Source organism: Aquarana catesbeiana, linkage group LG11 (assembly GCF_042186555.1).
Source record: "Aquarana catesbeiana isolate 2022-GZ linkage group LG11, ASM4218655v1, whole genome shotgun sequence".
Lineage (NCBI taxonomy): Eukaryota > Metazoa > Chordata > Amphibia > Anura > Ranidae > Aquarana > Aquarana catesbeiana.
Window position 1 is genome coordinate 211,275,256 of NC_133334.1, and position 60,948 is coordinate 211,336,203.

General features: G+C 39.5%; 1 protein-coding gene and 3 non-coding genes across 4 annotated transcripts; 3 read left to right on the top strand and 1 right to left on the bottom strand.

Moving 5' to 3' along the window:
• Window positions 1-15,838: 15,838 nt before the first annotated feature.
• TRNAD-GUC (transfer RNA aspartic acid (anticodon GUC)) lies at window positions 15,839-15,910 on the top strand. Its single transcript has one exon. It is a non-coding gene; the product is annotated as a tRNA-Asp (tRNA).
• A 272-nt stretch (window positions 15,911-16,182) lies between these two features.
• On the bottom strand, window positions 16,183-16,254 carry TRNAQ-UUG (transfer RNA glutamine (anticodon UUG)). Its single transcript has one exon. It is a non-coding gene; the product is annotated as a tRNA-Gln (tRNA).
• Window positions 16,255-19,491: 3,237 nt separating this feature from the next.
• TRNAL-CAG (transfer RNA leucine (anticodon CAG)) lies at window positions 19,492-19,574 on the top strand. Its single transcript has one exon. It is a non-coding gene; the product is annotated as a tRNA-Leu (tRNA).
• A 127-nt stretch (window positions 19,575-19,701) lies between these two features.
• Window positions 19,702-60,502, top strand: RNASEH2C (ribonuclease H2 subunit C). Its single transcript, XM_073605246.1, has 5 exons — window positions 19,702-19,787; window positions 19,869-20,030; window positions 45,071-45,183; window positions 46,593-46,712; window positions 60,316-60,502. The coding sequence occupies exons 2-5, from the start codon at window positions 19,871-19,873 to the stop codon at window positions 60,334-60,336; spliced, it is 414 nt and encodes a 137-aa protein (XP_073461347.1). The 5' UTR covers window positions 19,702-19,787; window positions 19,869-19,870; the 3' UTR covers window positions 60,337-60,502.
• Window positions 60,503-60,948: the final 446 nt, after the last annotated feature.

The window sequence follows — 60,948 nt, forward strand, 5'->3', positions numbered from 1 at the left end:
GGGGATTATTGGTGGAATATTGTTTATAAATATACATAGCAACATATTAAACCCATTTCTGATGAGAATATGCATATAATTATTTTTCTACATGGGGATTATTGGTGGAATATTGTTTAAAAATATACATAGCAACATATTAAACCCATTTCCAATGAGAATATGCATATAATCATATTTCTACATGGGGATTATTGGTGGAATATTGTTTATAAATATACATAGCTACATATTAAACACATTTATGATATGAATATGCATGTAATTATTTTTCTACATGGGGATTATTGGTGGAATATTGTTTATAAATATACATAGCAACATATTAAAACCATTTCTGATGAGAATATGCATACAATTATTTTTCTACATGGGGATTATTGGTGGAATATTGTTTAAAAATATACATAGCAACATATTAAACCAGTTTCCAATGAGAATATGCATAAAATTATATTTCTACATGGGGATTATTGGTGGAATATTGTTTATAAATATACATAGCAACATATTAAACCCATTTCTAAAGAGAATATGCATATAATGATTTTTCTACATGGGGATTATTGGTGGAATATTGTTTATAAATATACATAGCAACATATTAAACCCATTTCTGATGAGAATATGCATATAATTATAATTCTACATGGGGATTATTGGTGGAATATTGCTTATAAATATACATAGCAACATATTAATACCATTTCTGATGAGAATATGCATATAATTATTTTTCTACATGGGGATTATTGGTGGAATATTGTTCATAAATTTACATAGCAACATATTAAACCCATTTCTGATGAGAAAATGCATATAATTATTTTTCAACATGGAGATTATTGGTAGAATATTGTTTATAAATATACATAGCAACATATTAAACACATTTATGATATGAATATGCATGTAATTATTTTTCTACATGGGGATTATTGGTGGAATATTGTTTAAAAATATACATAGCAACATATTAAACCCATTTCCAATGAGAATATGCATATAATTATATTTCTACATGTGGATTATTGGGGGAATATTGTTTATAAATATACATAGCAACATATTAAACCAATTTCTAAAGAGAATATGCATATAACGATTTTTCTACATGGGGATTATTGGTGGAATATTGTTTATAAATATACATAGCAACATATTAAACCCATTTCTAAAGAGAATATGCATATCATTATTTTTCTACATGGGGATTATTGGTGGAATATTGTTTAAAAATATACATAGCAACATATTAAACCCATTTCTAATGAGAATATGCATATAATTATAATTCTACATGGGGATTATTGGTGGAATATTGCTTATAAATATACATAGCAACATTTTTAACCCATTTATGATATGAAGATGCATGTAATTATTTTTCTGCATGGGGATTATTGGTGGAATATTGTTTATAAATATACATAGCAACATATTAAACCCATTTCTGATGAGAATATGCATATAATTATTTTTCTACATGGGGATTATTGGTGGAATATTGTTTAAAAATATACATAGCAACATATTAAACCCATTTCCAATGACAATATGCATATAATTATATTTCTACATGGGGATTATTGGTGGAATATTGATTATAAATATACATAGCAACATATTAAACCCATTTCTAAAGAGAATATGCATATAATGATTTTTCTACATGGGGATTATTGGTGGAATATTGTTTATAAATATACATAGCAACATATTAAACCCATTTCTGATGAGAATATGCATATAATTATAATTCTACATGGGGATTATTGGTGGAATATTGCTTATAAAAATACATAGCAACATATTAATACCATTTCTGATGAGAATATGCATATAATTATTTTTCTACATGGGGATTATTGGTGGAATATTGTTCATAAATTTACATAGCAACATATTAAACCCATTTCTGATGAGAAAATGCATATAATTATTTTTCAACATGGAGATTATTGGTGGAATATTGTTTATAAATATACATAGCAACATATTAAACACATTTATGATATAAATATGCATGTAATTATTTTTCTACATGGGGATTATTGGTGGAATATTGTTTAAAAATATACATAGCAACATATTAAACCCATTTCCAATGAGAATATGCATATAATTATATTTCTACATGTGGATTATTGGGGGAATATTGTTTATAAATATACATAGCAACATATTAAACCAATTTCTAAAGAGAATATGCATATAACGATTTTTCTACATGGGGATTATTGGTGGAATATTGTTTATAAATATACATAGCAACATATCAAACCCATTTCTAAAGAGAATATGCATATCATTATTTTTCTACATGGGGATTATTGGTGGAATATTGTTTAAAAATATACATAGCAACATATTAAACCAGTTTCCAATGAGAATATGCATAAAATTATATTTCTACATGGGGATTATTGGTGGAATATTGTTTATAAATATACATAGCAACATATTAAACCCATTTCTAAAGAGAATATGCATATAATGATTTTTCTACATGGGGATTATTGGTGGAATATTGTTTATAAATATACATAGCAACATATTAAACCCATTTCTGATGAGAATATGCATATAATTATAATTCTACATGGGGATTATTGGTGGAATATTGCTTATAAATATACATAGCAACATATTAATACCATTTCTGATGAGAATATGCATATAATTATTTTTCTACATGGGGATTATTGGTGGAATATTGTTCATAAATTTACATAGCAACATATTAAACCCATTTCTGATGAGAAAATGCATATAATTATTTTTCAACATGGAGATTATTGGTGGAATATTGTTTATAAATATACATAGCAACATATTAAACACATTTATGATATAAATATGCATGTAATTATTTTTCTACATGGGGATTATTGGTGGAATATTGTTTAAAAATATACATAGCAACATATTAAACCCATTTCCAATGAGAATATGCATATAATTATATTTCTACATGTGGATTATTGGGGGAATATTGTTTATAAATATACATAGCAACATATTAAACCAATTTCTAAAGAGAATATGCATATAACGATTTTTCTACATGGGGATTATTGGTGGAATATTGTTTATAAATATACATAGCAACATATCAAACCCATTTCTAAAGAGAATATGCATATCATTATTTTTCTACATGGGGATATTTGGTGGAATATTGTTTAAAAATATACATAGCAACATATTAAACCCAATTCTAATGAGAATATGCATATAATTATAATTCTACATGGGGATTATTGGTGGAATATTGCTTATAAATATACATAGCAACATTTTTAACCCATTTATGATATGAAGATGCATGTAATTATTTTTCTACATGGGGATTATTGGTGGAATATTGTTTATAAATATACATAGCAACATATTAAACTCATTTCTGATGAGAATATGCATATAATTATTTTTCTACATGGGGATTATTGGTGGAATATTGTTTAAAAATATACATAGCAACATATTAAACCCATTTCCAATGAGAATATGCATATAATTATATTTCTACATGGGGATTATTGGTGGAATATTGATTATAAATATACATAGCAACATATTAAACCCATTTCTAAAGAGAATATGCATATAATGATTTTTCTACATGGGGATTATTGGTGGAATATTGTTTATAAATATACATAGCAACATATTAAACCCATTTCTGATGAGAATATGCATATAATTATAATTCTACATGGGGATTATTGGTGGAATATTGCTTATAAATATACATAGCTACATATTAATACCATTTATGTTATGAAGATGCATGTAATTATTTTTCTACATGGGGATTATTGGTGGAATATTGTTTATAAATATACATAGCAACATATTAAACCCATTTCTAATGAGAATATGCATAAAATTATATTTCTACATGGGGATTATTGGTGGAATATTGTTTATAAATATACATAGCTACATATTAAACACATTTATGATATGAATATGCATGTAATTATTTTTCTACATGGGGATTATTGGTGGAATATTGTTTATAAATATACATAGCAACATATTAAACCCATTTCTGATGAGAATATGCATACAATTATTTTTCTACATGGGGATTATTGGTGGAATATTGTTTAAAAATATTCATAGCAACATATTAAACCAGTTTCCAATGAGAATATGCATATAATTATATTTCTACATGTGGATTATTGGTGGTATATAGTTTATAAATATACATAGCAACATATTAAACCCATTTCTAAAGGGAATATGCATATAATGATTTTTCTACATGGGGATTATTGGTGGAATATTGTTTATAAATATACATAGCAACATATTAAACCCATTTCCATTGAGAATATGCATATAATTATTTTTCTGCATGGGGATTATTGGTGGAATATTGTTTATAAATATACATAGCTACATATTAAACACATTTATGATATGAATATGCATGTAATTATTTTTCTACATGGGGATTATTGGTGGAATATTGTTTATAAATATACATAGCAACATATTAAAACCATTTCTGATGAGAATATGCATACAATTATTTTTCTACATGGGGATTATTGGTGGAATATTGTTTAAAAATATACATAGCAACATATTAAACCAGTTTCCAATGAGAATATGCATAAAATTATATTTCTACATGGGGATTATTGGTGGAATATTGTTTATAAATATACATAGCAACATATTAAACCCATTTCTAAAGAGAATATGCATATAATGATTTTTCTACATGGGGATTATTGGTGGAATATTGTTTATAAATATACATAGCAACATATTAAACCCATTTCTGATGAGAATATGCATATAATTATAATTCTACATGGGGATTATTGGTGGAATATTGCTTATAAATATACATAGCAACATATTAATACCATTTCTGATGAGAATATGCATATAATTATTTTTCTACATGGGGATTATTGGTGGAATATTGTTCATAAATTTACATAGCAACATATTAAACCCATTTCTGATGAGAAAATGCATATAATTATTTTTCAACATGGAGATTATTGGTGGAATATTGTTTATAAATATACATAGCAACATATTAAACACATTTATGATATAAATATGCATGTAATTATTTTTCTACATGGGGATTATTGGTGGAATATTGTTTAAAAATATACATAGCAACATATTAAACCCATTTCCAATGAGAATATGCATATAATTATATTTCTACATGTGGATTATTGGGGGAATATTGTTTATAAATATACATAGCAACATATTAAACCAATTTCTAAAGAGAATATGCATATAACGATTTTTCTACATGGGGATTATTGGTGGAATATTGTTTATAAATATACATAGCAACATATCAAACCCATTTCTAAAGAGAATATGCATATCATTATTTTTCTACATGGGGATTATTGGTGGAATATTGTTTAAAAATATACATAGCAACATATTAAACCCATTTCTAATGAGAATATGCATATAATTATAATTCTACATGGGGATTATTGGTGGAATATTGCTTATAAATATACATAGCAACATTTTTAACCCATTTATGATATGAAGATGCATGTAATTATTTTTCTACATGGGGATTATTGGTGGAATATTGTTTATAAATATACATAGCAACATATTAAACTCATTTCTGATGAGAATATGCATATAATTATTTTTCTACATGGGGATTATTGGTGGAATATTGTTTAAAAATATACATAGCAACATATTAAACCCATTTCCAATGAGAATATGCATATAATTATATTTCTACATGGGGATTATTGGTGGAATATTGATTATAAATATACATAGCAACATATTAAACCCATTTCTAAAGAGAATATGCATATAATGATTTTTCTACATGGGGATTATTGGTGGAATATTGTTTATAAATATACATAGCAACATATTAAACCCATTTCTGATGAGAATATGCATATAATTATAATTCTACATGGGGATTATTGGTGGAATATTGCTTATAAATATACATAGCAACATATTAATACCATTTCTGATGAGAATGTGCATATAATTATTTTTCTACATGGGGATTATTGGTGGAATATTGTTCATAAATTTACATAGCAACATATTAAACCCATTTCTGATGAGAAAATGCATATAATTATTTTTCAACATGGAGATTATTGGTGGAATATTGTTTATAAATATACATAGCAACATATTAAACCCATTTATGATATGAAGATGCATGTAATTATTTTTCTACATGGGGATTATTGGTGGAATATTGTTTATAAATATACATAGCAACATATTAAACCCATTTCTAATGAGAATATGCATAAAATTATATTTCTACATGGGGATTATTGGTGGAATATTGTTTATAAATATACATAGCTACATATTAAACACATTTATGATATGAATATGCATGTAATTATTTTTCTACATGGGGATTATTGGTGGAATATTGTTTATAAATATACATAGCAACATATTAAACCCATTTATGATGAGAATATACATACAATTATTTTTCTACATGGGGATTATTGGTGGAATATTGTTTAAAAATATTCATAGCAACATATTAAACCAGTTTCCAATGAGAATATGCATATAATTATATTTCTACATGTGGATTATTGGTGGTATATAGTTTATAAATATACATAGCAACATATTAAACCCATTTCTAAAGGGAATATGCATATAATGATTTTTCTACATGGGGATTATTGGTGGAATATTGTTTATAAATATACATAGCAACATATTAAACCCATTTCCATTGAGAATATGCATATAATTATATTTCTACATGTGGATTATTGGTGGAATATTGTTTATAAATATACATAGCAACATATTAAACCCATTTCTGATGAGAATATGCATATAATTATAATTCTACATGGGGATTATTGGTGGAATATTGCTTATAAATATACATAGCAACATATTAATACCATTTCTGATGAGAATATGCATATAATTATTTTTCTACATGGGGATTATTGGTGGAATATTGTTCATAAATTTACATAGCAACATATTAAACCCATTTCTGATGAGAAAATGCATATAATTATTTTTCAACATGGGGATTATTGGTGGAATATTGTTTATAAATATACATAGCAACATATTAAAACCATTTATGATATGAAGATGCATGTAATTATTTTTCTACATGGGGATTATTGGTGGAATATTGTTTATAAATATACATAGCAACATATTAAACCCATTTCTAATGAGAATATGCATATAATTATATTTCTACATGGGGATTATTGGTGGAATATTGTTTATAAATATACATAGCAACATATTAAACACATTTATGATATGAATACGCATGTAATTATTTTTCTACATGGGGATTATTGGTGGAATATTGTTTAAAAATATACATAGCAACATATTAAACCCATTTCTAATGAGAATATGCATATAATTATATTTCTACATGGGGATTATTGGTGGAATATTGTTTATAAATATAAATAGCAACATATTAAACCCATTTATGATATGAATATGCATGTAATTATTTTTCTACATGGGGATTATTGGTGGAATATTGTTTATAAATATACATAGCAACATATTAAACCCATTTCTGATGAGAATATGCATATCATTATTTTTCTACATGTGGATTATTGGGGGAATATTGTTTATAAATATACATAGCAACATATTAAACCAATTTCTAAAGAGAATATGCATATAATGATTTTTCTACATGGGGATTATTGGTGGAATATTGTTTATAAATATACATAGCAACATATTAAACCCATTTCTAAAGAGAATATGCATATCATTATTTTTCTACATGGGGATTATTGGTGGAATATTGTTTATAAATATACATAGCAACATATTAAACCCATTTCTGATGAGAATATGCATATAATTATAATTCTACATGGGGATTATTGGTGGAATATTGCTTATAAATATACATAGCAACATATTAATACCATTTCTGATGAGAATATGCATATAATTTTTTTTCTACATGGGGATTATTGGTGGAATATTGTTCATACATTTACATAGCAACATATTCAACCCATTTCTGATGAGAAAATGCATATAATTATTTTTCAACATGGGGATTATTGGTGGAATATTGTTTATAAATATACATAGCAACATATTAAACCCATTTATGATATGAAGATGCATGTAATTATTTTTCTACATGGGGATTATTGGTGGAATATTGTTTATAAATATACATAGCAACATATTAAACCCATTTCTAATGAGGATATGCATATAATTATATTTCTACATGGGGATTATTGGTGGAATATTGTTTATAAATATATATAGCAACATATTAAACACATTTATGATATGAATACGCATGTAATTATTTTTCTACATGGGGATTATTGGTGGAATGTTGTTTAAAAATATACATAGCAACATATTAAACCCATTTCTAATGAGAATATGCATATAATTATATTTCTACATGGGGATTATTGGTGGAATATTGTTTATAAATATAAATAGCAACATATTAAACCCATTTATGATAGGAATATGCATGTAATTATTTTTCTACATGGGGATTATTGGTGGAATATTGTTTATAAATATACATAGCAACATATTAAACCCATTTCTGATGAGAATATGCATATAATTATTTTTCTACATGTGGATTATTGTGGGAATATTGTTTATAAATATACATAGCAACATATTAAACCAATTTCTAAAGAGAATATGCATATAATGATTTTTCTACATGGGGATTATTGGTGGAATATTGTTTATAAATATACATAGCAACATATTAAACCCATTTCTAAAGAGAATATGCATATCATTATTTTTCTACATGGGGATTATTGGTGGAATATTGTTTAAAAATATACATAGCAACATATTAAACCCATTTCTAATGAGAATATGCATATAATTATAAGTCTACATGGGGATTATTGGTGGAATATTGCTTATAAATATACATAGTAACATATTTAACCCATTTATGATATGAAGATGCATGTAATTATTTTTCTACATGGGGATTATTGGTGGAATATTGTTTATAAATATACATAGCAACATATTAAACCCATTTCTGATGAGAATATGCATATAATTATTTTTCTACATGGGGATTATTGGTGGAATATTGTTTAAAAATATACATAGCAACATATTAAACAAATTTCCAATGAGAATATGCATATAATTATATTTCTACATGGGGATTATTGGTGGAATATTGTTTATAAATATACATAGCAACATATTAAACCCATTTCTAAAGAGAATATGCATATAATGATTTTTCTACATGGGGATTATTGGTGGAATATTGTTTATAAATATACATAGCAACATATTAAACCCATTTCTGATGAGAATATGCATATAATTATAATTCTACATGGGGATTATTGGTGGAATATTGCTTATAAATATACATAGCAACATATTAATACCATTTCTGATGAGAATATGCATATAATTATTTTTGTACATGGGGATTATTGGTGGAATATTGTTCATAAATTTACATAGCAACATATTAAACCCATTTCTGATGAGAAAATGCATATAATTATTTTTCTACATGGAGATTATTGGTGGAATATTGTTTATAAATATACATAGCAACATATTAAACCCATTTATGATATGAAGATGCATGTAATTATTTTTCTACATGGGGATTATTGGTGGAATATTGCTTATAAATATACATAGCAACACATTAAACCAATTTCTAATGATAATATGCATATAATTATATTTCTACATGGGGATTATTGGTGGAATATTGTTTATAAATATACATAGCAACATATTAAACACATTTATGATATGAATATGCATGTAATTATTTTTCTACATGGGGATTATTGGTGGAATATTGTTTATAAATTTACATAGCAACATATTAAACCCATTTCTGATGAGAAAATGCATATAATTATTTTTCAACATGGAGATTATTGGTGGAATATTGTTTATAAATATACATAGCAACATATTTAACCCATTTATGATATGAATATGCATGTAATTATTTTTCTACATGGGGATTATTGGTGGAATATTGTTTATAAATATACATAGCAACATAGTAAACCCATTTCTGATAAGAATATGCATATAATTATATTTCTACATGGGGATTATTGGTGGAACATTGCTTATAAATATACATAGCAACATATTAAACCCATTTCTGATGAGAATATGCATATAATTATAATTCTACATGGGGATTATTGGTGGAATACTGCTTATAAATATACATAGCAACATATTAATACCATTTCTGATGAGAATATGCATATAATTATTTTTCTACATGGGGATTATTGGTGGAATATTGTTCATAAATTTACATAGCAACATATTAAACCCATTTCTGATGAGAAAATGCATATAATTATTTTTCTACATGGAGATTATTGGTGGAATATTGTTTATAAATATACATAGCAACATATTAAACCCATTTATGATATGAAGATGCATGTAATTATTTTTCTACATGGGGATTATTGCTGGAATATTGTTTATAAATATACATAGCAACACATTAAACCCATTTCTAATGAGAATATGCATATAATTATATTTCTACATGGGGATTATTGGTGCAATATTGTTTATAAATATACATAGCAACATATTAAACACATTTATGATATGAATATGCATGTAATTATTTTTCTACATGGGGATTATTGGTGGAATATTGTTTATAAATTTACATAGCAACATATTAAACCCATTTCTGATGAGAAAATGCATATAATTATTTTTCAACATGGAGATTATTGGTGGAATATTGTTTATAAATATACATAGCAACATATTTAACCCATTTATGATATGAATATGCATGTAATTATTTTTCTACATGGGGATTATTGGTGGAATATTGTTTATAAATATACATAGCAACATAGTAAACCCATTTCTGATAAGAATATGCAAATAATTATATTTCTACATGGGGATTATTGGTGGAATATTGCTTATAAATATACATAGCAACATATTAAACCCATTTTTGATGAGAATATGCATATAATTATAATTCTACATGGGGATTATTGGTGGAATATTGCTTATAAATATACATAGCAACATATTAATACCATTTCTGATGAGAATATGCATATAATTATTTTTCTACATGGGGATTATTGGTGGAATATTGTTCATAAATTTACATAGCAACATATTAAACTCATTTCTGATGAGAAAATGCATATAATTATTTTTCTACATGGAGATTATTGGTGGAATATTGTTTATAAATATACATAGCAACATATTAAACCTATTTATGATATGAAGATGCATGTAATTATTTTTCTACATGGGGATTATTGGTGGAATATTGTTTATAAATATACATAGCAACACATTAAACCCATTTCTAATGAGAATATGCATATAATTATATTTCTACATGGGGATTATTGGTGGAATATTGTTTATAAATATACATAGCAACATATTAAACACATTTATGATATGAATATGCATGTAATTATTTTTCTACATGGGGATTATTGGTGGAATATCGTTTATAAATATACATAGCAACACATTAAACCCATTTCTAATGAGAATATGCATATAATTATATTTCTACATGGGGGTTATTGGTGGAATATTGTTTATAAATATACATAGCAACATATTAAACTCATTTATGATATGAATATGCATGTAATTATTTTTCTACATGGGGATAATTGGTGGAATATTGTTTATAAATTTACATAGCAACATATTAAACCCATTTCTGATGAGAAAATGCATATAATTATATTTCTACATGGGGATTATTGGTAGAATATTGTTTATAAATATACATAGCAACATATTAAACCTATTTCTGATATGAAAATGCATGTAATTATTTTTCTACATGTAGAATATTGGTGGAATATTGTTTATAAATATACATAACAACATATTAAACCCATTTCTGATGAGACTATGCATATAATTACATTTCTACATGGGGATTATTGGTGGAATATTTTTTATAAATATACATAGCAACATATATGCATATTCTCATCAGAAATGAGTTTAATATGTTGCTATGTATATTTATAAACAATATTCCACCAATAATCCCCATGTAGAAATATTATTATATGCATATTCTTATCAGAAATGGGTTTAAAATGTTGCTATGTATATTTATAAGCAATATTCCACCAATAATCCCCACGTAGAATTATAATTATATAGATATTCTCATCAGAAATGGGTTTAATATGTTGCTATGTATATTTATAAAAAATATTCCACCAATAATCCCCATGTAGAAAAATAATTACATGCATCTTCATATCATAAATGGGTTTAATATGTTGCTATGTATATTTTTAAACAATATTCCACCAATAATCCCCATGTAGAAAAATAATTATATGCATATTCTCATCAGAAATGGGTTTAATATGTTGCTATGTATATTTATAAACAATATTCCACCAATAATCCCCATGTAGAAAAATAATTATATGCATTTTCTCATCAGAAATGGGTTTAATATGTTGCTATGTATATTTATAAACAATATTCCACCAATAATCCCCATGTAGAAAAATAATTACATGCATCTTCATATCATAAATGGGTTAAATATGTTGCTATGTATATTTATAAGCAATATTCCACCAATAATCCCCATGTAGAAAAATAATTATATGCATATTCTCTTTGGAAATGGGCTTAATATGTTGCTATGTATATTTTTAAACAATATTCCACCAATAATCCCCATGTAGAAAAATAATTATATGCATATTCTCTTTAGAAATGGGTTTAATATGTTGCTATGTATATTTATAAACAATATTCCACCAATAATCCACATGTAGAAATATAATTATATGCATATTCTCATTAGAAATGGGTTTAATATGTTGCTATGTATATTTTAAACAATATTCCACCAATAATCCCCATGTAGAATTATAACTATATGCATATTCTCATCAGAAATGGGTTTAATATGTTGCTATGTATATTTATAAGCAATATTCCACCAATAATCCCCATGTAGAATTATAATTATATGCATATTCTCATCAGAAATGGGTTTAATATGTTGCTATGTATATTTATAAAAAATATTCCACCAATAATCCCCATGTAGAAAAATAATTACATGCATCTTCATATCATAAATGGGTTTAATATGTTGCTATGTATATTTTTAAACAATATTCCACCAATAATCCCCATGTAGAAAAATAATTATATGCATATTCTCATCAGAAATGGGTTTAATATGTTGCTATGTATATTTATAAACAATATTCCACCAATAATCCCCATGTAGAAAAATAATTATATGCATTTTCTCATCAGAAATGGGTTTAATATGTTGCTATGTATATTTATAAACAATATTCCACCAATAATCCCCATGTAGAAAAATAATTACATGCATTTTCATATCATAAATGGGTTAAATATGTTGCTATGTATATTTATAAGCAATATTCCACCAATAATCCCCATGTAGAAAAATAATTATACGCATATTCTCTTTGGAAATGGGTTTAATATGTTGCTATGTATATTTTTAAACAATATTCCACCAATAATCCCCATGTAGAAAAATAATTATATGCATATTCTCTTTAGAAATGGGTTTAATATGTTGCTATGTATATTTATAAACAATATTCCACCAATAATCCACATGTAGAAATATAATTATATGCATATTCTCATTGGAAATGGGTTTAATATGTTGCTATGTATATTTTTAAACAATATTCCACCAATAATCCCCATGTAGAAAAATAATTATATGCATATTCTCATCAGAAATGGGTTTAATATGTTGCTATGTATATTTATAAACAATATTCCACCAATAATCCACATGTAGAAATATAATTATATGCATATTCTCATTAGAAATGGGTTTAATATGTTGCTATGTATATTTTAAACAATATTCCACCAATAATCCCCATGTAAAAAAATAATGATATGCATTTTCTCATCAGAAATGGGTTTAATATGTTGCTATGTATATTTATAAACAATATTCCACCAATAATCCCCATGTAGAAAAATAATTATATGCATTTTCTCATCAGAAATGGGTTTAATATGTTGCTATGTATATTTATAAACAATATTCCACCAATAATCCCCATGTAGAAAAATAATTATATGCATACTCTCTTTAGAAATGAGTTTAATATGTTGCTATGTATATTTATAAACAATATTCCACCAATAATCCACATGTAGAAATATAATTATATGCATATTCTCATTAGAAATGGGTTTAATATGTTGTTATGTATATTTTTAAACAATATTCCACCAATAATCCCCATGTAGAAAAATAATGATATGCATTTTCTCATCAGAAATGGGTTTAATATGTTGCTATGTATATTTATAAACAGTATTCCACCAATAATCCACATGTAGAAATATAATTATATGCATATTCTCATTAGAAATGGGTTTAATATGTTGCTATGTATATTTTTAAACAATATTCCACGAATAATCCCCATGTAGAAAAATAATTATATGCATTTTCTCATCAGAAATGGGTTTAATATTTTGCTATGTATATTTATAAACAATATTCCACATGTAGAAATATAATTATATGCATGTTCTCATTAGAAATAGGTTTAATATGTTTCTATGTATATTTTTAAACAATATTCCACCAATAATCCCCATGTAGAAAAATAATTATATGCATTTTCTCATCAGAAATGAGTTTAATATGTTGCTATGTATATTTTTAAACAATATTCCACAAATAATCCCCATGTAGAAAAATAATTATATGCATTTTCTCATCAGAAATGGGTTTAATATGTTGCTATGTATATTTTTAAAAATATTCCACAAATAATCCCCATGTAGAAAAATAATTATATGCATTTTCTCATCAGAAATGGGTTTAATATGTTGCTATGTATATTTATAAACAATATTCCACCAATAATCCACATGTGGAAATATAATTATATGCATATTCTCATTAGAAATGGGTTTAATATGTTGCTATATATATTTTTACACAATATTCCACCAATAATTCCCATGAAGAAAAATAATTATATGCATATTCTCATCAGAAATGGGTTTAATATGCTGCTATGTATATTTATAAACAATATTCCACCAATAATCCTCATGCAGAAAAATAATTATGTACATATTTATATCAGAAATAGGTTTAATATATTCCTATGTATGTGTAACTACAATATTCCACCCATAATCCCTATGTAGAAAAAGTATATGCATATTATTATTGTTAATTAAATATGTTCATTGTCGGGTGTTAACATGATATTCCTCCAATAATCCCCATGAGCAATAATAATTCTTCCCATATTCCCATCAAAAACAGGTAAAATGTAATTTTTATATTACTTCTGTATCCTGTTGTACAGCTGCATATATATCAGCAACTGCTGTACAGCTGCATATATATCAGCAAGTGAAGAGTTAAACATTAGCAACTGCTTCTTGCAACATTGTATCAAGCACTGCAGTAAAGAATAACATATTTTGAGAAACAACAGAGTCATTACCATATATATGTGTATATGGTACACTGACATCTAGTGAGAGTTCTCAGTATTGCAGCCAATAATCCAATCATCCCATCATCCCAATATGCAGTTTAGTACGTCCCCTTTCCAGGGTAGACGGTGACTTGAACATTAATGCTCGCCCACCCTGAAACATTGAGTGGCTGTGGCTAAAGTGGTAAGGAATAATAGGTAGAGCAAATTTTTAGCCAATACACTGATTGGTAAGGTGATATTATCAGTGGTCCCTGATAGGTTAGTCCTCGTTAGTATAGTGGTAAGTATCCCCGCCTGTCACGCGGGAGACCGGGGTTCGATTCCCCGACGGGGAGACCTTGTTTATTTTCTTTGACAGAGCTGCTGTATTTGTTTTAATCTTCGTGTCTTTCACCGCATGATATCATTTCATGTACTCATAATTAAACCATTCATAATGCAATTTCAGGCACATTAAACAGTATTTATGATCTGCATTTTACTTTTAAAAATTACAATATGATCACTGAAAATTGGAATTCATAAAATGGAACTTATACACATGAAATGGAAGTCACCAGGATTGTATTATGTCAGTGTTATAAAAAACAAAAAACAAAAAAAACACAGGTCCCACCGAGATTCGAACTCGGATCGCTGGATTCAAAGTCCAGAGTGCTAACCATTACACCATGGAACCTCATACCGCCCAAGTCTTCAAATACATGCTAAAAATATACTTTGTAGCAGTGGCTGTGTAGATCTTTGCTGTGTTACATTTTGTTACATTTTGTTACTAGGTATAGTCTGACAATATTCCCTTTAAAAAGATATAGCAGTGAAATCTGCCTATGTGAAGAGGTGAGAGGGACATTTTCTGTTGGGTGATAGTCAAATTAAGAAAACCTTCTTTGTGACTACTATAAGAAGACTGAGGGCTGGATAACATCAGGTGCAGAGCATGAACAAGTGCAAAATTGCAAGTTTTTCCACACCACACAAAAATGTGCTGACTTCTGCAGGTGCACGTGAGTTCTAATAATTCTTAATGGCACCTCCATGCATTCGGCAGACGCACAAGCACTCGTACCCACCAAAACACATAGCGGTGCAGTGCAATTGTCAAACAAAGTTGCGTCTGTGCTATTTTTGCGTGTTTCAATTGAAATTAGTGAACAGCACCTTATGATGTGAACAAGTCCTTAGGTGGCAGGAACTTGGGGCTCAGATAGAATCATAAGTGTTTTGAGGAAGCTAAAAAGTGTGTTCTAGGAAGGGAGTGTGTAATTGGCTAAGGAAATGGATGCGAAGTTTATACCAGGGGTGTCAAACTTCCTAATCGCAGGCCGTATCAGCAGTATGGTTGCCCTCAAAGTGCCAGTTGTATCTGGGGAGTGCTACTTACAGAGTGCAGGGTTCAGGAGTGTTTCATGTACAGAGCTCAGGGGTGTGCTGTATACAGAATGCAGGGTTCAGGGGTGTTTTATGTACAGAGCTCAGGGGTGTGCTGTGTACAGTGTTCAGGGGTGTTTTATGTACAGCGCTCAGGGGTGTGCTGTGTACAGAGTGCAGGGTTCAGGAGTGTTGTATGTACAGAGCTCAAGGGTGTGCTGGGTAGAGTGCAGGGTTCAGGAGTGTTTTATATACAGATCTCAGGGGTGTGCTGTGTACAGAGTGCAGGGTTCAGGAGTGTTTTATGTACAAAGCTCAGGGGTGTGCTGTGTACAGAGTGCAGGGTTCAGGAGTGTTTATGTACAAAGCTCAGGGGTGTGTTGTGTACAGAGTGCAGGGTTCAGGAGTGTTTTATGTACAGAGCTCAAGGGTGTGCTGTGTACCGAGTGCAGGGTTCAGGAGTATTTTATGTACAGAGCTCAGGTGTGTGCTGTGTACAGAGTGCAGGGGTCAGGAGTGTTTTATGTACAGAGCTCAGGGGTGTGCTGTGTACAGAGTGCAGGGTTCAGGGGTGTTTTATGTACAGAGCTCAGGGGTGTGCTGTGTACAGAGTTCAGGGGTCTTTTATGTACAGACCTCAGGGGTGTGCTGTGTACAGAGTGCAGGGTTCAGGAGTGATTTATGTACAGAGGTCAGGGGTGTGCTGTGTACAGAGTGCAGGGTTCAGGGGTGTTTTATGTACAGAGCTCAGGGGTGTGCTGTGTACAGAGTTCAGGGGTGTTTTATGTACAGATCTCAGGGGTGTGCTGTGTACAGAGTGCAGGGTTCAGGAGTGTTTCATGTACAGAGCTCAGGGGTGTGCTGTGTACAGAGTGCAGGGTTCAGGGGTGTTTTATGTACAGAGCTCAGGGGTGTGCTGTGTACAAAGTTCAGGGGTGTTTTATGTACAGCGCTCAGGGGTGTGCTGTGTACAGAGTGCAGGGTTCAGGAGTGTTTTATGTATAGAGCTCAGGGGTGTGCTGTGTACAGAGTGCAGGGTTCAGGAGTGTTTTATGTATAGAGCTCAGGGGTGTGCTGTGTACAGAGTGCAGGGTTTAGGGGTGTGCTATGCAGAGTGTGCAACCCCAACCACTTCACCCCCAAAAAAGCTTTCTTGCATCTCTTTCTCCTACCTGTCTCGGCTCTCCTACACCCCTGTGTAGGCAGCTCTGCCATTCTCTCTCTCAGATTCCGGAGGTCTGTTCCCGGCACGCCACGCTGTGAGTGCATGAAGAGATTTGTGTTTTTACAAAGTTGGTTTATACGGCTTATTCACACCAGGTGCATTGATCAATGCATGAGCACAAAACAATTGCTGTCTATTTGCCTCCTTCACACCAAACAAGTGAAATGACAAAAAAAGTAGCATGCTGCCTTTTTACTTCCAAGTTAAACCCACAAGTGCTTTTTTTACCACTTCTATTCCTTTATATTGGCTTTTGGAATTTACAAACGCAGCAATTTAGAAATCACATGAAAGAGTTAGCGCTGGAAAACACTTTTTGATAGATAAAAAGTGCATTTTATATACAACCAGGGCTTTTTTTCAGGGGAACTTGGTGGAACTCAGTTCAACCACCTCGGGCTTACCTTTGGTGCCTGCTCACCACAATCACTTGTAAACACAGAAGTCTGGTTTCTGTGTTTACAAGTGACAGCTCTGCACTCTGTGTGTAACCCCCCTGGACTCTGCACTCTGTGTGTAATGCAATCCTGATATGTAATGCCCCTTTAAGACCCTTCTACTGTTTGTGAAATATGACCACACCCACTATTTCATGTGATTTGGAGGGTGTGTGGGGGAGAGGTTTTTTGGGGTCGTGGTTGAGTTCCAGCACCTATTGTTTGAGAAAAAAAAGCCCTGTATACAACTATATAGATCATACCAAAATGAGGGACAAATGAGGAGGAATGAGGGGCAGAGAGACATTGCTCTAAATCGATGCGCTTGCGGGACGTTAGGAAAATTCCTGCAAGCAGCATCTTTGGTGCGATTTGGGAGCTCTGTATACAGCGCTTCCAAAACGCCCTGCCTATTGAAATGAATGGGCAGCATTTCCAAAGCGCCTGAAAAGCGTTTCGGAAGCGCAGCAACACAGGTGTTTTTAACCCCTTCTTTGGCCTGCTGTCGGCTGAAAAGCGCCGCATATCCACTTCAGCCCCAGAAGGATTTGCCCCCTTAATGACCAGACCATTTTTTGTGATACTGCACTGCGTCGCTTTAAATGACAATTGCGTGGTCGTGCGAAGTTGTACCCAAGCAAAATTGACGTCCTTTTTTTCCCACAAAAGCAAAAGCTTTCTTGCAAGTGGCTGCAGACTACAAAGGAAAGGTCATTTTTAATAACATTCAATTGATTTTTGTTTATTTGCTATTTTTTCTTTCCTATGAAAGTGGAATTACCCTTTAAAGCAAGGAACCCCTTGTATTTAAAAATATTTGAGAAAAAGCAAAGCAAAGACTTGTTACAAAAAAATAACATTTTACACACAAGTCGCACAGCTTGTCAGGATGGCCGAGCGGTCTAAGGCGCTGCGTTCAGGTCGCAGTCTCCTCTGGAGGCGTGGGTTCGAATCCCACTTCTGACAGTTTTTTTTTTTTCCGTCTACAGTTTTCCAACATTAATTCAGCGTTACATACACGACAGACGAACTGCATTTTATTGGGAAATTACTATAGCGTTCCCTTTTTTGTAAGTTAGGGAATGAATTGCCATTAGTGTCACTACATTTCCCAGCATGCCTGGCTGTATGTATGCCGTCACTTCCTGCAAGCTGTGTGGTGGCGGGAGCGTGTTGTGGGTAAGTGATGGGAGAGTTGGTGTGAAGTTCTATAGAGCAGAGTGGCTCGTTGTATAATATATATATGTGTTCTTTCCTCAGATATGACTGAGAGCAGTGCTGCCCCCTGTGCCCGCCTGGAGCTCCACACTCTGTCCTCGGCCGCCCAGGAGCCCCTCCACCTTCTCCCCTGTGTGATCCATAGACAGGGCCCGGCAAAAGTCACTGAGTACTTCACCCCGGCCATCAGAGAGGCCCCTGCAGGTAAGTGATTATAGATGGAGGGAGAGGACCTACCTCTGCCCACCTTTCTCGGAAGGAGCACTCCACCCAGTGCACTGACTGTATAGGGGGCTACCTACCTCCACCACACAGGTAAGTGCCTGCCATAAGACCTCATGCACACTGAGTGTTAAAAATGCTGCTTTTAGTGGCGTGTGCCTCCTAGGTGTCCATGTATAAGAGGCCGAACCACCCGGTGCATCTAGGAGCAGCGGCACTTTGTCAGAAAAGGAGCTTGACGCTTGTAAATGTGTCCAGACGTGCCTCAATAGTAGGCGTGTTTAGCGCTCAAGCGTTAATTCATTCCAACGGCCAGAATCAATGAATTGACGCCCAAGCGCTTGCCGTGCCTGAATGCATTTATACGCATCAAGAGTTTTTATTCTTCCGCCAAAAGGCAGCTACCAGGAGGAAAGGCGTTCAGGAGAGCTGGGCAAACACTGTGTGCATGAGGTCCTAATCCTTAGACCCCTTTCACACCGGGGCTGCTTGTTTTAGGGTCGCTTTAGTGCTGTTTAAGCAGCGCTTTTTTTGGCCGCTAGCGGGGTGCTTTTAACCCCCAAAGAAGAGGTTAAAAGTGCCCGCGTTGTGATGCTTCCGAAGTGTTTTTTAGGTGCTTTGGAAGCACTGCCCATTCATTTCAATAGGCAACTTGTTTTGGGAGCACTAAATACAGCGCTCCCAAACCGCCCCAAAGATGCTGCTTGCAGGACTTTTCCTAGCATCGTGCAAGTGCACCGCCCCAGTGTGAAAGGTCACACTGAAATTTAATGCAAGGTGGTTTTCAGTCGCTATTTCTAGCGCTAAAACGCCTGAAAACCACCTCAGTGTGAAGGGGGTCTTAGGACACAGCCACTGCTTCCAATTTGACATGCACATGGGTGCTCAGCCCTGACCACAGGCAGTGTACGTTCATGTTCGTGCACACACACGGATGTCACATTGGAAGCAGTGGCTGTATCTATGCATGATTGGGACTGCCTGCAGGGAATATCTGTGTGGGTAAACACGGCCCTCACCACTATATGCAGACTCCCTGGGGTCATCCACGTATGTGGTTTACTGTACCCAGATATTGTACTGGTCTTCCAAAGGCCGTTATTGAAAGCTCCTTTGTTTCAATGTGTTATTTATTATGGGGCGCATCTTACCTTTTCCTTTTGGGGATCTCCCTTAATGGTTTCCAATATTTTTAATCTATCTTTTTAGGAGGGAAAAAAACAACTTGACCTCGCATGGTTGCATGCTGTAGTATGCTTGTGTGAACCAGGCCTTAAAGTGGTTCTAAAGCCCAAACACTTTTTACCTTCATGCATGCCTTGCATTAAAGTGGTTCTAAAGGCAGAAGGTTTTTTTCTAGGAAGTAAAGTATTCCTCTTTAATTGTACCTATAGGTAAGCCTATAATAAGGCCTACCTGTAGGTACTGTAAATATCTCCTAAACTTGCACAGTTTAAGAGATATTTACTATATACACTGCCGCCAATGTCATTGGCGCATGCGCACTGGAGGAACAGCCTGCCCGTGCCGTGACTGTGTTCCCCACACGCATGCGCAGGACTGACGTCATCGCGGCTCTGGCGCCTGTGACCCTGGAAGTAACTCCGGGAAAAATGTCAGCGATGTGCCGATGCAGGGCATCATTCTAAGGTAAGTATTTCATTATGAGCTAGTATGCAAGGTTTGGAGGTTTACAACCTCTTTTAATGCATAAAGATTAAAAAAAAAAAAACAAAACAAAAAAAAACCCTGTGTGCGGCTGAGCCCCAACTTGATCCAGTGATGTTGCAGGAGAGCATCAGCTGTTCGGGACTCTCCCTCCTGATTGCCTAAGACACAGCAGTGGGTGTCATTGGCTGCTGCTGTCAATTAAAGTCAGTGAGCCAAAGAGGAGGGCCAGGGCTCCCTGTCTGAATGGACACAGAGTAGCGGCTCAGGTGCCCCCATAGCAAGCTGCTTCCTTTGGTGGCACTCAGCAGGAGGGAGGGGCCAGGAGCACCAGCGATGGACCTGAGAAGAGGAGGATCTGGGCTTCTCTGTGCAAAACCACTGCACAGAGCAGGTAAGTAAAACATATTTATCTTTAAACAACAAAAAAAAGACTTTAATATCACTTTAAAGTAAAAAATATTTAGGCACTGATTTTGGCCCCTCGCCTTCCCTAATACTTACCTGAGCCCTCATTCAGTCCAGTGCTGTGCATGCCTGCATCTCTTCTCTCCCCTCACTTCTGGGTCTCGCTGTCTTTGCAGGGACATTGGGAATCATTGGCTCCTGTTGTCAATCAAATCCAGTGGGGGGGGGGCAGGACCAAGTCCTGCTGTCTGTCAATGGATGCAGCAGCGGGGCTCAGGAGCAAGCATGTACGAGAGCCCCCGTGGAAAGCGGCTTTCCAGGGGGGCACTGGACAGAGAGGAGGAGCCAGCAGCGCCGGCAGGGGACCCAAGAAGAGGAGGCTCTGGGCCACGTTTTATATCCTTTACAATCACTTTAAAGGATAAGTTCATAAAAATAAATGCACTTTTTTTTTTTTTTTTTTTAGGTAAAAAAATGTGCATTTATTTTTTAAAGTTTGTAAAGCATTGCGCCAGCAATCAGCCAGTGTATCCGCTTTCCTGTATGGTAAGCCGATACAATCTGACAGGAAGCATGAATGAACTACCACAACGCTCCACAGCGCTGTGATAGTTAAAGGGGTTGTAAAGGTAAAAATTTTTTCACCTTAATGCATTCTATGCATTAAGGTGAAAAAACTTCTGACAATACCGCTGCCCCCAGCCCCCCCGTTTTACTTACCTGACGCCTCTAAAGTCAGCTTCGCGTTCCCGACAGCTATTCCTCCGCTCACCCTGGCCGCTGATTGGCTACAGTGGATGGATTGGAAGCAGCGCAGCCATTGGCTCGCGCTGCTGTCAATCACATCCAATGACGCGGCGCGCTGGGGGGCGGGGCCGAGTGATACAGTGAGCGGCTATAGCCGCCGGCTGTATCACGGGAGCGCGCCCGCAAGCACTCACCACCATGCGAGGGAGCTCGCATTAAGGTGGTTAATGCTTGCGGGGAGGAGCTGAAACAGCCGCCGAGGGACCCCAGAAGACCAGGTTCGGGGCCACTCTGTGCAGAACGAGCTGCACAGTGAAGGTAAGTATAACATGTTTGTTATTTAAAAAAAAAAAAATCTTACCTTTACAACCCCTTTAATTTGAAAACTACAAGCCAACAGTTGCAAAGGCTGCCGGACCTTGTAGTTTTCCATGCATAGAGCCCTGTCAATCAGTAACATGGCTGGGGTGCGGAGGCCCGTTCGCCCACATTTTTTAAAAAATTGTGACAGCTAATGGGAAGGGAGAAGAACCCCGCTAGCTGTCACATCGGGTAGGTGCGGGGGCTGGTCCGTTTGCAGCATGTTACCCCTGAATATGGGTGTAACATGTTACGAAACTAAACTTGTCCTTTAAAGCCCAACTCCAGGGGAGAAAAAAAAAATCCACCCTCGTAGTAAGGCCTTCCCAGTACTGCAAGGGTTGATTGCTTTTTTAGTCTAGGGACTAACCACCTCAGCTCCGAAAGGCTTTATCCCCTTCAGGACCAGGCCATTTTTTGCTATTTAGCACTGCGCTACTTTTACTACTGGTAATTGCGCGGCCATGCAACAGTGTATCCAAACGAAATTTATATCATTGAACAAAATTAATATACTTTTTACTTTCTGCTATAAAACATATCCAAGAAAAAAATGTAAATCAAATTTCATCATAAATTTTGGCCAAAATGTATTCTGGTAATTCTATAATATCAGGTAAAAAAAAATTCAGATAAGTGCATATTGGTTTGCGTGAAAGTTATAGCATCTACAAACTATGATGTATATACAGTGGCTATAAAAAGTCTACACACCCCTGTTAAAATTTCAGGTTTCTGTGATATAAAAAAAAAATCAGACAAAGATAAATCATTTCAGAAATTTTTCACCATTTAATGTGACCTATAAACTGTACAATTCAATTTAAAAAGAAACTGAAATCTTTTAGTAAGGGGAAATAACAACTAAAATAATGTGGTTGCATAAGTGTGCACACCCTCTTATAACTGGGGATGTAGCTGCATTCAGAATTAAGCAATCACATTAAGCCTAGGTTCACACTGACAGTTCAGCTGCACAATTTCATTCCCGCATGTCATGCCCAAATTCAGGGGTGATTTCAGAGACATCTGTGCAGGTTTCTGCACAGATGTCTATGGAAATTACACCCCGAAGTCGCAAAATTAGCGGAGAAACTACTTTTGGGAATCGGTGTGGCGCTACAAATGTGGCGTCGCACTGATTCGGATGGTGCCATTGCTGGCAATTGCTGCCGATTGTGTTATATCGAATGCCAAATTGCTCCTCGAACTCATGTTAAATTGGAGTCAGCCCACACCTGTCATGATTTAAAGTGCCTCTGATTAATCCCAAATTATGTTCAGCTGTTCTGACATTTTTCTTAGTTGCATCCTACAGCAAAAGCCATGGTCCGCAGAAAGCTTTCAAAGCACCAGAGGGATCTCATTGTTAAAAGGTATCAGTCAGAAGGGTACAAAAGAATTTCCAAGGCATTGAATATACCATGGGACACAGTGAAGACACTCATCAAGTGGAGAAAATATGGCAACAGTGACAGTACCAAGAACTGGACGTCGCTCCAAAATGAATGAAAAGATGAGAAGAAAACTGGTCAGGGAGGCTACCAAAAGGCCTACAGCAACATTAAGGCCTGATTCACACCTATACATTTTTAGTGCTTTTTTGCATTTTGCAGATTTGCACTACAGTCCATTTAACATGGTTTCCTATGGAACACGTTCTGTAGTGCAAATCTGCAAAATGCAAAAAGCACTAAAAATGCATCGGTGTGAATCGGGCCTGAAGGAGCTGCAGGAATATCTGGCAAGTACTGGCTGTGTGGTACATGTGACAACAATCTCCTGTATTCTTCATATGTCTGGGCTATGGGGTAGAGTGGCAAGATGGAAGCATTTTCTTACGAAGAAAAACATCCAAGCCTGGCTAGATTTTGCAAAACCACATATGGAGTCTCCCAGAAGCATGTGGGAAAATGTGTTCTGGTCTGATGAAACCAAGGTTGAACTTTTTGGCCATAATTCCCAAAGAATATGTTTGGCGCAAAAACAACACTGTACATCACAAAAAGAACACCATACCCACAGTGAAGCATGGTGGTGGCAGCATCATGCTTTGGGGCTGTTTTTCGTTAGCTGGGAGCCTTGGCTTTAGTCAAGGTAGAGGGAATTATGAACAATTCCAAACACCAGTCAATATTGGCACAAAACCTTCAGGCTTCTGCTAGAAAGCTGAGGATGAAGAGGAACTTCATCTTTCAATATGACAATGACCCAAACCATACATCCAAATCAACAAAGGAACGGCTTTACCAGAAGAAGTAAGTTTTGGAATGGCCCAGCCAGAGCCCAGACCTGAATCCTATTGAAAATCTGTGGGGTGATCTGAAGAGGGCTGTGCACAGGAGATGTCCTCGCAATCTGACAAATTTGGAATGTTTTTGCAAAGAGTGGGCAAATATTGCCAAGTCAAGATGTGCCATGCTGGTAGACTTATACCCAAAAAGTCCTATACCCAAAGAGAGCTGTAATAAAATCAAAAGGTGCTTCAACAAAGTATTAGTTTAAGGGTGTGCACACTTATGCAACCATATTAAAGTGTTTGTTAAGGCATTAATAAAAGTCCCTCTTTTAGAGGCTGGCATAGCACACTGTGTATGTTGTATTTAACCACTTCAGCCGCGGAAGATTTGGCTGCTCAATGACCAGGCCATTTTTTGCGATACGGCACTGCGTCGTTTTAACTGGCAATTGCTCAGTTGTGCGTCGCTGTACTCAAACAAAATTGACGTCCTTTTTTCCCACAAATAGAGCTTTCTTTTGGTGGTATTTGATCATTTCTGTGGTTTTTATTTTTTGCGCTATAGCGACAATTTTGAAAAACACTATTTTGTAATTTTTGCTATAATAAATGTCCCCCCCCCCCCCCAAAAAAAAGCTAATTTTTTCCTCAGCTTAGGCCGATATGTATTCTTCTACTGATTTGTAGTAATAAAAATCGCTAAAAAGGGTATATTGATTGGTTTGCTCAAAAGTTATAGTGTCTACAAAATAGGGGAAAGATGTATAGCATTTTTTTTTTTTTTTACTAGTAATGGCGGTGATTGGCGATTTTTATCGGGACTGCGACATTATGGCGGACAGATCGGACACTTTTGACACATTTTTGGGACCATTGACAATTATACAGCGATCAGTGCTATAAAAATGCACTGATTACTGTGTAAATGTCACTGGCAGGTAAGGGGTTAACACTAGGGGGCGATCAAGGGGTTAACTGTTCCCTAGTGTGTGTTATAACTGTAGGGGGATGGGAGTGATTGGAGGAAATGACAGATCGTGGTTCCTAACTAGTAGGAACTCACGATCTGCCTCCTCACAGAACAAGGATGTGTGTGTTTACACACATCCCTGTTCTGCCTCTCAAGCCTGCGATCGGCCAGCCACGCGCATCACCACCCTCGCAGTGCAGCATGCGCTTGCTATCTTGCTATCCCGCTAATAGGGACCGACGTACAGCAACAACGGTTCGTGGGATTGTGCCAACCTGCCACCATGTGACATCGGTTGGTTGGCAAAAATTTAAAAACGAGCGCTGTAAATGCTGAAGATCGGCTGTCTTCAGGCTGGTCTCATCACTTGCGGCCCTTTTCCAGCTCTGATAGATGTCTTCTGTGGGATGGGCTGTGATCTCCCTCTGGCGTCAGAGGGAGATCACGTGGCCGCTCGTCTCCACCGCAGAAGCCACCCATCGGAGCTGGAAAGCGGGTGCAAGTCACGTGACCTGCCTGAAGACAGCTGATATTCAGTATTTACAGTTCTGGTTTTTAATTACAACATACAGAGTGTGTTATGCCAGCCTCTAATAGAGAGGCTGGCAGTGACAAATTTTTTATAAATACCTTTTTGTAGGGAAGAGTAATATTAACAGCTGTGATCCATTTCCGCAGTATGGGGGGGGGGGGGGGAGGGGGGAGTCCCCCTCAGCCATGTTCTAGCAATCTGCAACCTGGCAAGGAATAATGTCTCCTGCAGAAAGATATTTAAATATTTGTCACTCTCTGAGAGTGAAAGGAGACCTAGCACACATTGACGGGGGCAGAGAGACAGCGGGGAGCCCATGAGATCATGTAGAAATCTCACCACCTGTGTCCAAAACCCCTGAATGGATGGGCAGGTCCACAGTAAGTGAAAAAAGGAGGCCATGTGGTGGCCACAGTCTGGGCAGTTGGGGTTGTGGTCGTGTTTGTATTTGGATATGCGAGAAGGAGTCAAGTATGATCTGTGAAGGACATATAAATGGGATAAGCGGTCAGAGAGTTTTGGGGAGACAATCTTGCAGTTGCCAAGGGCCTCCTCCCAGTCCTTGTCCATCAAGTCGCCATCGCGACCGCAGCTGTTGTGTAATGGTATCGGCTGCAGGTCGCATGAGGTATGTGTATATTTGGGAAATCAGTTTCTTAGGGTCTTCTCCCAATACTATGTCTACTAATAGTGGGACCTCAAGGGCGGGTAGGGCCACCAAGCTGTGAATTGAGTGTGTGTCGGAGTTGGAGGTAGCGAAAGAACATGTGATTTGGTAAAGCGACGTTTTCTTTAAGTGTTTGAAATGACTTAACTGATCCGTTGGCTACAACTTGTGAAAGGTAAATTACACCCCTAGCAACCCATAGACTATGATCAGGAATAGTGGTAAGTTCAGGCAAGGTGGGGTTATCCCATAGGGGGAGTGAGGGGAGGGTGCTCGGCCCAGTCGACTGGCAGTCTGCCAAATCTTGCAATGATGTGACAGCATGTGCCTCCCGTCGCTGATGGGGAGGAAGCAAGGGGTGAGGGGGGAGAGCAGGTAGCCTATCACAAAGGGAGGCACTTTGACCACGGTGATCAGGGCGGAGCTGTCCTGGTTATCGTGGTCTGATTAGAGAGGGCATACAGGAAGAGAGAGGTTTTACAGTTTAGAGGGGGGGGGGGGGGGCAGATTACATAGCACAAGAAGCGCTGTGCTGTGTAATCTGCTTTAAAGGACCAGAATCTTATTAATTTTTTTTTTTTTTTTTTGGGTTAACAAATGCTTTAATTTGTGTAGACCTTTTATATCCACCGTATATGTGTGTGTTTGTGATATATATATATATATATAGGAATTATTTATTTCTTTATACTACTAATGGTGTTGATCAGCACCTTTTAATGAGACTGCAGTAGTATGGCGAGCAATCTGACACTTACTTGGGGGGAACTGACATCACCAGTGACACTAATACAGTGATCATACTAATGACACTGGCCTGGCTGGGAAGGGTTAACATCTACAGGTGATCAAGGGGTTAAATGTGTGCCGAACAATGTGTAATGTGTGCTGATTTTTTACTAAAGATAATTTTTTTTTCTTATTCCTTGCATGCGCACACCCTAAACTGAGAATCAGGCAATGACGTACTAGTACATCGCTTTGCCTGCACAGGCCTCCATCCGCAGTACATTGTAGACGGGCGGTCCGCAAGTGGTTAAGGAGTAAATCCTTTCCTTACCCATTGCTCCAGTAGGCGGCTCCCTCCAGAACAGCGTTCATTCCACCACCGCTCATCTGTAGGATGTGACTACCTCCGTTCACACTCCAACCTCCTCTGCATACCATAGAGAGTTAATATCCCTGTATTGTATGTGCTGAAACACTGTTTCTGGTGGTGGAGGGCTCTTGAGCGTGTAAGGCCCGGCCATACATGGTGCAAATTTTTTTCCTGCAGCTGTGGGTTGCAGGAATGAAATTTGCATGATTTCCCCATAAACACAGACAGTGCTGACAAGGGAATCTTTCCTGCCAGGCCATTGTCTGCTACAGGCGGGAGACAGTGATTATTGCTAGCGATAAGGGAAACTGGCAGGCTGGTTGTACCCAACTTGAGCGATCATCAATCAGATTAGACCCGTGAATGGCCAGCCTAAGGTAAGTGATGAGAGCCTCTTCAACTCTTCTCTAGACATAACAAGCATTTAAAGTGGAGGGCCACCCTGAAAAAAAAAATTTCACCAAAAATCCGAAAAAAAAAAAAAAAAAAAAAAACATTTGGAAAAAAAAAAAAATTTTTAAACTTACCTGAACCCTTGTTGCTAGGCAGTCTTCCTAATCTGCCTGTTCCTATTCCGCGGCGTGCTCTGCTGCTAGCTGAGCGGCCCCGTTGCCTTCTGGGAACTGTGTGTGTTCCCAGAAAACCATGGGGCCATTCACAGATCGCCGCTCGCGCGTGCGCAGTAGGAAACTGGCAGTGAAGCCGCAAGGCTCCAGTGCCTGTTTCCCTTACCTAGGATGGCAGTGTCGGGACCCGAGGGACGGGACAGGTCGGCCTCGGGCGGCCGACATTGCGGGCACCCAGGACAGGTAAGTCTACTTATTTAAAGTCAGCAGCTACAGTGTTTGTAGCTGCTGACTTTAAAAAAATTTTTGAGCTGGCCGGAATCCCGCTTTAACCTTTGCAGTGTAGGCTGGATGTTCTTTACATTTTTCTAGAGTTGGGCTTTAATTCCTAGGCATAGTGGATACATTAGTTATTCCTACTTATAATATAAAATAAATGAATGCCATAGTATTATGTTATGTTTATGTTGTGCAAGTACAGGAAATATTGAGGAAATCCACCCATACTGCCAGTTTCAGGTACAGCAAAGGGGTCACACACACTGACAGATAGCTGTACAGCGTAAAAAGTCACAGATTTTGCTCAAAGCCGCCTTTATGACAGCATGCAGACCTAAGCATATACATAGGTACAGATGTATGCCTCTGGATTCAGAACATCTGAATCCAGGGGTGTTCATCTGTATATTCTCAGATCTGCATTTACCAGGGTACAGCCACATCCCGTAATTGCCTTGTACAGGTGATTGTAAGCATCGTTTGAGCTTGGTAATTGGTTCATAAGGAATGAAAGTGTCACTTTCCTTTACAGATCAGTAAAGCATGCAGATTGCAACAAGTACATTGTTGTCATTCCTTAATACTGAAGTTTGTACAAATCCACTATAGATCAGTTCACATTTAAAGTAGAAGTTCCCCTTTACAAAAAATTAGGGTTGTCCCGATACCACTTTTTTAGGACCGAGTACAAGTACTGATACTTTTTTTCAAGTACTCGCCGATACCAATTACCGATACTTTTTTTTAATGTCACGTGACAGTTTTTTTTTGCTATATTTTTTTGGGGGGGGGGGTGAACGTATGTGTGTGTGTTTTTTTTTGTTTTTTTTTTACAATTTTTATTTTTTACAATAATATTTTTTTATTCTTTATTGTTTTTTTTTTTTTTTTTTAATCAGCCCTTTTGGGGGGCTTTGGTGAGATATCTGGGGTCTTAACAGATCTCTGATATCTCCCCCTTGAGACAGAGAAAGAGACAGAGGATAGAGATTCCCCAGTCCCTTTCTCTGCAGCATCAGCTGCACTGAGAATGAATGGAGAGAAGACAGCGGCTTCTCTCCATTCATAAACTGACACATCGTAATCACAGGAGATTACAATGTTTCAGTTATGTGAATGGACAGAGTCAGCTGACTCTATCCATACACAAAGGAAGGAGGGGGAGGACGGAGGAACTGAGGGGGAGAACGGAGGGGACGGATAAGGAGAGAGGAATGCAGGGGACAGATAAGGAGAGAGGAACTGAGGGGGAGAACGGAGGGGGACAGATAAGGAGAGAGGAACTGAGGGGGAGAACGGAGGGGGACAGATAAGGAGAGAGGAACGAAGGGGGAGTACGGAGGGGGACAGATAAGGAGAGAGGAATGCAGGGGACAGCGGAGAGGCACAGAGGAACGGAGGGGGCATGGAGGAGGATGCAGTGACAGTCAGCTGTGAGCGATCACCGCTGTATGTCACTAAAGCTGGTGAAAGCCGCTGGGGGAGAATCTTGTAACTCCCCCACGCGCCGATCACAGCTGTCCTCTAGGTATCGGGGGAAGCATCGGGAGCATTTGCCCGAGTACAAGTACTTGGGCAAATGCTAGGTATCGGTGCCGATACCGATACTAGTATCGGTATCGGGACAACCCTACAAAAAATAATAAATGCACATTATTTTTGCAGGTTAAAAAAATGCATTATTTATTTGTCGGAGCTTGTAAAGCAGTGGTTCTCAACCTTTTTAGTGCCATGACCCCTTAATAAAATTTCCCAAGTCGTGGGGACCCCTAAGGCCCCTTTCACACTGGGGCGGTGGGGGCGTCGGCGGTACAACAGCGCTATTTTTAGCGCTGCTGTACCGTCGTTCTTGCAGCTGTATTCGGCCGCTAGCGGTGCGGTTTTAACCCCCGCTGGCGGCCGAAAAAGGGCTAAAATCACTCGTACAGCGTGACTATAGCCGCGGTATTGCCGCGCTGTCCCATTGATTTCAATGGGCAGGAGCGGTGAATACACCGCTCCTTCACCGCTCCAAAGAAGCGGTTTGCAGGACTTTTTTCACCGTCCTGCCAGCGCACCGCTTCAGTGTGAAAGCCCTCGGGCTTTCACACTGAACAAACAGCGGAGGCTGTTTAGGGGCGGTTTGCAGGCGGTATTTTTAGTGCAATACCGCCTGCAAACCGCCCCAGTGTGAAAGGGGTCTAACAGTAAAATTATTTTCGAAGCGTGGGTTGTCAGCACCCAAGGCAAGACAAGTAATTTGCGCCCCTAACCCACGGACATTTAGCGCTCCCTGAGTCCCTTCCACTCGTACCACTCTTTCTCTTTGTTCTCCTTTCTTTCCCTTTTATCTCTCTATCCTAATTTCTTGTTTTTTTTTTTTTGTTTTGTTTTTCCTCCCCCTCTTTTCCTCCCCCTCTTTTCCACCCCCTCTTTTCCACCCCCTCTTTTCCACCCCCTCTTTTCCACCCCCTCTTTTCCACCCCCTCTTTTCCACCCCCTCTTTTCCACCCCCTCTTTTCCTCCCCCTCTTTTCCTCCCCCTCTCTTGTATTCTCTATTTTTATTCCTTCTCTTACTCCTTGGTGGGGGGAATGGGATGAGTGGCAGTGCTGACGAGGAGTTGGGATTAGTATCAGTGCTGGGGTGAGTTCAGATCACCCAACTTAGGTGCTCTTGATCAAGGTCATCTGCTGATCTGAGAACTGTAGTGGGGACTTTTAATGGCAACTATAATCACAGGTAGTGGTGCTCACTGTGGATTGTAGGTGGGGGTATGGCGCTTCCTTGTGAGATGTGGACTATTAATTTTATGTGCGTTTAACAGTGACTATACCAAATAGGTTAAATAGTATTCCAAACGCAAAAGGCGAAGACTGTGAAACTCTTACTCGGTGAACCCATATTATGTAAATCAAAAAAGCAATAAAAATATATGTATATGTATATGCAACCCCTATTATATTGCATATACCTCTGTGTCACAAGTAGTGTCAAAAGGTGCCACTAGGTGCTGCTGCTGAGCAGCTGATGTAATAAATCCAACTTATATGTATGCAAAATTAGTGACATATACATATAACAATACAGAAACATATATATGCCATATATACGTATATATATGACCATGCAATCCAACATATAGATGTGCAATAAAGTGCAATATAGTGCAATAAAGTCCAAAAAAAGCCAAAAAGGAAAAAAACTGTAAATGACATCAAAATTGGAAAAAGAGAGTATAATCTCAAGTGGTGCGTCCCAGTTTTAAATAGCAGCAGAAACGTTCCAACAGCTTAGTGACTTTGGTGCCCGCAGAGGTAAATCCGTGACTTCTGTGCTCCCCTTTTGGCTCCCCACTCACCAGCTTCCACTACCCCTGCAGGGGTGACAGACACTCTAGGATCCCAAAGCCGTCCTCTTATCCGGTATCCCGTGGTTACTGAGATGGAATGGCCTCTCTCCCAGGAGTTCCGGATTATCACCTCATACCAAGTCCAGGAAGGGGATCACCAGCAAAGCCCTCATAAAAGGAGATGCCACCTCATAGTGTAGTATAATTAAAAACTTTAATGGTATAAAAACTCCCCTCAGGGAAAAAAGCACATCGCACTACACTAAGGGTGAAGCTGAAAGCCAGGAAGTGCTTCCCCGCAGCGTGCGGCTTGCGGTCCAGCTGCGTTCCAGGCTCTCTCGCTCCGTACCCGGAAATGACGTAAGTGCGTAGCCCCGCCTTACGTGTTTCGTCATCGACGTTCTCAAAGGCGGCGCCATCTTACTACACCTCACAGGTTATAAGGTAAGCGGACATGCTGGATCCTCCCCTCTCCCGTCCCTATAGGGATTTTGATTGGATATTCAAACCCGTGGCTCCCCCTCCCGGTACATCCCCATTTGGCGGTGCACTAATCAGATCCCTGTGAACATAGGTCGAGGTTTTAATAGTTATTACTGACCCATACATCTCCGCTGACCCTTTACATAGATTAGCAGACATATTTCACATGAAGCAATGTAAACATCAGGCATCTTGTATAATGTAGATTAAATTTGAGTGAAAATCATCTTTGGTTATAAGCCAGGTAAGTATATCGTATAGGCACAGCCCGCAGTGGTGGATAACGGTAATGCATGTCCTCCACCTTGCAAACCCAGTGTCTATCTTGTAAAAGTGGATATAATGGAATATCACCCCAAGTCCCGTTCAGGATCCACCATGGTATGGATGCGGAACCAGGATGTTGGATATATATTGCTATCTATATGAATATCATCTTCCGATCTCCAGACTTCAAAACACAAAAAATAATAGATAAAAATAAAAATAATAACAGATAACAAAAAATAACCTTTTTTCTTCATCTAAGATTTAAAACAAAATAAATAATGTTTCTGAAACCACCCAAAACCCTCCAGAGAAATTATAATTAGAGTTGTATACCCAAAGAGTATTATACATAAAAAACTGGCTGGCTTACAAATTGGCCTGTAGGCATTCCTATGTAGGGCCAGTGTATTCCTAGATATAACTACTGTGTAGGCATTTTCCGACTATAGAATACTCCTTCACATGGTTGATACCCCACGTACATTAGCCTCCCAGTGATATGTTAGGTAGTGTATTCTCCCACTTACATACTCCTTAGTATACTTTCTCCAATGTGGCCTCCACATCCCAGACCCCTCATAACATTCTGGGGTGCTGGAGAACCCGAGGGATTGGGATACATGATATCAGCCCGGGGTGTGAGTTGTATTAAAGAGATGAAACATATAAACGAAAACACCATAAATAGCATTTAGTGAAAACAGAGGGAGGACGGCATAGAGGGCATAATTCAGGGCACCTACATGTATATGGAAACACTAACCTGGTGCATATAAATTGCACCTAGTCCCCCATACCTATGTGTGGGTATCCCCATATACATCCGTACATGCACCTGTGCCCCATAATCGTTAAGGGTATTTGGCTATGTTCAGGCCTATGTGCCAACCCCATATTAGTTCTATCTAAGATTTTGCTATCGCTGTCCCCTACTCCTCCATTATTCTATAACACATGTTGCAAAGGCAATAGAATGGTTAGTATCATAGTTTCTTGTTGCTCTATTCCCCCCTTATTTATTGAACAACTATCGGATAAAGGAAAAGAACATATGCCAGAATAGACCTAGGGGGAGTCTATACTACTGTAACTTGATTTAGGGGTTAGCTATAAAACAGTTGAGGTCTATGTCCAAGTTCAGGCCTTTGGGGGCAATAGACCCCAACCGATATATCCACCCTGTCTCATTCCTGGAGACTAGTGTTTCTTTATTGCCCCCTCTCCAGTGGGTTTTCACCTGATCAATGCCGTAAAAAATGAGGCCACTGGGATCTTTTTGATGGAATTCGGCAAAATGCCGTGATAGATGATGCTTCGGAAACCCTTTTTTGATATTTTTGATATGTTCCCGTATTCTGAAATAGAGTGGGCGGGTGGTTCTCCCCACGTACTGTAGATGACAGGGGCACTCAATGATATAGGTGACGTGAGTGCTATGACAAGTTATCAGCTCCTTGATCTGGTATTCTTTATGATCTACAGTTGACTTGAACTTTTCCTTTTTCCTTGGTTGGGGTTTGCTGACTCTGCAGGGTAGACATCTGCGGCATCTGAAGAACCCTTTCATATTGGGTATGATATTGGTTTGCTTGGGGGGGTCAATTACATTATGTACAAGATGGTTACGAAGAGTAGGTGCTTTCCTGTACACAAACTTCGGTTTGGTGGGGAGGATTTTAGCTAGTACCCGGTCCTCTTTCAGGATGGGCCAGTATTTCTTAATGATCCGTTCCACATCCTAATATTGGTTGTTGAACCCTGTAATGAAGGTCATCTCCATCTGATCATTTCTGGCCCTACTGTTCTTCTTAAGTAGTTGGTTCCTGTCCATGTTCTTGATCTCCTGTTTCAGCTTATTCAGATTTTCCTGTGGGTATCCTTTCTCTTGGAACCGCTGAATCAGGACATCTGCCTGGGCCTCAAAATCTTCCAGTTTGTTGCAGTTTCTCCGTATCCTTAATAATTGGCCCTTTGGAATGTTGGATTTCCACTTCGGATGGTGACAGCTTGAAGTGGGTATATACCCATTACGATCTGTGCTTTTAAAAAAGGTGCGGGTATTAAGGGAATCACCTGCTTTGAAGATTTCCAGATCCAGGTAGTCAATCGCATGCAGGTTCCACTTGCCCGTGAACTTGATCCCATACCTATTCATATTCAGCCCTTCAAGAAATTTCTCAAAACTATCCGTAGTGCCATCCCATAAGATGATTAAATCATCAATATACCTACGGTACATTTTAATTTGGGGGATGTTTTTGTTATAAATGTATTCCTCCTCCCACATGTTCATGAACAGGTTTGCAACACTTGGTGCATATCGTGCCCCCATTGCAACGCCTTTGGTTTGTACAAAATACTCCTTGTTATACCAAAAGTAGTTGCACTCCATTGCCATTTTCAGGCCTTCCAAAATGTAGTTGATCTGCCCCTGTCTCATTCCTGTGTTCTCATATAGAGCCTTTTCTACTGCAAGCAATCCATCTGGTTGTTCAATGCTTGTATACAATGAATTGACGTCTATTGTTGCCAATACCCAATTTTCTGTACCTTTTATACTTTGGAGTTCTTCGATGAGCTGTAAGCTATCCCGCAGATATGATTTCCCTTGCTGTACCAGAGGTTTCAAATATTTATCTAGATATTCCCCTAATCTAGAGAAGATTGAATTTATACCACTGATGATAGGTCTTCCAGGTGGTTTATTCAGTCTTTTATGGATCTTTGGTGTATAATATATCACGGGGGTCTTTGTAGAGTTAGAGTATAAATATTCAGCTTCTTTCACATTCAAAATCCCCATGGCCTTTCCTTTAGTGATGTAATTCTTTAGTTGTTTCTCATATTTTTTCTTCGGATTCGTTCTAAGTTTCTTATACGTGTTTTCCACGTTTAGTAGGTTGCCCATCTCTTCTTGATAGTCTTTTTTGTCCAAGATGACCAGTCCACCTCCTTTGTCGGCCGGCCTTATAACTACCTCATGTCGTTTCCCCAAATCTTTAATGGTCCTCCAGATGTTTTTCCTTTTTCTTTCCTTCCTTTTCAGATTTCTCAAGTCCTCTTCTACCATTTTCTTAAACGCAGTCAGACACTGACTCCCTGGGGTTTTGGGGTTATAGGTAGAGTTGTTCTTCAGGTTAGTTTGAATATATTCTGGAGTGTCCTTGATGCTACTTTCTGTGCTTATGGCAAAGTGTTTTTTCAAGTTAAGTTTCCTCATAAATTTTTGGAGATCAATAATATAAGCCTCAAATTTATCCAGGGCCTTGTCCGGTGCAAATTTCAGGCCCAAATCAAGCACCTGTAGTTCTTCCGCTGTAAATGTTACATTGCTTAAGTTGTAGATGCCTTTTCCTAATACACTCTTCTTCTTTTTCTTCCTGCCTCCTCTGCATCCTCTTGTCTGCCTCTTCTTGCCGGGTTTGTTCGCATCTCCTCTATGTTTCTTCTCTGGCCGTGCTCTTGTTCGTAGTTGGGATTCCTCCTCTCTCCGTACCCTCGATTTATGGTTGGAGTTCGTTCTTCTCCAATTCCCCATTGGTCCTCTCTCTGTGTATTGCCTCTGTTTGTATTCATTCCCCTCCATCCATAAGCCCTGTAGGGGGGGCGGATCTTCCATCTTCCCGGAGGTCTGTTTCTCTGTCCTCCATGAAAATCCCTCTCTTCCCTCGAATCTCTTCTATAGGGGGGGTGGGATTCATGTTGATATCTCAGGGGTGAAAACCTGTTATGTGTAGGTACACCATACCTCACATTACTTGGTGTCCTATATTCATGGGGTCTTTGGTGGCCTACCCTTCTATGATTAGATCTATCTGGAGCCCTAATGAGAGGTCTAGATCTACTACGGTTCCCACCATTAAAGTGCTCCGGGGATGGAAATTGGGAATTATCGCCCATCCATTCCATCAACCGGCCCCCATGGGGTTCATCTAGGCTCTCATCAATGCTGATGTCATCCACATCATCATTTTGATCTGTCATACTGGATTGCCACTTGTATACTTTCCCATTTCTATAGTCAAGGACATCCCTCTTAAATTTCTTTTGTTTTTTTGCTTGGATCTCCCCATCATATTTTTTGATGATTTCCTGGAGTTCCTTTTCTTTGTCCTTATATTCCCTTTGGTTAGAGAAGGGTGCTAGCATGTTTTTAATCTCTGTAATATTGGCTTCTATGCCCCTTAGTTTAAATTGTCTTCTCTTAACAATATTCCGAAGCAGCTCCCCCTCACACTTATTAAAGAAAGAGTACCAGTCACCCATAAGATCTCCATCATCAATATTGTCATTCGGATGTAAGTCCCACCTCAGTCTTCTAGGGGTCATTTTTTCCGTAATGTACATATCTAAGGTGGCTATGTCCCACCATACTCTCAGCTGCTTTTCCATAGCATGTCTGAGCTGCCTCATAAGGCTATGCATATCCTGCGTGTTAGTAACCTGTTCCTGACTAAACACGCCCCCTAGATCTATGTTTCTACTGGTCATGTATCCAAAGATGTCCATAGCTGCAGAGTATAAACCCACCCTGGGGTGGTATAAATAAATCAAGCCTCCAAATCTCTGCGCTTAGGACATATAGCAGAAAAAAGTGCTCACTGTGCCTCCGACTTTGTGGTGTCTCGCAGCAGTGACACCTATGCTGAAATCAGGAGATCGGGTCTCCTCCAGCCCCTCCCACTTCACATTCCTCACCAGTCGGCTGACCTCTAGTCTCTGCCCCCCAGCCATGCTGTGAACTGAATGGATGGCTGTAAAGAGGCTGAGTTGGCGACTGCGAGCTCCAGGAACAGCACAGCTGGGCAACAACAGGCTCCAGGGACAGCCCTGCTGGGCGGCCACAAAAAGGCTGGGAGAGCGGTGCGGGCTTCAGGAACAGCCTAAGATTCAGTGACCCCTGGCAAATCATCATTCGACCCCCAGGTTGAGAACCACTACTGTTAAGCAGATTGTGGGTGTTATGCCTGCTCCTGCAGACTGTGTAGTACTGAATGACAGGATGCTCAATAAACTACCTAGTGTGTTCATCAGCACCCTGGTAGTTAATTGAGAACTACAATCCATCAACCGCAAGGGCCGTCGGTACTTGTAGTTCATTGATTTACAAGGATCTGTGAATGAATGACGCAGCCATGTGCTCTTTTTGAATTGTGACAGTGAGTGCAGGGAGTAGATTCCAGGCCCGCTGTCGCAAAGGGGGGGGGCGCAGATGCTGAACATGTTACACCTTAAATATTGGTGTAACATGTCCAGAAAGGTGAACTTAACCTTTAAAATATATGATGGGCCATTTCTTGCCTAAAAAACTATATTGAAGTGAGGCTTTTGCCTTGCCCTCCATTATTATTAGTACTTCTGTTATTTTACACTGTGCTGCAATAAGATCAAAGCTGAATGAAACTTTATATATCATAACCTACACTGGCTGCCTAAGGGTAATGGGACTAAAACAAAAAGAAGATGTGATTATCTGTCGTTGATGCTAAAGCTGAATTCAGGTGATTAAAAAAAAATGTCTTCAAAAAAGCGCAGTTTGGTATGCATTAACAAAATGTGGTGGTTTTTTTTTTTTTTTCTTTCTCGAATTGTCTTCCAGGGCAGCATCTGAAAGATAGGCTCCTCTTCCCTGAAACAGGAAACGCATTAGTCCACCATTATAAATTTCACAGTCTTACCTGCGTGCCTCAGTTGTTTGTGTTTCCTCCGGACCCACAGGAGCTGCAAAAGAAACGTTTGTTATTTTACCTCAGTCTCTGTGCTAGTTGCAGGAGACTCCCTGCCAGCATCCCATCCAGCCCTGCGGGCCTTGGGAGGGCGAGCAGGGGCAGCATATTTGAGCAGTATTGCTCTGCCTGAGATTTCACCCCTACAGAGGGGTCTGCAATCATCCCCCCAAGCTGCAATAATGCGCTGACATTTCCCCCATGCCGCTGCTCAAGGGACCTGTCGCAGTTTTTCACCAGGGAACTCCATGTGCAAATTCTGGAAACATACTCCCAGACATGAAGAGCGTACAGCGGTGTGGGTGCATGGATGCCTCACCCCCTGATTGCTGCCACGCCGGACGGGTAGGTGCCTCACGGCTTATTTTTTGTTCCTCTCCTACCCCCGTGATGTCCGCACCCACCGCCCGCTTGATTGCCAGTGTTTTCGCCGCGATTGGCGTCCTGTACACACCGCAGAACGAGCCTCTCCTCATGGAGGCCCGGTGGGGTGTCCCAAGATGGCGCCGGAGACACTTCCGGGTTAGCGGCCATTTTCCTGGAGCCTGCTTCCAGGGACTCAGAATGGGCTACGGTTACATCACTTCTGGGGGCGGGAATATAAAAAAAAAAAAGGATTTTTAACAATAGCAAATATATCAATATAAATGCATACTGCAGCAGAGTCCCCCTCCCTATTGGACCCAAAAGGGAGGATACGAATTGCAGCGGCATGTGCAGGTATATCCACCAACCTGCACGGGGTCAGCTGGGGGTGGGGCCGGAGCTTAAGCAGGAAGAAGTTAAAAAGGCCCCTCTAAGCAGAGGATCCTGGTGGCTGACCATGTCTGACGCTTCTCCACCCTGCCCTGCAGATCCTGCAAGCCAGGACAGCTCCAAGGTAAGCCAGAATACTCCAGAGTCACCTCTGTCTTAACCTTACTGTAAAACTGCCTACTTACAGGCAGCCTTTACCCGCCTACCTCACGGGGACCTTTTTTGTGCTTGATTTCAGGTGAAGACCCCTGAGGAAAGGGAAGTGGAAAGCAACAAAACATGTGCTTCGTGCAGCCACCGGTTTTCCCCAGAATGGGGAAAAAACCCCTGTATCAAAAATGTATAGACAAAATGGTGGCCAAAGAATCGCAAGGGTATCTGAAAGATCTGCTCAGCTCTTTCAGAAAGAAAGAAATACAAAGCACTATGACGCCTTTTCGCTCAGCTATTAAATAGTTAGAAGCGCCATCAAGCGTCAGTCAGACCAATACCCCGTCTACCACCGGATATGCGTTCCTTCAGGGAACAGACAGAACAAGAAGAGGATTCGGATGAATCCGAATCGGAGAATGAACTTTGCTCAGACTCCGACGAGGAAGATGCGGTTTCAGAGGGCAACTTTATTTCTATCAGAGGATACGAATAGCCTTCTAAAACATAGCGGACACGCTAGGTATTAAAGAGCATAAATTCGCAGAACTCACTCTCGTGATTTTTGCCGGTGCGGTGTTAGGGGAGATCAGGCGGTCCCGGGGCTCTGACCAAGGTCATACGATGTCAGGAGGGTTCTGAGCATCCATTAACCATCCAGCTTTTAGCCCATCAGCTGATCTGTACAAGCAAAGGCCCTGGCTGGGTATAAGCCATCTGCCCGACTTTGCTTGCCAGCTGGTAAACAGGTTTTTCATAAGGTGGCGGCACGTTTGATTTGGTTCACTCTGGTGTTTGATTCATTAGATTGAACTGTCTACTGATTTACCCACAAGCAATTGTATGGATTTTCCATTTATTAGCGCAGCTTCCTTTATCCTTTTCACAATACATGACAAGATGTATAAAGAGCTGCAACCCAGGAAGCCTAGAACATTCCCTGTACACTAAACTCTTAAAGATATCTTTAAAAAAAAAAAAAAAAAAAAAAAGAGTGGGAAGACCCAGAGAAAAAACTCTTCATGCCAGCCACAGTCAAACGCAGACCCGTTTGCAGAGATAGACACCAAAACCTGGGCTAAATGCCCCAAAGTGGATGCTTCTCTGGCAAAAGTCACAAATCTGACTTGGCCTTTGACGACGCGGGTACCTTAAACGACCCCATGGAAATCCGGAAATAGCTTCCACCTGCACAGCCCGGACTTTATCAACCTGGCTAACCCAGCTTCAAGAACTTCTGGAGAGTGACACACCTAGGGAACATCCTTCCACGGGAGACATTTATGGCGACAATAGACCTACAGGATGCCTACCTACATGTCCCCATAAAGGAGGGTCATCAAAAATTCCTGAGGTTCGCAGTACAAGGCCCAGCAATTACGCTGCACCCACAATACACATCTCTCCTTTTCGGCATCTCCTCTGCACCAAAAATCTTTTCAAAGATAATGGCAGAAGCGTTAAAAGGTCTAAGACAACAAGGTATTGGCATAATACCATATTTAGACAATTTACTGTTCTTTGCGGACTCAGCAGAGTCCCTAGAGAACAACCTGTGCACAAGTATGTCCTATCTGCAAAACCGGGGATGGATAATAAATGCAGAAAAGTCTCACAGATGACCCCAAGCCAGTCAGTGGTATATTTGGGCTATATACTGGACTCCAGACTAACGAAAACCTTCCTAACGGAAGAAAAGAACGAAAAAAATCACACAGGCAGTAACCTTCCTAATAAGGACCAACGCCATAACAATCAGACAAGGTATGGCCGTACTAGGACTGATGACGTCTTCTATTCCAGCTATCACCTGGGCACAGATTCACACGAGATCTCTACAGAACTACATTCTGTCCCAGTGGGATGGCAGCCACTCATCCCTAGACAGGTCCATTCCTGTTCCAACCACAGTCAAACTAACACTACAATGGTGGCTCAATCTACTTCGATACATCGAAGGATTCAAATGGGCCCAATCCGAGCCAATCGGGATCACCACCGATGTTAATGCCCTAAGCTGGGGGGCACACTAGGGGGGCCTCTGCTCACAGGGAAAATGGACCTCCATATGGTCCTAAGCCTCCTCAAGCATGAGAGAGCTAAAAGCTTTGGGGGAAGCATTAAAAGCGTTCAAACCAGCAATACAGGGGAGAAACGTTAAGTTACAATCGGACAACGTCACGACTGTGGTATACCTAAACAGGCAAGGTGGGACAAAGTCCCGAAGCTTGATGAAGCTGACGGAGAAAATCCTACTATGGGCAGAATCAAACAAAGTCAATATCAGGTATCTATCTGAAAGGAACAGACAATGCGCTGGCAAACTTCCTGAGCCGGAAGACCACAAAACAGACGGAGTGGTCTCTGAACCAAGCGACCTTCGCATAAATCACTCAAAAGTGGGGAGTACCCGAGGTAGATCTATTCGCCTCCAAAGCGAATGCAAAATCACCAACATTTTTCTCTCTGGACCCCACAGATGGCAACAGCGGAGTAGACGCCTTCAACCAGAGCTGGGGATGGCAACTATGCTATGCATTCCCTCCAACTGCCACAATACCAAGGGTGATTCAAAAAATAAAGGCAGAGAGAGCAATGGTGATACTAATAACACCGCACTGGCCACAAAGGGCATGGTTCAGCCACTTGAAAAACCTCAGCATCCAGCTTCAGCCGACACTGATGGACCGGCCAGATCTCCTATCACAGGGCCCAGTCAACCATCCGAACCACAGAATCCTGAAGCTGTCGGCCTGGGTACTGAAGGGGTGAGACTTCAGAACAAAGGATTGTCAGACAATGGGATCAATACCATCCTAAACAGCAGAAAGCCGTAACTAGGGCGATCTACGAGAAAGTGAGGAAAAAGTTTGTCTCCCGGGACAGAAACAAACCATATTCCAAAAGAGGAATAATCCCAACAATCCTGGATTTTCTACAAGATGGAGCAGACAAATATATCCCCAAGTACGCTGAAGGTACATGTTGCAGCACTCTCCTCGTTCATGGACACAAGACTAGCAGAGGACCCACTCATAAAGCGATTCCTGATGTCACCCAAAAGAGCTAGACCAGCCAAAATGAATAGAACTCCAACTTGGGACATGCTCACAGTACTTAGAGGATTTCTTTCCCCTCCATTTGAACCGATGGAAGATAGCTCAGACAAAAACCTCACCTTAAAGACTGTACTTCTTGTGGCCCTAGTATCAGCCAGAAGAGTGAGCGAAATCCAAGCACTGTCTACAATGGAACCATACTGCCTAATACATTTAGACAAAATAATTCTCTCTCCAGACCAGGCCTTCTTATCCAAGGTCCCCTCAACATTCCATAGAACCGAAAATATCATCATACCTTTGCTTTCAAAAACTATGGATAGCGGAAAAAGAGACACAACAAACTCGACGTGGAAAACATACTTCGAAAGAACGAAGGATTGGCGAAGAACGACCTCCCTTTTTGTCCTTTATGCAGGAGTCAACAAAGGGAAACAGGCTTCCAAGAATACCATCAGCAGATGGATAAGAATGGCCATACAGACGATCTATGAGGCACAAAACCTCACTCCGCCAAGCGGGATCAGAGCACACACACAACCAGAGCCTGTGCTACCTCGTTCGCAGAGGAAGCAGGGGCAACTCCAGAGCAGATCTGCAGGGCAGCGACATGGTCGAGCTTCAGTGCCTTTGCAAGGCACTACCGCATAGACCAGCTGTCTGACCAAGACCAGGCACTTGGTCGCAAGGCGCTCCAGTCTCTATCCCCACCCTAGTAAGTATTGCTTGATACATCCTCTCAGATGCTGCCCTGGAAGACGATTTGAGAAAATAGGTACCTGGTAACTCTTTTTCTAAGAAGTCTTCCAGGGCAGCACTAGTTCCCACCCTTGAAAAGACAAATACCAGGTACAACGGGGGAGCTTTTAAGATCTACTGAGATTTCCTTCGATGCTTTAATACAACTGAGGCACGCAGGTAAGACTGTGAAATTTATAATGGTGGACTAATGTGTTTCCTGTTTCAGGGAGGAGGAGCCTATCTCTCAGATGCTGCCCTGGAAGACTTCTTAGAAAAAGAGTTACCAGGTACCTAACTCTTTTATTAAAAAAAAAAGTTTTATATTTAAAGTGGAAGTAAACCCTCTTATCGGTTTCAGCCAAGGAAGCTGCCATCTTGGCCTTTGTTTAATCTTCAACTGCCATAATGCTGCACATGTGATCAGCTATGACACCAGCTATTGGGTGGCTTGACAGTTTGGTTGACAGCACAAGCAAATGTGACAGTTAGCAATCTTGGCATGCCGGGAATGTAACTGTTTTCTGAAACCGTTAAATCAATGGGTTTACTTCTGCTTTAACTGTCAGGGAAGACACTGAATCAAACAATTGTGACGATCGTCCATGTATATGGCAGCCGGTCCGACAGAAGCTGGCCATGCATGCTGAAAAACCAGCAGCCGACTGGCTCCCGATCAGCGCTCTCAGCCATTGGCTGGGAGTGCTGACAGGAGTGTTCTGACAGGGGGCTGTCCCCCTGTCAGAACACAACAGCTCAGTGGGGGGGGGAAATCACTGTACTAACTTTGAATTGTTGGTACAGTGGTTCCAACTGGAGCTTTCTTTTTATTTATATTATTTTTTTTTTTCCATTCAACTTTGTACTAGGCCTAATAAGTTATAATTGTAAGGTTGCTCAATATTATCGGATGTATGGAATGAGCTAATTTGTTTGACAATTCCCTTCCTTTTTTTTTTTTTTTTTTTTTTACAGGTAAAGAGGTCTCATTCAGAGGCAGAGTGCTCCGAGGGCAGGAGGTTACGGTCCCTGAAGGTTATATGGGGATTGTCCTGAAGGAGGATAATAAACCTTTCTCCGAGGAAGAGGTAAAACTGCGTACCAATAATTGTTTTTTGTCCACACCTCTGGTTGTCCCCTCAAAAAATCTAAATGTAGGCCTGCAGTAAAATGTAATTATACCACCACACAGCTCACTTATGTAGAATACAGTGAATATAGAAAAGAATCTCCCCCTTTAAAATAATCCCATTTTGCTGCTTTGCAGCCTGAAATGAAGACGCGCTGTTTTAGTTTTATCCAGCTGTATTTACTCTGTGCAAATTATAACGTCTAAGTAAAAATATAACACCAAAATGTCAGAAAAAAATTCAAAAACAGACTCATGGAGTTGGGAAAAGGATCACCCCCTCCTCAAAATGACTTATAAAAAACTCAATCAGGTATAGCTGATCACCTTCTCAATGGCACACAAAGCCATTTGACTTTCAACTGTGATCAGTTATGATCCTTTTGATTAGCTCTGCATGAAAAGAGCATTCCTGGAGCATTTCAGTCCCCAGTAGTGCAACTGAAGCAAACAATCAACTATGGGTGGCCTTTTTTTTAAAGGTGTGCAAAAATGGCACTGGCCAACTCCCCTCCCATAATAATAATAATAATAAAGTCTTTAAATTGCTATAAAAACACACAAATTAACCCTGTATTTATTAAATAACGGAATGTTAAAAGAAAGTGGTGATGACGTAGGAACCTCCTGTGAGGGTAGAAATGTAGATGCTGTCATTTCTAAATTGTTTTTAAAGTAATTGATCCTTATTCCAGGTCAGTCACCAGGCATTGAAGCCAAGAACAGGCTGCATTCCCTATTGATTGACCTGGAACAAGCATGCAAACATTGAAGCTAGATATGTCTGAACTCTCGTTCTGCATACTGTGTTTCAGGTCCATATTTCAATAGGTAATGAAGCTAGGATCAGCATGACAGACCTAAAAGCCTGCAGCTTTAAAATACAAATAATTGGTGACAACATAGTTTTGTAATGACCGGTTCCCTTTAAGCATTTCCTTTTTTTCCTAAAGACTGCCAATGCTGGTCACACACCATTGTATGCTTGTGCAATCTCCTTTATGTTGTTGTTTAGTCGTGTCCGACTCTTTGTGACCTCATGGATCATAAGCGTGCCAGGCTTTTCTGTCCTCCACTGCCTTTATAAAATCTCCTTCATATTTACCAACAAATCTGAGAAGGGCTGATTGGATATAAATTGGATAGCTTGTCTAGGTAGTGTAGATTGGCAATTGTACAATTAGATTTGTGTGTGTGTGTGTCGCCAGCTTAATATGAACATTCTGACACTCATGACTTGAATTTTAGATGTGCAGATTGCAAGAAATGAAGCCCATTTGAGGGTTATAGTTCTACATCTGCCTTCATCTACCAGGATTTATGATCCATTTGAATGTAGTTGTAACATTGTTTCTTCCTCTATTCCAGGATCGTTCACTGACAGTCAGAACCACTTTCCAGTCCTTTATGCAATGGAACCTGGAAACGCCACCATCAGCAGACGATGTCTTAGTGAGGTCACTAGCATGGCCGAAAATTGCTGCTGCGGTAATACATTCTGACCATAGTATTTAATTGCTCGGTCATCTAAAGCTTATATTGTTTAGAAATTCAGATTTTTTAAATCTTCTTCTGTATTTGGTTTACACAGGATCAGTAGTAACTCATAGAAAATAGGGGTTATTTCTGCCTACAGGGGGAATTTGACAATGGCAAACAAAAAAGCCTTTGGCCAGCCAGGTATTGCCCCTCCTATTCTGATAATGCCTCAGCTTGTAGAGAAGCAGCAGTAGGAGTATTATCGTTTATTCAAGGAACACTGGGTCAGTAGTTTTTCATAGACAGTAGGAATATTCAAAAGTAGTCCAACTGAGGAGTGAGCAAAACTAAACACGAATAGGCCCACATACCAAAAAAGTAAAAACTGGGGGCAGCATGTAGCTCAAAGGGTTGTCTGAAGGACCTTATGTCTGAATCTGGCATTGGATGATTCTTGAACATCCACCCAGAAAAGTTTAGAGATTGTATGACCCGAGGAGTAGATTTGCAATTGCTTTTTGAGCTTTTAGGCATCGGGCATCCATTTCCCAGATTTGCAAGGCAGCGGAATGATTACTAAGGATAGCAGCTGCTGCTTTAGACATTTTTAGTGCTAATGTTTCACAAATTGACATTACTTCTATAGCAGGTTCCATAGCAGAACCTGCTAGGAAAATAAAGATTTGGATAGGGCTTATAGACATTTGTCATTACAGCTGCAGAAATGTAAAAAATAAACTCTGGAAGCGAATGTGTAGAAGTATGCTTATGTACGCTGTTCTGGTGCTGGTAAAATCTAGCATAGATACCCAGATATGGCTAAGGGGTGCCACACTTGATTGGGTGTGAGAAATATGTGGTCTCAAGTGGGGGACAACAATCCAGGCAATCTGTGTCTGGTCCTTCAGGACGGAAAATGCTGGCCACCCTGCAACTGTTAGTGAATTGTGCGTTGGAGAGGGCAGAAACAGAAGGACTGCTCCCTTTGCTTTTGGGATCTGACATGTTGCACAGCCAGGGCCGTCTTTAAGCCAGGGCAAAAGGGGCAGCTGCCCTGGGCCCTGTCATTGTGGGGTCCAAAGCAGCTGCATCATACTTGCAAACTATCTCAGTTTAAATTCCCTTGTCCCTTGAAGTTTTAGTCCCTTGCTGTGTCCTGATATCTCAGTGTGAAGTGCTGCTACTAATGCTGCCCAGCTCTGCCTTGTTGTGTACAGATGACTCACCTGCAGACCCTGTGTTTACATGTAAATAACCGGCATTCATATGTAAATAGCTGCATCCGGCGGCATAGATATGTAAATGCGGCATTCATATTTATATCTTGCCCCCTGCAGTGAGGAGATGATGTGCTGTAACCTCTAGCAACCAATCAGTGAGCAGTATTACTGTACAGTAATCTCTAGCAACCAATCAACAAGCAGAAATCATGTGCTGTAACATCTAGCAACTAATCAGTGAGCCGTAATGTGTGCTGTAACCTCTAGCAACCAGTCAGTAAGCGGTAATGATACACTGTAGCCTCTGGCAACCAATCGCAATTGCTGCCTGATCTGATACAGTAAACTGATTTTAAGTCTAGCTGCTATTTATTGTATGTCTCAGAGCAGGTGGAGCACACAATTGTATGGAGGGGGCTCAAGAAAACGTTTGCCCAGGGTCCCATTAATGTTAAAGACGGCCCTGTGCACAGCTAAACTGAGACAACATAGTTTAAAACTCCCAAGAGAACAACTTGGTTATCTGCAAATTAACTGCTGAGAGCAGATGTGATTAGCAGGGACAAAATCATGTGAAAAATGTGTGTCCTTTGTGATTGGAGTAATGGTGGCAATATTCTTCCTCGCCCTAAAAAAGGTGGCAACAAAATCTGTAGAAAACCTGCATGACACTGCAGCTGGTAGAAGCTGATGGAAACTTGTGATGATTGTAGTCCTTTTAATAGTTTTCAAGGCTGTGACATAAGACAAAGGGAGTCCTACATGGTTTACCATGGTCTTTGACCTGGAGAGTGCTCAGAAGCTAACAGTACATAAGAATCATTGAACCCCACTACCTGAATGTCACAGTCCAGGTTTTCTTTGTTCTGTCTTTGGTATACTCAAGGGGGTCTTCAGAGACTGGGTTACAGCTGTAAACCTGTGTGGTAAAAGTGCTGCGCTGTTGTGCCAGTGATCCAATTAAATGAACCACACAAATATAATAAATGTGATCACAACATAAAAAAAAAAATTACGTGCATATACTTATAGCAGTGGTATGAATTGAAGGTATCAAATAGGTTAGATAAACCATTATAACAAAACACGTCACATATAAATGACTATAAAAGTGTAACGTATGTGTGGAAAAATGCCGCCACAAAAATTAAAATTAAAAAGTCCATAGATCATCATATAAAGTTGTGATAGTCCCAATAAAACAGAGCAGACTACCAAGTGACGCATATATATTTATAGAAGTCCTCAAAGTGTGAATATTCCCGTGATCGTAGATGACCTTAAGCCGGTCACCATAGACGTGAAGACCACCACCTGGAAAAAGAAATATGCTTACCGGAAAGCATGGACTGAGAAAACTTATGGCGCTGAGTGAAACAGGCTAAAAGGGAGATATACCGTATATACTCGAGTATAAGTTGAGTTTTTCAGCACTTTTTTTTTGTGCTGAAAGTGCCCCCCTCGACTTATACTCGAGTCGAGCACTTTTCTGCAGCAAAAAATTTCATTTTCCGAACCGACTTTGGGGCCCCGTATCTCAGGGCCACTTTGTGCTAGGAACCCCAAATTTGGTGTGCAAACCCAGTGGAACTGGTACCACAACATATCCTAGCACTAAGTGGCCCCGAGATACGTGGCCCCAAAGCCGGTTCGGAAAATGTCATTCTCTGCTGCAGAAAAGTGCTTGACATTTTCTGAACCGATATTTGGGGCCCTGTATCTCGGGGACACTTGGTGCTAGAAACCCCAGCTTTGGATATTTTATGGTGCTAGTTCCACTGAGTTTGCACACCAAATTTGGGGTTCCTAGCACTAAGTGGCCCTGAGATACGGGGCCCCAAAGTCAATCAACTGTGTCCATCTGCAGCAATGTCATTTCGGGACCATTTGGGTTCAGAGACCCCAAATTTTGGCTGCAGCTAGGGGGCATCTAGGAACCCTTAACTACCGAGTTTGAAGTTCGGGGGACCTATGGCTGCAAATGGGCATTGTTGACCCTCTTTTCCACTTACAGTAGCTGTGCATTTCTCACCCTCGTCTTATACTCGGGTCACTAAGTTTTTCCCAATTTTTTGTGGTAAATTAGGGCCTCGACTTATACGCGGAACGACTTCTACTCGAGTATGTATGGTATCTCCACAGGGGTTATCCGTTTGCCGCCTCCAGGAATATCACACTGCCAAGTTGTAGCTAAGACTCCACTCTCTCGATTATGTTATACAGTCCAGACATCCAGAAAAAAATAATGTCTTCACATAAAATAAAACCACAAAGTAGCAAATTTTATTTAAAAGAACAGAACACTTACATTTCATCAGCAAAATCGGCGCTTAATAGTGAAATTCATTAGACAGTCAGACCTGTGGTTTGCAATGGCCTGGATAAGACTCGAACCAACGCGATTCATCTAATGACACCTCATCTAGGGATGATGTCTCATTAGCTGGCTGCAAAATTTTGACTCAGCTTCTCCTGCTGCCCTCTCCCATGGTGGTCTCCATTGGACTCACTCCTCCAGACCCAACAGACAGAAAGGAGGTGGAGTTGGCTTCCTTCTGTCCCCACAAAGCACCTTCCAAGTCCTTACTGTCCCTCCCTCTCTATCACTCTCTTCTTTCGAGATGCACTGTATTCGTCTGTTTTCTCCCATTTCTCTGAGGATTGCAGCAATTTATAGGCCTCCAGGACCGGTATCGCGCTTCATTGATGACTTTGCTGCCTGGCTACCCTACTTTCTCTCCTCTGAAATACCCACCATTATTCTTGGTGACTTTAACATTCCTGTCAATGTCAACAGCCCAACTACAGCTAAACTTCTCAACTTAACCTCATCTTTTGACCTAACCCAATGGACACATACTTCCACTCACTCCAATGGTAATACCCTTGACCTTGTATTCTCCCATCTCTGCAACCCTGGCAACCTCACCAACACCCCCTTTCCTCTATCTGATCACAACCTCATTACTTTCACTGTATCCTTGCCTCCAACCACCCATCCCTCCAAGCAGCAAACAATTACTTGTAGAAACCTTCGCCACTTTAACCCTTCTCTTCTCTATTCTGCTACTGACAACCTATATGACATAATCTCTCCCCTGTCCTGTCCTGACCTGGCCACTTCTGTCTACAACAGTTCACTCTCATCATCACTAGATGCACTTGCTCCCCTAACCACACGCAGAATTAGACCCCGACCGTTACAACCCTGGCAAACTGACAACACTAGAAATCTCAAGAGACATTGCCGTGCTCTTGAACGACTGTGGCGTAAAACCAAATGCCTGCAAGATTTCACCCTATATAAATCTGCCCTTCTAAAATACAATTCATGCCTCCATGCTGCCAAACAAGCCTACTTTGTCTCTCTTATTAATTCCTTGTCATCCAGTCCCCGTCGGCTCTTCTCAACCTTTAACTCTCTGCTTCGTCCACCACCCCCTCTACCCACTAACTCACTCACTGCCCAAGAGATTGCCAATCACTTCAAAGACAAGATCAATGCAATTCGTGAGGACATCTCCACTGTGCGTACATCTTCCCCACCCATCATACCTTGCCCAGCAGCACATTCAACCCTCTCCTCTTTTGAATTGGCTACTACGGAAGAGGTTACAAAAATTTTCTCGAATGCCCACCTAACCAATTGTCCCTTGGATCCTGTTCCCTCACAACTACTACGGTCACCCTCTTCTTCTATCCTATGCTCCCTCACCCACATCTTCAATCTCTCCCTTTCTAGTGGCATTTTCCCCTCCCCTCTAAAACATGCACAGATCACTCCCATTCTTAAAAAGCCCTCACTGGACCCTACCGACCTGAACAACTTAAGACCCATCTCATTACTCCCATTCACCTCTAAACTTCTAGAACGCTTAGTCTACAACCGTCTTAGCTCCTACCTCAATGAAAATAACCTTCTTGACCCCTTACAGTCTGGCTTTCGCTCGCAGCACTCCACGGAAACTACCTTACTAAAACTCACTAACGATTTACTAACTGCTAAAACCAACAGCCAGTACTCCATACTCCTACTACTTGACCTCTCTGCGGCCTTTGATACTGTTGACCACCCGCTCCTTCTCAATAAACTACATTCCCTTGGCCTCCGAGATTCTGCTCTATCCTGGTTCTCTGGCTATTTATCACAGCGCTCCTTCAGTGTCACCTACAACTCTGTCTCCTCCTCTCCATTGCCCCTTTCTGTGGGGGTCCCCCAAGGCTCGGTTCTTGGACCCCTTCTCTTCTCTATCTACACTACCTCCCTTGGTCACCTAATAACTGCCCACGGCTTCCAATACCACTTATACGCTGATGACACCCAAATCTATCTGTCTACTCCTCACCTCACTCCTTCAGTCTCCTCTCGCATTACTAACTTACTAACTGACATATCAGCATGGATGTCGCACCACTTCCTTAAACTAAATCTCTCTAAAACTGAGCTATTAATATTCCCCCCCGCCCGTGCCCCCCTCCATGACTTTTCCATCAAAATCAACAATGCAACCATCAGTCCCTCCCCTCACGCCAGGGTACTAGGTGTAATCCTAGACTCCGACTTGTCATTTCAGCCTCAAATCCAATCATTGTCAAAAGTTTGTAGAATTCACCTCCGTAACATCTCTAAAATTCGCCCTTTTTTAACAAATGAAACCACCAAGCTCCTCATTCACTCCCTTGTTATCTCTCGCCTTGACTATTGCAACTCCCTTCTCATTGGCCTACCGCTCCATAGGCTATCCCCTCTTCAGTCTATCATGAATGCTGCTGCCAGACTTATCCACCTTACCAACCGCTCAGTGTCTGCCAACCCTCTACTTCAATCCCTACACTGGCTCCCAATCACCCAGCGAATTAAATTCAAAATTCTAACCACAACATACAAAGCCATTCACAACTCTGCCCCAAGCTACATCACTAATCTTGTCTCCAAATATCACCCAAATCGTCCTCTCCGCTCTTCTCAAGACCTCCTGCTTTCAAGCTCTCTCATCTCCTCCTCCCATGCTCGTCTCCAGGATTTCTCCAGAGCCTCTCCCATCCTCTGGAACTCGCTACCTCCATCTATCCGGCTAGCCCCTACTCTTGCTACCTTCAGGCAATCCCTGAAAACTCATCTCTTCAGGAAAGCCTATCACGTCTCCAACTAATCTCCTACCACTTCCACCAGCTCATTCCCCACAGTTACAACCTTTTGTACCACCTGCCCCACCCTATTAGATTGTAAGCTCTTCTGAGCAGGGCCCTCTTAATCCTATTGTATTGTATTGTATTATAACTGTATTGTCTCCCTTTTATATTGTAAAGCGCTGCGTAAACTGTTGGCGCTATATAAATCCTGAATAATAATAATAATAATAATAATTAGTCCAAAATCTTTTTTTATGTTGTGATCACATTTTATTATAATTGTGTGGTTCATTTCATTGGATCACTGGCACAATAGTGCTGCACTTTTACCACACAGATTTTCAAGCACAATATTTTGTCTATTGTAGTGTTTACAGCTTCTTAACCACTTGCCAACCGCCTCACGCAGATATACTGCGGCAGAATGGCACGGGCAGGCAGAATCACGTACCTGTACGTGATCTGACCCCCCCCCGGTGCCCGAGGCGGTCGGTGTTTGTCCCCCGGCGATCGGAGGTGAGGGGGAGGCCATCCATTCGTGGCCCCCCCTCCCGATCGCTCCCAGCCAATGGGATCATTCCTCTGCTGCTGTATGGTAAACAGCTGCAGAGGAAATGATGTCATCTCTCCTCGGCTTGGTATTTTCCATTCCGGCGCCGAGGAGAGAAGACATCGATACACATACAGTAGAACATGCCAGGCACACAATACACCCCCGATCACCCCCCACCCCCGTCACACTGACACCAAGCAGTTTTTTTTTTCCTGATTACTGCATTGGTGTCAGTTTGTGACAGTTAGTGTGGTAGGGCAGTGAGTGTTAGCCCCCTTTAGGTCTAGGGTACCCCCCCCTAATAAAGTTTTAACCCCTTGATCACCCCCCGTCGCCAGTGTCACTAAGCGATTGTTTTTCTGATCGCTGTATTAGTGTCACTGGTGACGCTAGTTATGGAGCCAAATATTTAGGTCCGCCGTCAGCGTTTTATAGCGTCAGGGACCCCCATATACTACCTAATAAAGGTTTTAACCCCTTGATTGCCCCCTAGTTAACCCTTTCACCAGTGATCACCGTATAACTGTTACGGGTGACGCTGGTTAGTTAGTTTATTTTTTTATAGTGTCAGGGCACCCGCCGTTTATTACCTAATAAAGGTTTAGCCCCCTGATCGCCCGGTGGTGATATGCGTCGCCCCAGGCAGCGTCAGGTTAGCGCCAGTACCGCTAACACCCACGCACGCACCGTACACCTCCCTTAGTGGTCCGTTCAGATCTATACTAGCGTCCCCAGCAGTTTAGGGTTCCCAAAAACGCAGTGTTAGCAGGATCAGCCTAGCACCTGCGTTTTGCCCCTCCGCCCGGCCCAGCCCAGCCCATCCAAGTGCAGTATCGATTGATCACTGTCACTTACAAAACACTAAACCCATAACTGCAGCGTTCGCAGAGTCAGGCCTGATCCCGGCGATCGCTAAGTTTTTTTTTTTTTTGTAACGTTTTGGTGAACTGCCAAGCATCAGCGGCCTAGTACACCCCGGTCGTAGTCAAACCAGCACTGCAGTAACACTTGGTGACATGGCGAGTCCCATAAGTGCAGTTCAAGCTGGTGAGGTGGCAAGCACAAGTAGTGTCCCGTTGCCACCAAGAAGAAGACAAACAGGCCCGTCGTGCCCATAGTGCCTTTACTGCTGCATTCGCCAATCCTAATTAATAATAATAATAAAAAACACAAAAAAATATATACAATAAAGAAAAATAGTTGTTGTTTTATTGTTCTCTCTCTCTCTATTGTTCTGCTCTTTTTTTACTGTATTCTATTCTGCAATGTTTTATTGTTATTATGTTTTATCATGTTTGCTTTTCAGGTATGCAATTTTTTATACTTTACCGTTTACTTTGTTTTATTGTTAACCATTTTTTTTGTCTTCAGGTACGCCATTCACGACTTTGAGTGGTTATACCAGAATAATGCCTACAGGTTTAGGTATCATCTTGGTATCTTTCTTTTCAGCCAGCGGTCGGCTTTCATGTAAAAGCAATCCTAGCGGCTAATTGGCCTCTAGACTGCTTTTACAAGCAGTGGGAGGGAATGGCCCCCCCCGTCTTCCGTGTTTTTCTCTGGCTCTCCTGTCCCAACAGGGAACCTGAGAATGCAGCCGGTGATTCAGCCAGCTGACCAGAGAGCTGATCAGAGACCAGAGTGGCTCCAAAGATCTCTATGGCCTAAGAAACCGGAAGCTACGAGCATTTCATGACTTAGATTTCGCCGGATATAAACAGCGCCATTGGGAAATTGGGAAAGCATTTTATCACACCGATCTTGGTGTGGTCAGATGCTTTGAGGGCAGAGGAGAGATCTAGGGTCTAATAGACCCCAATTTTTTCAAAAAAAGTGTACCTGTCACTACCTATTGCTATCATAGGGGATATTTACATTCCCTGAGATAATAAAAATGATTAAAAAAAAAATGAAAGGAACAGTTTAAAAAATAAGATAAAAAAGCAAAAAAAAAAAAATGAAAAAAAAAAAAAAATGGAAGAAAAAAAAAAAGCACCCCTGCTCTCGCGCTAAGGCGAACGCAAGCGTCGGTCTGGCGTCAAATGTAAACAGCAATTGCACCATGCATGTGAGGTATCACCGTGAAGGTCAGATCGAGGGCAGTAATTTTAGCAATAGACCTCCTCTGTAAATCTAAAGTGGTAACCTATAAAGGCTTTTAAAAATGTATTTATTTTGTTGCCACTGCACGTTTGTGCGCAATTTTAAAGCATGTCATGTTTGGTATCCATGTACTCTGCCTAAGATCATCTTTTATATTTCATCAAACATTTGGGCAATATAGTGTGTTTTAGTGCATTAAAATTTAAAAAAGTGTGTTTTTTTTCCCCAAAAAATGCGTTTGAAAAATCGCTGCGCAAATACTGTATAAAAAAAAAAAATGAAACGCCCACCATTTTAATCTGTAGGGCATTTGCTTTAAATATATAATGTTTGGGGGTTCAAAGTAATTTTCTTGCAAAAAAAAAATAATTTTTTCATGTAAACAAAGTGTCAGAAAGGGCTTTATCTTCAAGTGGTTAGAAGAGTGGGTGATGTGTGACATAAGCTTCTAAATATTGTGCATAAAATGCCAGGACAGTTCAAAACCCTCCCAAATGACCCTATTTTGGAAAGTAGACACCCCAAGCTATTTGCTGAGAGGCATGTCGAGTCCATGGAATATTTTATATTGTGACACAAGTTGCGGGAAAGAGACAAATTTTTTTTTTTTTTTTTGAACAAAGTTGTCACTAAATGATATATTGCTCAAACATGCCATTGGAATATGTGAAATTACACCCCAAAATACATTCTGCTGCTTCTCCTGAGTACGGGGATACCACATGTGTAAGACTTTTTGGGAGCCTAGCCGCGTACGGGACCCCGAAAACCAAGCACCGCCTTCAGGCTTTCTAAGGGCGTAAATTTTTGATTTCACTCTTCAAAATACTCACCATGCCTCTCAGCAAATAGCTTGGGGTGTCTACTTTCCAAAATGGGGTCATTTGGGGGGGGTTTGTGCCATCTGGGCATTTTATGGCCTTCAAAATTGTGATAGGTAGTGAGGAGTGAAATCAAAAATTTACGCCCTTAGAAATCCTGAAGGCGGTGATTGGTTTTCGGGGCCCCGTACGCGGCTAGGCTCCCAAAAAGTCCCACACATGTGGTATCCCCATACTCGGGAGAAGCAGCAGAATGTATTTTGGGATGCAATTCCACATATGCCCATGGCCTGTGTGAGCAATATATAATTTAGTGACAACTTTTTGTAATTTTTTTTCTTTTTTTTTTGTCATTATTCAATCACTTGGGACAAAAAAAATTAATATTCAATGGGCTCAACATGCCCCTCAGCAATTTCCTTGGGGTGTCTACTTTCCAAAATGGGGTCATTTGTGGGGGTTTTGTACTGCCCTGCCATTTTAGCACCTCAAGAAATGACATAGGCAGTCATAAACTAAAAGCTGTGTAAATTCCAGAAAATGTACCCTAGTTTGTAGACGCTATAACTTTTGCGCAAACCAATAAATATACGCTTATTGACATTTTTTTTTACCAAAGACGTGGCCGAATACATTTTGGCCTAAATGTATGACTAAAATTGAGTTTATTGGATTTTTTTTATAACAAAAAGTAGAAAATATCATTTTTTTTTCAAAATTTTCGGTCTTTTTCTGTTTATAGCGCAAAAAATAAAAACCGCAGAGGTGAGCAAATACCATCAAAAGAAAGCTCTATTTGTGGGAAGAAAAGGACGCAAATTTTGTTTGGGTACAGCATTGCATGACCGCGCAATTAGCAGTAAAAGCGACGCAGTTGCAAATTGTAAAAAGTGCTCTGGTCAGGAAGGGGGTAAGGGAGTAATTTTCACAACACACAGCTGTAAACGTGGAAAGCACTCTGCAGTTAACTAATGCAGTACACAGGGGTCTGAGAAGTGCCACAATCGGAACACAGTGCTGAAGGTCACATTACAGGCAAGCCCCACGATCTTTGATCCGGCAAGGTCCAGCTACAAACATTAGCTGATTGCTGCAAAAAGAGCTCAGCAGAGTTACTAGCAAAAAAATGAAGCATGATGGGAGCAGGAGGGGTTATGCTTTGCAAGCAGCTTTTTTGTGTGACCATGTCCAATTCCTCCTGAAGGCAGTAGCATAACCCTTGGCCCCCTTTCACACTGGGGCCGCCGTGTTAGCGACGAGTAGAGCTTTACCGCTGTTTAAGCGGCGCTTTTGCCCCCCAAAATGGGGTTAAAAATTCCCACTTTGCGGTGCTTTCAAAGCTGCCCACTCATTAGCAAAGATGCTGCTTGCAGGACTTTTTTCCCATCCCACAAGTGCACCGCCCCAGTGTGAAAAGGTGCACTGGAATGAATAAGAAGTGGTTTTCAGGCGCTTAGCAAAGGCTATTCCTAGCGCTAAACCACCCCAGTGTGAAAGGGGTCTTATTGTCTATGAATTACTACTGATCCTGTGTCCCTTAATGGATGATAAAGAAATTAGCCCATTTGCTAATTTGATACCAATTATTGCTGGTATGTGTGATATTGTAAGTGTGTCTGCATGTCGCCAATGTCATTATGTCCATATACATTCAGCATTCAGCTCTCTTCATTCTTAACTACATTGTATCTGTATGCAGTCACGGTCACCTACCAATTCGGAATACCAACCACTCCACTGTAGCAGTAGATCAGCATGTTAGAGGAAATTATGGTAGGTTTCCAGTTCCTGCCAAGATGGCTGCAGTAGAGATGAGTGGAGATCAAAGTTCTGAATGTCTCCTATTTCAGAAATTAAAAGTATAGGCCAGTGATGGCGAACCTTGGCAGCCCAGATGTTTTGAAACTACATTTCCCATGATCCTCATGTACTCTGCAGTGTAGATGAGCATCATGAGAAATGTAGTTACAAAACATCTGGGGTGCCAAGGTTCACCATCACTGGTATAGGCAGTACATGCGACTCACATGTTAAGACGCAGGTCAGAAGCCACAGAGTGACACAAGCTGACCAGTCCCTTCATTCAGCAGTTGCATCCAACTTCAGGATTAGGGGGTGGGGGCATGTGGTTGGCATATGCGTACCACACACCTATAGACCATCAATGACTGCACAATGCATAAGAAGAAATATGCTGGCCTAAAAATTTGCTTCATATATGGCTAGCAAAGTTGTGATTATACTGGCTCTGTGCCTAGCTTAAAAGGAAACCTGTATATACAAAAGCTATCATTGCTGAAATCCCCTTTTTGATCATGGAAATTGTCTGTATTAGTGTATGCCTCACAAACATGAAACAGATCGGTTGTTTTCAATTACCTTTGCCTTTTAATATCTGTATACAGTGCTTTGCAAAAGAATTCACCCCCCTTTGCATTTTTTTTGTGTTTTGTTGCCTCACAAACTGGAATTAACATGGATTGTTTGAACATCCAGTTTCCCAGTCCCGACTGCTGAAAAACATCCCCGCAGCATGATGCTGCGACCACCATGTTTTACTGTGGGGATGGTGTTCTTTGGGTGATGTGATGTGTTGGGTTTGTGCCAGACATAGCGTTTTCCTTGATGGCCAAAAAGTAAAATTTTAGTCTCATCAGACCAGAGCACCTTCCTCCATACATTTTGGGAGTCTCCCACATGCCTTTTCGCAAACTCAAAATGTGTCATTTTGTTTTTTGCTGAAAGTAATGGCTTTCTTCTGACCACTCTGCCATAAAACCCAACTCTATGAAGCGTACGGCTTATTGTCGTCCTATGTACAGATACTCCAGTCTCTGCTGTGGAGCTCTGCAGCTCCTCCAGGGTTACCTTAGGTCTCTGTGCTGCCTGATTAATACCCTCTTGGTGTGCAGTCGTCTCTTGGCAGGTTTGCTGTTGTGCCATGTTCTTTTCATTTGGTTATGATAGATTTGATGGTGCTCCTAGGGATCATCAAAGATTTGGATATTTTTTTATAACCTAACCCTGACTTGTACTTGTCAACAACATTGTCCCTTACTTGTCTGGAGACTTCTTTGGTCTTCATGGCAGTGTTTGGTTAGTGGTGCCTCTTGCTTAGGTGCTACAGCCTCTGGGGCCTTTCAGAAAGTTGTGTATATGTAACGACAGATCATGTGAAACTTAGACTGCAAACAGGTGGACATCATTTCACTAATTATGCGACTTCTGAAAGCAATTGGTTGCACCAGAGCTTTTTATGGGCTTCATAACAAAGGGAGTGAATACATACGCACATGCCAATTATCAGTTTATTATATGTATATATTTTTCTAATTTTACTTCACCAACTTAGACAATTGTGTTCTGATACATCACATATAATTCAGGTAAAAAAAAAAAAAAAAAAAACCCTTGAACTAAAGGCTGTAATGTAACAAAATAGGTAAAAAGCCAAGGGGGTGAATACTTTTGGAAGGCACTGTATGTGGTCCATGTCGGTGACCTAAAAAGCATGGCTTGCGGCAACCATGTAACTACGATTTTTAAAAGGTGGTCCACAATGGCAAAGTCTTGCTTTCTCTTACTACAGGTACCATTTTTATAGGCAGATTCCACTTACATTTCTGGTAAACTGTTTTATAGTTGCTTACAGAGTCTAAGGCTGTTGCAGTCAGGTTTTTTTTTTTTCGTTTTCTGTTTGTAATGGTTTAGCAGAGTGATGATATATGAAGTGTAGCCTACTTTCCCTACAGTTATATAATATCATTCTCCTTCCTTTTCAGGTCCACACACCAGTTGATTAGGTCACATTTCTATCTATCAAGATGTATTGTTCCAGTAAATATTTTGCATATGTAATTTCATTGCTCATAATTGTTGGCAAATGGTATACTGCAGCAGTACTTGGGCACCAAAAGTGTATAAAGTTGAATATTTTTTTTTTTAATAAAAAAAGTGGTGAAACCGTCATTGTGTATTCATGAGCACATGAAAGCCAGACAAAAGTAGTTTTTTTTTTTTTTTTTTTTTTTTTTATTTCTAAGTAGTGTGTGGGTTTTTTCATTGCAGACACATAAAAAAAAAAAATTAAACCGCTGTTATTGCACCCTTAGGCTCAAGCTTGTGCCACATGGTCTTTTCTAGATGATCTTGCGGGACTGATATTCATACAGTGCCTTTGAAAAGGTATTCATACCCCTCAAAATTTTCCACATTTGTCATGTTACAACCAAAAAAAATTATTTTTATTAGCATTTCATGCGGTGGACCAGCACAAAGTGCCACATAATTTGTGGAGTGCATGACTAATAGTTGTCTCGTGGACAGATTCTTGGCTGCTTCCCTGATTAGGGCTCTCCTTGCCCGCCTGTCAGTTTAGGCAGATGGCCATGTCTTGGTAGGTTTGCAGTTGTGCC

What these genes read in the sequence shown, in the direction of transcription:
- RNASEH2C (XM_073605246.1), top strand. Translation starts at nt 19,871, where the DNA reads ATGACTGAGAGCAGTGCTGCCCCCTGTGCCCGCCTGGAGCTCCACACT. An exon ending in CATCAGAGAGGCCCCTGCAG is followed by an intron (nt 20,031 to 45,070) that starts GTAAGTGATTAT and finishes TTTTTTTTACAG; the next exon opens with GTAAAGAGGTCTCATTCAGA. An exon ending in AACCTTTCTCCGAGGAAGAG is followed by an intron (nt 45,184 to 46,592) that starts GTAAAACTGCGT and finishes CCTCTATTCCAG; the next exon opens with GATCGTTCACTGACAGTCAG.